Here is a 71,734-nt window from a genome sequence, read left to right on the forward strand (position 1 = left end):
TATAAGTGGCAGGTCATAAGCCCCCGGTATTTGTCCTGTGGTGCGCCACGTATAGTGGCGACATTTGCTAACCATTGTTTGCGAGTATTATCGCATGATATTAGACTTTTTTTATGCGAGAGTATCAAATAGCGCATTGAGCGATAAAGCCAGTGTCTGTAGCAGCAAAACGGCCCCTAAATTCCTATAGGGTGCGACACCCCGTCACGTGGGCGCCTCGACGGGGAGGATCAGATCGTTTGCGGTTTCCTCCCGCCACTCGAGAAATAGTTGGTGCGCCACTGGTTTGAGACTTCGCCGTGGTTTTCGTCGCGGGGCGTTTTTGTCTGACATGGTAGTGGGGAGCAGCCTTTTCTGCGCTCCCAGCTCGCTCGGTTTCTATATTTTCTGGCTTGAGCGTTGGAGCTGGCTTGAGCGTTGGCTTGAGTCAGGACGCTGTTCCTTTCGCATTGCAGCCGTTGCCTTGCGTGCTGCGAGCGCCATGTCGCCCCCGCGTGCAGTTATCGAAAACCGTCCGAGGAGTTCGTGTGCAATGCTCAACCTCGCCATCGCTGTCAATGCCGACGAAACTGCTTTTTTTTTTTCACACTGATCGACGCACTTAAAGACGCGCGCTTCGGAAATACAAAAGTTCGAAATGAGGGCAAACATTGTGAAACTAATTATCGACGGTAGCAATAATTTGTGTGGCTATATTCATTGAATGATAAACCCATTACCATCGGCACTCATCGTGAGTGAGTGAGTGAGTGAGTGAGTGAGTGAGTGAGTGAGTGAGTGAGTGAGTGAGTGAGTGAGTGAGTGAGTGAGTGAGTGAGTGAGTGAGTGAGTGAGTGAGTGAGTGAGTGAGTGAGTGAGTGAGTGAGTGAGTGAGTGAGTGAGTGAGTGAGTGAGTGAGTGAGTGAGTGAGTGAGTGAGTGAGTGAGTGAGTGAGTGAGTGAGTGAAACAACTTTATTTGGTCCACTATAGACGCAAGCAAACTCAACGTCACCTGGCTAGGCTCACTCGGGGACCATCAGGTGAAACCTGACGGCCCTCTCGCGAGCCCTCTGGACTGCCAGGATTTGAGAGGTCTGGTCCTGGGCCCTAATGAGCTTCATCATTTCCTCTTGGGTGAAAGGGGGACCGGAAGAGTCGCAGCCCCACAAGGCATGCTCGAAGTCCACATAATCACAACACGGAGGGCAGTCCGGGCTTGGGAACCGTTCGGGGTACATTGTGTGCAGCGCCGCGGGGCTCGGGTAAGTGCTTGTTTGCAGAAGTCTGAGAGTGACTGCCTGGGCCCTGCACAGCGAGGAGTGCGGCAAAGGTAGGAGTCTTCTTGACAGATAATTATATTTGCAGATTTCGTTGTACGAGCAGAGAGGCTCAGGTCGCCCAGGAGAGGACGCGTTACCCAGCGCACGGTCAGTCAAACCTCGTGCAGCCGAGTGCGCCTCCTCGTTGGGGTTGATCGAGGCACCCTCAATGGTTCCAAGGAGCGCAGGGAACCAGGCCAAAGAGTGATGTTTCATGTCTTTGGCACTTTGGATGATACGTAGGGCCTGAGGAGCCACCATTCCCATCTGAAAGGCCCTGACAGCGGCCTTGGAATCCGAATAAATCGTGTCATGTACACTGTCCGTCAATGCAAGAGCAATATCAACCTGCTCTGCAACCCTGGAACTATAAGTGCGGATGGTAGCGCAGCTGAGGACTTTGGAATCACAGTCGATGACCACTGAGGAGAAAGCTTCTTCTTGAACATACGAAGCAGCGTCTACGAAGCATGTTCAATCCTTGTTCAAGCGGGCACTGACGAGCAGAGCTTTATCCCTGGCTCGTCTTCGTCCTTCGTTGTAGGTGGGATGCATATTGCGTGGGATCCGGTGTATGGAAATCTTCGATCTTACGTCGTTGGGCAACTTCACAGCGTCGGGACCGGCGACCGCGGGGTTACGTCCCAGCTTGCCAGGTACGGTTCGGCCCGCTGTGGTACTGGAGAGTCTGACGAACTGAGAAAACTCTTGGGCTTCAACAATTTCTTCGAACGTGTTGGGAATTCCCAAACTGAGGAGGTCTTTTGTGTACGTTCGAACGGGAAGGCCGAGGGTAAGCTTGAACATCGTGAAATGGGTTTTGTGGCTTTTTTGTATTCTTGCTTCTGTATTTATCCCAACATTATTTTTTTAAGCAAGTCTGGGATAACAGGTTTCTAGGATTTTCCGCCGGTGACTCCCCATCGTAAAAATAAAGAACTGAGTCAAGAAATCCCTCTGACAGAGCAAAAACAAATTATTTTTACCTCAGATAAGCGGTCTCTGACTTCGGTTGAACATCAAAACTCAGAAAGATATCGTCCTTAAGGATGCCGTACGTTTCCAAAAATAAATATCGGAGGGAGCGAGCGAGTACGGAATGATACCGTGCATCGACGCGCACAGTGGTCAGTCCCTCTGTATATCTTCAACAGCCAAGTTTGTGGTAGCCTATAGGCAACTAGGCTATTTTATTCACACAGAATGCACTTTGCTTTCCTTGACAGGTGACTGCTCTCGTCTGACAGAATCGCCTGTATATTTTGCGGTCGCGTACCAATTATGGTTTTCAACATCTGCGCTATTCTCTGCCGAACCTACCTAATCGGTTTACGCTAACACTTGAAAATCTACCTTGCGCGTCAAACAGTGGTATACTGTAAATGCTGTGTTAAATGTTGAATGCACGGTCTCCACAACCTCTCTCTCTGGAGGCACCTTTTATATATATTGATTTTAGTTTGTGCATATAATGTGTGGTATATTGAGGAGAGTGCTTCGTTGCCTTCTGCTGCATTTGTTTTATGGGGCGCTAGGACTAGCCAAGCTGCCGTAACGCAGGCTTTGCCCCACTGTCCTTGGCCGTGTATGTACATTCTGGTACGTATACCAATGTGGTTAAACAAATGAACTCAACATATCAGAGCCAGAATAGGCTAAGACATGTTTCTGCATAACATTGTGTCTCTTCGTCCTGCGCTAAAGTTTGCGACTAACCGGACGATTACAGGCGCTAAGTGCCAGTTGCTGTTAAATCAAGTGTTACGTCACTGCGTGGCTCTACACGGAAACATGTTTCACTTACCTCTGTAGTAAAAGAATTTACTACGCCCGTGTAGAAAAGTGCGCCTGAAATCGGCGCAGCGCAGTTACGAATAAAAAAAAAGAAAGAAAGATACGTTGAGAGCAGGAACTTTGCATGTCACCCTAGAGCTGTCTTCCTTGCGAGGTGTAGGACATTATCCACCACGAGACGTTATGGCCATGTGGAACATCTAAAGCAAGGATGGTACACGTTCGTTGAGGAAGCTTCAAAGAAAAGCGCTTGTACAGTGTTATCAGTATAAGCTACCATCTCCGTCCCCCTCTCTTACTATTTCCAAGAAAACCCGTGAACGACAAAATATCGTGCTTATAGCGTTCATGTAACAACCTCCCTGGCTGCTATGACGTTCGCAGCGCGCGCGTATGAAGGCTTTTTTTCCTACGGGCGGAACTCGACCAATCTCGAGCTCCGGCAGAAAGGATGCAAGTTAGTCACGGGTGTCAGCAACGGAAGCACTCGGTAGAAACCATACGCCCTTCCGACATACAGAGCAGTCAGAGACGCTGTGAAAGCGGCAAAAAAAGAAAAAGCATCCACAGCGATGGAGCCGCAGACCAATATAAGTAAGTGCCGCATTATTATTATTTTTTTTTTTCATTAAGCTTTGCCGACTACGCATACCGTGATGCTCATCAGCGGCCAACGGAGGGCCCGGGAAGATTGCGATATGCATTTATTTCTTTATCATATTGAAACTGCCCATAGCCGCATGCAAGTTTTAAATGACCATAGAAAACAAACGTCATTCAAATCGGCGAGCGCCATTGTCTCCCTTCCGGGAGCTCGAGTAAAGGAACCAATTAGACGTGTGCATTTTGCTAGCTTTTGGTTTAAGTAACCTCTCAGCCCACTCCAGGATGGCCTCCTGAAGGTCGAGCCTCGAGCTGCGCAAGGCAGCCTACCACTGTTCCTCACCAGACGTTAATTGCTTGGTAGAGAAAGGGTGTTCTAAGCCGCTTGGCGCATATGACCGTGGCGTAACGAATAGCTAAAAAAGAAACTAAAAAAAAGCGTCCGTGGAGTAATGGTTTCTATATTAGGCTTATCTGCTAGAGGTCCTCTGTTCGAGACCTGCCGTAGTACAATCTTATTATTGTTTATTTAATTATTTAAAACGCCTTACTTTGTTGAAAATAATGATTTTGCAATGTCATAGAGCCATTTGAAGCCAAAAGGAGGAGGTTTAGGCGCATATCCATGCACTAAACCATCATAAACTTGCGGCTGCAGAATCGCCGTACTTGCAGCTCTCGTAGACCCTAGCGTCACAGTTCGCTCTGGTAATTATTGTATGAAGCGCTATGCTTGAAACGTTAAAATCGTGAACTACTCCTTCTCTGCACTGTTCCTAGATGGCACCGCCATCCCGTTAAACGAGTCCAGCATTTGAGGCCAGATACGTACGAAAACGTGCCTCGAACTCAGCGAGAAAACTTCTCCATGTAAACGAAAAATAACATTTGTTTGCAAGAAATCAGTTTAAAACGTCATGAACGAAACTTTTTTCATGTGCTCATATTTCCCCCCCCCCCCCCATAAAAAAATGAAGCACGTATACTAGAACTCTTCGCAACAGGCGATGCTAGCCAATCGTGATGAGCATCCTATTATGAGGGCAGCTGGCCAATGGCAGACATGCACTCCCGAAGGAAAAGTTTTTGTGGATTTGGTTGCTGGTGCCCAGCGCGCACATGTAGGACCATTTCGTATTGCGCTTTCAGCAAGGAAACTTTCTGCCACTGTTAACGCCTCTGTCGTCATGCTAATTGCGTGTACAAAATATGTCGCTCAGTGTGCTGAAGGGTTCCATAATTTTTCTGCGTATCCGCTCACGGGGGATGTCATTCACTAGGTAAGGCGCGTTCAAATCGTGGACCCTGCCACCAAAAGGTTTTCTTTTATTAGATCTTCTGCCATTACAGGACTTGCGGTAAATCCTCCGAATTAGACCTAAAAAAAAAAAAAAGAAATCCCAGCATTTTCACTGCTCAGTCTAATTAACCAGGGCCTGCAGCAGTTAGTTTTCACCTCTATTATGCGAGAAGATATTTCATTCAAACACCTGTGTGGAGGATGTAAATGTCACGGAATAGGAGGGAAGTCTTATCGATGGCTTCTGATCGTGTTCAGCAGTAGACAAGAGTCGCCGTGCGTGCTTGATCGAGACTAGTTTCTTTCCTGTTTCTTATAAAAGACAGGAAATAAAAATGGGCAAAGTATAAATATCGTATTTACTTTTCAACAAAATCCCTATCATGTCCCGTGCCGAGAACACGACCCACCCATCCCTTCCTTCTGTGGGTTACTTGCGGCAGCTTCAAACCCGCGCATTAAAGAGACATCAAAACAAAGGGCTCGTTGCTGTTGCTTGCTGATTTCCGCCTTCCTGCGGAGGTTTTTTGCTGTTCCTACTCTCCTGTTCTATTCTTTGTCGATGTTTTGCTTTAGCCTTCCTTACCTGCGATGCCCCTTTCCCTCCTTCCTATCTACTCCTCAGGAAGGAATGGATAGAAGCGGAGGCGGGCGTTGTGCCCCTTCCGGTTGCAGCCAGCGCCTGCTCCTGCCCTCCTTTTCCTCTCTGTTTATTGGTATATAGGTTTTCAAACCTAATAATATTAATAACAAATTCTGTCTTAATAACATCTGCTTCAGGCATTTCTCGACAACACAGACAAGAGCTTAGTTGGATATTTACAACAGCAATTGTGGCTACCCATTTTTTTTTATCTGGAAAGCCTGTGCGCTGTTCAACGATATGCCGAAGTGTCGTAACTGCACATCCCGCAGTGCGAAAGCTCGAAGCTTGTTTTTAACCCCCATCTGAACCATGTGATCATTCGGGTTTAACAGAAAGCAGTTGTCGAATTAGTCTACGTATAAATCAATATGAAGCAGCAATACCTAGTAAACAAGCCATCTATGCCATTGCAGTTCCAGTATGTCACTGAACTCAAGTGCTAAAGCTCAGGTGCTTTCCGCTAGAAAAAAAAATGTCACATTATACGGATTCCACAAATGACCATTGCCCCCCTCTTTCTTCATTTTATATGTACAATGCAACTGCCCTTTGAATTCCGCAAGTAATGAAGGTAACTACCACGACGCTAGGCAACAACTGCTTTAGAAATTCACCGCCTCAAATGCACCAACATATTTTTTAATGACCTATCTTCTATCAATGACGGGACCACAATAACAGGCAGATAACAGACTTTGGCTCTTTATACAGGTCCCTTAACTGCGGTGCAGCACAGGAAAAACTAAGAATATGTTTCAGTCCTGTCACCCTATTTCGTTACATGTGATGGCGTCTTTTCCATCTTGCTAAAGTTTAGAACTAAATCGCCAGAATTGTGCCTATAGAATATAAAATACATTTCCGCGCATATACAGGGTGTTTCACTTAACTTGAGCCAAACTTTAAAGATATGCAAATGCTACGTAGCTGGACAGAACCAAGGTGATGTTAGTTGTCGTCGCTTGGGGATACCCAGATTATTTCTTTGCATTCCACTTAATTAGATTACTAGTCCTAATTGATTAATCAACTTCTTCATTATTATATTTAGATGAAACACGTCAGCGAGAAAATTTAACAGCAACATGAAAAACTCCCGATACAGCTTTTTGTTTGCTCAATACGTGCTACATAACAGTGTTTTTCCGAGCGTGAAGGAAGCCTGCGAATACATGCAAGGTGTCTCGAGTAGCCAGTCGCGCGGAAATTTTGCGTGCATTCGCGGGCATCCGCGACCGGATGATTCCGCGACCTCGTACTTAGCAGCCCAACACCAAACCCACTAAGCGACCATGGCGGGTAAACAAGAACGTGATTGAATGCCGGTAAGTGTGAGTGAACTTCAGTATGAGGGCAAGTGAGTACCTATACTGAGAAAAATATCGGTGATTGTGTGTGATCATGCGTGAGTGAAGGCCTATTTATTCCGCCGACCTATGTGTGGAACAATAATACTTCGCTCAGTATTTCCTTTTTTCTTTTGTATGTCGTTTAAAAGTTGCTTCATTTTTTTTCTGCTGTCCCGTGCATATAGGCTATTTCAAAACTTGGACTACGGTGCTTTGTTTCTTGCTGCTGGGGTTCTTCCGTCCTTCAGGTAAGAGTGAACGTAATTTCAACTGATAAAGGCATTGTCACTGTGATCGGGAGCAGTTTTAATCAAGCTTATTTCATCGCATGTTTCAAGGGGCAGTCTTCATTGAAAACTTTAGCCACGGGCGAATTCTCCCCGTGGTGTGCTACTACGAGAAAGGCCAGGCTTTCCGTCCTTTTCCAATGAACTATGGCATGGAAGACGTACCCGGGAACCTTTGCAGCCACGTGAACCTGGCCTACATCGAGCTGAACGAGACGACTGGGACCATCAAGCTCGACCCCACGAGTAAGACGTCATCAACATCTCTGCGGGAAACAGTAGCAGAGTTGTTGCGACCTCAAAGATAATACTTGACAATGGCTACAGCTACGCGGCGTAGCCGTAACCCATTATCAAGTCTTACTTATCTTTGGGGTTTCCCGCGCATCAGGGGCTTCCCCAGGAATAGAATCAAGGGGAGGGGGGGGGGGGGGGGGGGGGCAGGTGAGTCTCAATGGCTGGGGGTGAGGGAGGGCAGGGGCACGCAAACCAAGCGTAAACACAGGTAAACACCAAGGAGCGGAAATTTTCTGGGACGTCTTCTTGTGGCTGAAGCTTGTGGCTCCACCTGTAGGGATTTTTTCTTAGAAGGGTCTGTACTGGGGGGGGGGGGGGGGGGGGGGGATGCACCACGGCTACACGCAGTTGTTTTTTTAGTTTAGTTTCTTTATGAAATGTACTTTAGGTTGCATCACTTGTTTCCAATATTGATTAGCGTTGTTTGCATTTAAAAACATTCTCCATTTATAGTTTCGTGCCTCGAACCACATTCCTTCATTTTTCTTTTCACCTAACGTTCACTGCAGCTAAAGCTTCCTATGAGGCTTCATATTTTCAGATAAATTCGGTCCCATTTGGAAGTGAAGCCCCTTAGATTAAAGTAGACAGGTCCATATTTTCTCTTTCTGTCTCGCTTTAGATGGTAACATGGTGTTTCACTCCTCCTTTTATTCGGCTCTGACCAAACTGACCAGACGTTTAATACAGGAACTGACGTGAGTAAAATTTTAGAGATGCAAGAGAGGGGGGGGGGGGGGTCCAGAAAAACTAGGGGGGGGGGAGCTGTAGGTAAATCACTGGCTACGCCGAAACCGTTGAATATGAAGTATTCCTGACAGTTTCTAGTGGCATGGCACAGATGCTGCGCAATTTCACAGCTTATGAGAAACTGACTATTACCATGATGAGTGAGAAGGAGGCCCGATTTTTCTTTTCCCTTTTTTGGTGGCACTCAGATAGAGCCAACCGACCATGAGGTCAAGGAAAGCATAGGAGAAATTAACTGTGGTTTTTAATTGAATAGTACACATAATAAAGAAAGTATAAATTAAAGTGCACGGAGACAAGTTGCCGCTGCTGTGAGCCTAACTCACATCTTAAGCATTACACATGCGGTGGCGCTCTGCCAATTGAGCGACGGCGGCTGCAGTCCTCCCGTCTCCTTTCTCCGCTTTTTTTTTTGTATGTGTACTTCACATGGCTTTGGGAGGGTTAGCCAGTCGAACTGAATGCCAAGGTGGTGGATCTCGCTCAACCTTTCAGCACGGCAGAAAAGATGCTCGAAGCGTGCGTTGTAGAAATATTTTAGATGAAGGGCGTGCCTCCATGATCGAAGAGTGGAAATGAGTTTGTTTCAACGCTCTTCGAGGCGCATTTTTTCTGTGGCCGCCACCAAGCGTGCGAATGCTTCTTGTCTCTGTGCCAGCTACACCGCGTGCACGCAGCCTCTCTTTCAGCGCCTTTCCTGGAAGCTTAATTGGGCTATGTTTATAGCCCCAACGAACAATCGACCCACGGGTGCGAATGCAAAGTTTACCTGCACGGTGAGCGTCTGTATTGTGCTATGCCGCGCAATCTTCCGACGCAAGAGGACGGATGTTAAAAAAAATTAAATTATGGGGTTTTACGTGCCAAAACCACTTTCTGATTATGAGGCACGCCGTAGTGGAGGACTCCGGAAATTTCGAAAACCTGGGGTTTTTTTAACGTGCACCTAAATCTAAGTACACGGGTGTTTTCGCATTTCGCCCCCATCGAAATGCGGCCGCCGTGGCCGGGATTCGATCCCGCGACCTCGTGCTCAGCAGCCTAACACCATAGCCACTGAGCAACCACGGCGGGTAGGACGGATGTTATTACTTCGGATTTGAACTACTTAAACTTGAAGGTGTAGACGTTTTTTTTTTCTACTTCATTTTATGAGGCTCGTACTTGAATAACAAGAATATTGAGGGAAAACTCCAAGAGCTGTATATCTTATCAGAAGAAAACTCGCTCACTTTTATTTCGTTACAGTTTTCCAATTGGTGATGCCATGAGACAAACCTTACAAAAAAAATTATTTGCTTTCGGAATTCAGCAAATGCGGCAGTGGCATCACCACAGACTGCACATGTTGCATCGCCGATAAAATACGAGGCTACTTTTAGCCGTACAGTTTACCAGCCAAATTACCTTTCTCGAGGGGTCACATGTGAAATTTGAAAGAAATGTTGAGCCTACTTTTCAAACATTCTCTTCACCCATAAGGGCACGTACTGCTGGTACATATTAGGAAATGTGCAGAAAGGAACTGTAGAGGACAAGCACTAAGTTTCAGCCAATATTTTTAAGGTAGTGCTACTATTCTTATTTTTTATTTTTTTTTATTGAAGTGAATGTTAGGAGAGGTTGGCGCCTTTATGTGGTGGCACCGGCTACTCCTTGTCACTTGGCTGACGAAACAAATTTGCGCAAAAAGGGAGAATAGCGACACTAAATATAACACTCAGTAGAACACCGGATCAATAGAATATATACAGTCCAACAGTACATGAGTCGCAAAGGTCTGTGCATGAGTTCAGTCCACGTACGCATATATGAAGTCCGATGTTTTAAACAGCCAAAACACACAACAGCACTTATAATACACTCCAAGTACAGGACAGAATTATACGTATTGCGTAAAAGTTGCGATCACCACATAAACCAACTATGCACCACGAACAACGTTTATGTAACTCATTTAGCGAATTCGGATCATCCAATATTTAATATTTTCCCAAAATGTTGGTCTCCTCTAAAAACTTTTTCAGAGCAAGAAGCGCTCTTTTTTGAAGGCCCGCAGTTGGCCATGGGCCAAGTATCTTTTTCAGAGTGAATGGTCTTCTGTCTAATATAAACAAATTAGCTTGCAGTACCGCTCTTTGTGTATCGTATTTCGAGCACTCGAGAAGAAGATGATGCACATCTTCGTCTGGATGGCCACAAGAACACTGCGGACTAGAGACACGTTTTATTCTGTACAAGAAGTGTCTCGTAAATGCAGTACCAAGACGCAGCCGGTGTACCAAAGTTTCAAATTTTCTGTTGTCTCTTAGAGTTTCCGGCATTGATAAGTTTATACATGGGTCTATTGAGTATAACTCCGACTTCTTAGTTTGCTGGTCAAACCAGGTAGTTTTGCTGAGACGACAAGAAATCTGTCTCAGGATCAGACGGACTTCACTACGCAATAGTGGAAGATTGGTTGTCTCTGCGTTATTGTGCGCTCGATTCGCAGCTGCGTCCGCTGCAGTATTACCAGGAATATTGCAGTGCCCAGGAATCTACTGAAATGCAATTACGTGGTTCATTGCGCTTGCTTTTGTAAGTTCTTTGAGCGTCTCATACAATATCGAAGTGTTCAAAGAATTTTTCTTATTGCTCTGTAGTAATGTGAGAGCGGCTTGCGAATCGCTAAAGATAACCCATTTTTGCGAATGTTTTTCTAAAGTTATGAAACGCAAAGCACACAGGATTGCAAATAGTTCTGCCATGGTGGAAGATGTCTCCCGGGATAATTTAAATGTTTGCTCTAGCGCTAAATGTGGAATGACGAATGCTGAAGTCGAGGAATTTTTATGACACGAACCATCTGTATAAACGTGGATGTACTGGGGATATAATGAGTAAATTTGGTAGAGTGCCAGTTGCTGTGCGGCTACTATGAACATGTCTCTCTTAGATATAATCCCGTCAGCCGATAACTCTATTTTAGGGTATGTTAACATCCAGGGAGGGTAACTAACATCGACTTTGCACAATTCAAATCTTGGTAATTATGCTTTATGTTCTCGAACAACATCGTGAATTTTGCTTTTGTTTCTTTCGGTGAGCGCGAGGTTTAATGGATGCTTCTCGTGTTGGGTTAAGATGCGATAAATATGTCGGCATGTTTCAACCGTTCGTATGACTGGAAATGGGGGGTGACGAGCTTCAGCAATTACTAAAGAACTAGAGGTAGCCTGCGGAACCCCAAGACACACTCGCAGCCCCCTTGCTAGTAAACGTTGAAGACGTTCCTCAGAAGTTTGCGATAAACCATGGAGAATAGGTGCCGAGTAAGCATTTTTTTGTTTTATGAGTACGTTATGAACTTGTAGTAGCGAAGAGACTGATCCCCCCCCACGTTGTGCCTGCGAGTCGCCGAAGTACGTTTATTACTGCATTGGTCTGTTTTTCAATTGCGCGGATGTGTGAAGCCCATGTAAGTTGGCGGTCAAGAATAACTCCAAGAAATTTATGCTCTTTCACAAACATCAAAGCTTGCCCGTTAAGCCTAAGTTGGAAATTAATCAACTGTCGTCTAGTGAAAGGAAGCACGGCTGTCTTTGCGTATGAAAGACTCATGCCTCTTTCTTTTAAAGAGGTGTCGATACTATCAAGGCCCTCTTGCAGCGTTGTTTGAATGGCTTGTATATTAGAACCAGAGGCCCATATGCAGATGTCATCTGCGTACAGAGAATACCGTAGACCAGACGGGAGCTTTTGTGGCAAGGCTGCCATGACACAATTGAATAAAAACGGACTGAGAACACTGCCCTGCGGAACGCCCTGCGTGATGCTGTGATAATTGAGAAGAAGTCCCTCCGAGCGGCCGCTGCTTCTTCGGTGAGATATTGTTTTCTGTTTTCTTCAAGAATTAGTGCTGTGTTGAGACTTCGCTGTTGTCCAGAGAGAACGGACATCCCGTGGGATACCTGTGTGCTGGAGATCGCGCACAGTATCGCGTGGTTTTGCTGCGCTCCGCAGCCCATCTACGCCTGCCACGGCGGTGGGTGGCAAAGAACACCGGCACGAGCCATTTGTCCGACAGCGCATTCCTAGGCGCATGAGTGCCGCAGAATCGGCGCCGCACTCGGAAGTGCCACACCACGCGCCCAATGTCATCAAGCCGGCGACGCTAGTTTTCAACGCCGCCCTACCTTCCAGCGCACTGTCAGTGAGTATGGCTGAAACAAGCGACAGTGAAGCCAAGAAACCACGGATTGACGACGACAAGACATCTACCTATGAGCTAAGTTAAGATGAAGACATAGACTGCGATGACACGCCGTTCTCCTTGGTATCGTATAAAAAGAAGCGGCCTGAGGGAATTCCAGTTGTTTTTCGACCCTCACAGGAAGGGCGCAACTTCTGGCAAGTGAATCCAAACCGCGCTGCGTCGGAAATTGTCTCCGCGGCAAAGGAAAAAGTACAGTCATTCCGCGTGAACAGAGATGGAAGTTTCGCTGTCAACGTTACTTCAGTCTCATCTGCAAGACATCTTCTGTCGATGAGCGAAGGGGCTGGTTTGGGAGTCAAACCATTCATTCCGGCATCTTATACCAAGAATGTCGGCAAGATACGCCATGTGCCAGTTGAGTATACAGAAGAACAACTGGTTGACTTCCTGAAGGACTTTGGCGCGACATCTGCCCGTCGTCAGGCACGCTACAATCGCCAAGAAGATGGAGGGGTAGAATCACGCCCTCTGAGATCTGTCATTCTCCATTTCAGAGAAGATAAACCAATGCCGCAACGAGTGCATCTAGGTTTCACGAGTCATCCCGTAGAAGAATATCACGGCCCTGCTCTGAGATGCTACAACTGCCAGAGATTTGGACATCTATCGAAGAACTGCCGCAGTCCACGTCGCTGCAAGATATGCTCAGAAGACCACGACCATTCAGAGTGCAAGTCTGTGTGTCAGCCAAAGTGTGCCAACTGTGGCGGAAACCATACAGCTTCCTACTCCGGGTGCCCTCAGAGCAGAGCTGCCTCAAGGTTGCGCAGACATGAGTTGAAATACGGAAGGCTGGCTGCTCGTAATGTGCCCCCACCCAACCTTGATGCTGTAAGATGCGCGCCTCCAACTGCCAACAAAGAGAAAGAGCAAGTGGTCAATATGAACTATTCTGCAGCTCTAAAGCACTCAGGTCGACAACATTCTTACAGCGAGCGACACGATCCACCTCCAGAGAACACTACTCATCTTGCCCAGGCTTCGAGTGAACTTAGCCGACCTTCCAAACAACGCCCTGTGCCATTGACACAGCAGCCTCACCTAACATCTAGCGACTACCTCAACATTCGCCTCAACCACATCTGTCATCCCAGCGACCATCTCAGTCAGCTCTTCAGCGACCTGCTTCGAGCACACATGGAGCTTCAGCGTCGTTTGGTGATTACGCGTCTTTACCGGTGGCACAGATGATCCTGCCCGTGCTATTCACAGCTCTGCGTGCAATTCTCAGTGCCATTCCACACGCAAACAACCTTCCAGAGGTAAAAGCACTGCTTTCTATGGAATCGTTGGTGCTTCCACAACCACCAACAGCTCCACTGCAGGCTTACAATGAATAATCGTTATAACAATGTTTTCATATTTCAGTGGAACGCTAATAGCCTTCGAAATAAGTCAGCTGATTTTCGCAAACTAATAGCTCAACATAACTTTCCTGTTTTATGCATACAGGAAGCAGGCGTACGAGATTACTTTCGTCTTTCGAACTATCTTATATATAAATCATCGCGCATTGCTGGAAGTAGTAGAGCGATGTTATGCGTGAGAAAAGACCTGCCGTCCTATTTAACACAGTCGAGCTATTCAAACATACCGGAGTTCGTAGCATGCAAGATATCTTTTAGAAATACAAGCGTCACAGTGATCAATCTTTATCTACAATGTTGTAGCAAAATATCAGTAGACAGCTTGGTGAATGTGCTTGGTATCGCAAACTCACATGTGCTGGTTTGTGGGGACTTCAACGCACATAACGTCATCTGGGGCAGCGAATATAATGATTCCCGTGGAAGCATTATAGAGTCTGCCGCAGAAAAAAGTAATCTGATTGTGTTAAATGACAGCTCTCCAACGTTCTTGCGGGGGTTTCGTTACTCAAGCTGTATAGATGTTACGCTCTGCTCCCAAGACCTTCTTGATGGTGTTGAATGGTCAACAGATATAGAAACGCACGGTAGTGATCATTTTCCGATCCTGGTCAAACATCGCCTCATACGGAGTGAAGGGACCCGCCGCTACTCAAAGTATACTAATTGGCAAAGTTTTCGGCACCATTTAAGTAATTCATTGGGTGAAAATCCGAACTTTCAAAGTTTTGCAAATACATTGTGTGAGTCCTACAAGAACTGCACAAAGCAAGTCATTGTTCCAAATGAATACGCCGCAGTCGACGGCGAATAGGAATGCCTAAGAGCAATTAGAAGGCGCGCAGAACGGGCTTACCGCCGCAGTGGAAAGCTGGACGACTACAAAATGGCACAGAAAGTTCAGTCAACTTCGCGCAGACGCTTACAAAAATTAGGTACAAGAAAATGGCGAGAATACTGCGCGTCGTTGTCTCCGTTTACTCCAGTTCGCAGAATATGGTCCGTTGTCCGATCTTTTAGTGGTCCAGTTACCCAGAGCCATCCCTTTCGAGCCCTTGCCGTAGCTCGAAGCACTCCGGAAACATCTGTTGCTGACGAATTTTGTCAACTTATATCCAGACCAGGAATTCCGTTTACTTGCCTACAATTTGCAAGTTCGACAACACTAGCAGAACAGAAGCTTCGTGCGTGCTTTATGTCACAACATCCACAACTTGATTGTGAGTTTAGATTAAATGAATTGAAAAGTGCTCTTTCGTCATGCCGTACAAAGACAACCGCAGGCCCAGATGGTGTTACGTATGTGATGTTAAAGAACCTAGGTCCAGTAGGAAGAATGACTCTTTTGGAGATATTTAATGATATCTGGATAAGAGAGACTCTACCGGATTCATGGAAATTAGCTCGGGTAATTCCAGTGCTAAAACCAGGAAAGACTCCACTTTGTCTTGACTCCTACCGACCCGTCAGTCTCACAAGCTGTTTTTCCAAACTAATGGAGAAGATGATAGACAGTCGACTGCAATGGTGGTGTGAACACACACATGTGTTTTCCGACCACATGACCGGTTTTCGACAAAATCGTTGTACAATGGATGCAGTATTAGATATTGCCACATACGTCGAACATGAACGAAGCTGCGGAAATGTGACAGTAGCAGTATTCTTAGACATTCAAAGAGCATTCGACACTGTAAGTCACATACTCGTCCTTGCTGGTATGTTAAAGCTTGGCCTACACGGTCGAACTATTCTTATTCTTATTCCTCTTCTATCATAGAAACCACCCTGCTCCCCATAGCTCACGGTTAACAGGTTGCAAGACGCAAAGCAGAAAAGGAAATGCCTTCAAATGAAAAAAAAAAACGATTTCCACATAACCTTAAATTGAAGTGTCGTTTTGTTAGAATACTACCCCAATTTATCGTAAACGGAGATTAAGAAATATTCTGAGCGGGAACTGACTGCACAAAACAGCAACAAAGAATTATTCGCCGTATTTTTTTCTTCTTTCAACCAAACGAAAGAGATACGTAAACTGAATGCACATATGCAGCTGCCGGGCATCATGCGCCAAACGTTCATTACACATAGTTTATTAATTCTTTTAACGTACTGGGCTCAATTTTATTTCCAAAGCTCGATAATTCATTTTCGTGGGCGCCGTCTGATAAGAGCTACTACAAACAGTTTGACGAGGCCGAGGACACTTGCAAGGCATGAGGGAAACACTTTGAATAAAATAAAATACTTACAAAATACAAATTTTGACCCCATTTTTAGTAGTATCAAAGAAAATAAGCAGTGCATTATTCAGCAATTATCATTCGACTATAAAACGATTTCTCCTCCACTTCAATAACGCTAGTCATGGCCCTGTAACAACGATCCAATGATTGTCGCAGTCGGTCTTTGTTTATCCCATCAGTCCGATCGAAAAATTTTGTGCCTTCCACCTAATCATATTTAGTGACAACTCAAGCTCTGCCTAAGTCCTCGCTTTTATAAAATGTGCGTCAGTGGTGTTCGCATTCTGCAGACTGAACTCAATCGCACGCAGCCTTGCCTGTACAAAATCCAGTGCCAAGATGGAGACGTTTTAGTTTTTTTTTTTTTTTATCAACTGCCTTGTGCATCGGTATCAAAATCAATATAGTTTTGCCTAAGCTTTTAGTTGACGAAGTTTGCCTCTTATCCTCGCATATTAACTGACTCATCGGTGAGCTACCACTTTATTTCAGAGTACAATGAGAAACGTAAAAAAAGATTGTAGCATAATATCACTGTTCTAGCACATTGCTCACATTCACATTTTGTTCGCAAATACGGTGAGGCAAAACTCACGCTAAAAACTTGCTTAATCTTTTAGTCAACTTTACAGAGTTTGCTCAACTGAAGAACAAGTTCCCGCGATTGAAGACGCTCCTTTCAATCGGAGGGTGGAGCAACCAAACCAAAATCATATCGGCCATGGCTACTACGATGACCCGGCGAAGAGTATTCATCAACGACGCCGTCCAAAAGCTCGTGGGCAATGGCTTAGATGGTCTGGACGTTTTCTGGCTTTTTCCTGGAATGGTTGACCGAGGCGGAAACAGGAGAGACAAGATCAACTTCGTCAGACTCTTGAAGGTCAGAACGCCAACAGGTTTCATTCACCGCATGAAGCAGGGAAAGTTAGCCGAAGAAACATAAGAGAACCACTTACAAACCACTTGCGCCATTAGATCACGAAGGAGCGCTATCTAAGGACGTGTATGGGCAGTAAAAATAACCATGCTTTACCTACATAAAGCGGTGAACCATGAGCGTCGACAGCACGTTACGCATGCTTAATCCTCCATTACGAGCACAATTAGTGTTTTATTAACTGCATAGTGTTGTCGATTATAACTCCGCACGACAACATCCTGGTGCTATTGAAAAAGGACGCTTTCGTTTATGCTCACATTTATGCCCAGTTACATCGCGCATGTGACATTAGCGTTGCATATTAGCTTGTGCTCCCCAAAACCTAAGGATGAGAAAACTTCGGTAGCAGATAACACTATGATAGTCCATGACCTCTCTGTTTGTGCAAGCTCCATATCTCAGTAAATAAAAAAAAAACGCCCGCTTTGATGAGCTTTGATGTTTTGAGTCCTTGGGAAAATGACAAGGGCCCTAATCCACAAAGCGTTTCGCTTCGTAAGTGTTTTTTACCATTTGTCGGCTGTTATTACTAATAGTATTTCCAACATCCACATTGGCTGAAATTTGCTCTTACGGACACTTATAGCGTAAGAGCTTTTAGTGAAAACGAGCCCTGGGGCAAAATTCACAAAGCACTTCGTTGTCAAGGGTTGTTTTCCACTAGTTCGGTTCCTTAACTAATAATATATCCGACATCACGATTGGTTCCCGGCGCACATGGTTACAGTGGAGGGAGCCCTCAACGAGGTGGCACACAGGGAGGCACGAGGATTAATATACCGTGTACTCCCGGAAGGGGCTGTATCTCCCGCTCCTGAGTTCAGGGACCAACTGTTAACATACAACAAGATCGCCAAGCACTATTACTTTAGGCGCAGGACATTCCCCCTGCCACATTCTAAATTAAATAGGCCACAGGCGGTTACATTAAGGCTTCTGCAGACACGAACGTACCCTAACCCGGTCGTCATGAATAAAATTAATCCGGACCGCGGGGTTTCCGTCTATTGTAGTAAGTGGGGGGGTTTGCTCGATTTAGAACACATGCTTTGGCTCTGCCCCACATGGTCCAGAGGGCCCGTGTGACGGCAGAGGGGCTCGGCCTCTCTGTTCCGAAGTGGGAGCGGCCCGCATCAGTCCCAGACTGATCCCTTAGGACCTCAATAAAGTTCTTCATACCATACCATCCCGATTAGCAGACATCTGATTAGGCAAGCAATCCTCGTGTAAGAATTTCTTTCTGGGGCCCTATAACGTAAAACTATTCCAATGTGTTTTTATTCCAATCTTCTGACGTCAAAGTTGCGTAACCGCGGACGCAAGCATCGGGCGGTCACCCGCCGGGTTCTCTGAACAGTCTAATCAAACGCTCTCCTCGTTCATAGGAGGTCACTTTTGTTTGCTTGAAAAACGAATAACATTGCCTACACTGAGCGGCTTGACTTATCTAATTGGCTCACAAGAGGCGAGGAGCACGCTCAAGTGGAGAGGGATTCGATAAGGCCGAGCCACTGCACTGAAAATCGATAACCGGATGAAGAGGGCGGTGCCGGCGTCTGCGATTGGTCCGCTTTCCCTTACTTAGCTTGCGGTGACTCATCGACAATCGCGGCGGCATGCAAAGGAAGCATAAGAATGACTCTAAAACGGATCCTCAGCAAAGGAGAGTTGGCAGAACGAGGTCGTAAACGGGCCGAAAGTGCTCGAAAATGTTACATGACCACGTAGAGAGTTTTATTACACGCAAATAAACCCATGCTCTTCGACAGGTGCGAGTAGCCGGTGCCTGAGCGATCGGCAGCAGCCATCTTTTATTCCTATCGGAACGGAGCAGTCTGCGGCTATACAGAAGAAAATTCAGTTTTGTTCGGCATATTAATGCATCTTTATCGCGTACACGTCACTTTGACGCGGTGAGTTTTTGCGGTTTTGTGACGTCGCGTGAGAGGCAGGTGAAGTGGGCGCAGCCCGAAAACTTTTGACAAATGGCAGAGGGCTAATGGTGAAGAGGCGTCGAATCAGAAATAACAATTTTTCTTTTGTTCGGTGTATACGTTATATCAGATGGGGAGCTATCGCGGTTTTCGCGACGTCGCGTGACAGACAGGTGAAAGGGGGGTGGTCCAAAAAGTTTTTGACCAATCGCGGAAGGCTGATTGCAAAATTGGAATAGAAAAGTTTGGAATAGTTTTACGTTACAGTGCCTCTGAATACGTGTCTTGGGGCGCTATAACGTAAAACTATTCCAAACTTTTCTATTCCAATTCTGCAATCAGCCCTACGCGATTGGTCAAAAACATTTTTGAAACACCCCCACTTCGCCTGTCTGTCACGCGACGTTACGAAAACCGCGATAGCTCCCCATCTGATATGACGCGTACATACTGATTATGCACGATTGGACCGAACAGAAGAAAAATAGTCATTTTAGATTCGACGCCTTTTCGCCGTTAGACCTCGGCTGTTGGTGAAAAGTTTTAGGGCTCCACCTACTTCACCTGCCTGTCACGCGACGTCATGAAACCGCGAAACGTCACCGCGTCAAAGTGACGTGTACGCGTTAAAGATGCATTAATATGCCGAAAAAAAACTTAATTTTGTTATGAATAGCAGCAGGCTGCCCCATTCCGAAAGGAATGAAGGATGGCTGCCGCCGATCGCTCAGGCACTGGCTACTCGCACCTGCCGGAGAGCATGGGTTTCTTTGCGTATGATAAAGCTTTCTCCGTGGCCGTGTGACGTTATCGAGCACTTTCGGCACGTTTACGACCTCTTTGTGCCTACTCTTCTTTGCTGAGGATACGTTTTAGCGGCATTCTTAAGCTTCTGTTGCATGCCGCCGCGATTTTCGACCAGCCACCGCAAGCTAAGTAACGGAAAGCGGACCAGTCGCAGGCGCCGCCACCACCCCCTTCATTCGGTTATCATTTTTTACATCGAATCTCTCTCCACTTGAGCGTGTTCCTAGCCTCTTGTCAGCCAATTAGATAAGACAAGCCGCTCAGTGTAGGCAATGTTATTCGTTTTACAAGCAAACAAAAGTCACCTTCTATGAACGAGGAGAGCATCTGATTGGTCTGTTCAGACAACCCTGTGGGGGACTACCCGATGCTTGCGTCGGTGGTTACGCAAATTTGACGCGTCAGGAGAATGACATAAAAACATATTGGGAATAGTTTTACGTTACAGGACCCCTCGTCCCATATTCACAATAAGCTCTTACGCTAGAATGGTTGGTAAAGACAAAGTTCAGCCAATCCTGATGCTGAACATATTATTAGCGAAGGTGACCATCCAATGGCAAACAACACTTAACACCGAAGCGCTTTGTGAATTTTGCCCCAGGGCCCGTATTCACAAAACGTTCTTACGCTATAAGTGTTCGTAAGAGCAAATTTCGCCCAATGTGGATGTTGGATATAACGTTCGTGATGGCATCCGACCAATGGCAAAGAGCACTTACGAACGAAAATCTGTGAATTCGGCACCTGTCTTTGCGCGTCATTTCTTTTTTTTTTAACGTCTTTATTTTACTTAGTGCGAGCTCAAGAGTGCGCACTACAGTACTTGCTATATAAGGACGACTTTCCGCGCAGGAACTGTACGCTGCCTTCAAAGGGCGCAACCTTCTGCTTACGGCTGGCGTTCCCATTAACCAGAACGTACTGGATGCCGGATACGACATACCGGCAATCGACAGGTAAGATGAGTGTGCCTCATTTTGCTTTTTCAACTCTCGGGTTACCGCACAGCACATTACAGTTAATTAAATGTGTGCAGGCATTCATCGCAAACAAGTTGCATAAGTATCCTGTAGAAGTTATTGTTCATAATTAACCGCTCGAAATATGTGTGCTTAGAGAAAGTGCTTAGAGGTGTCCGTGCCTACTCGGAAACCTCTAAGCACTTTCCCTCGTCTGGGCATATGTCCTTGAACGCAGCCACAGTAGATTTTGTGGCTTCCTAACATCGGGAGCTAAACAAGCACAAACGGTATGGGGTGCTTGGCACATGTAACAATACAGAGAAACAGTGCCTTGCATAAATGCAAGGACACAAACCTGTGCCTTCTATGTGTTCCACCCAGGCTCTGTTTCTCTAGTTAGTTACAAAGGAACGCAAGTTCCACTGTTCAGAACGCCTGATTTTTTTTTCACATGGTAATCCTCTTTTACACCATAAACTAACGCTCAGTGGACGGTTTAGCTTTGGGCTTCAATCTCACGTCACGTTGTAGTTCTACTGAAACTAAACTAGACAGTTACTAGTAGGTCCTACGTACTTTCCCTATCTGTCTATGTTTCCATTTACACTTCATTTAATAGAAATGCGCTAGCTGGCCGACAGCTCTTTAAGTTTGCAGGGAAATATGCAACTTCAGTGGCTTCTGCAAGTGACGGCTGGAAAAGATCACGCTGCCGCATGCCCTCGATTGAATCAATAGCGGCTGGTTGCAGTAATCAAGCCCAGATAAGTCAAGACTTGACGTACTTTAACGACGAAATAGCGTCACTTAACATGCATTAACAAGTTGTGACCCATTGAATGTGAACCATGAAATTGCTGCTTCTTAGCAAACTGGGTCGCAGCCAACACTAGAGTTAAACGAAAACAGGGGATGTCTTCACTAACACATCTGCGTGTGCCCTGAATAAATCATTATGGCGTCGTTGGCCGTGGCAAGGTGTCGAACTACATTGAAATGACATGCGTATAAATTGTTTTTACATCTTAGGAGAAGGTATGTAGCGCTTCAGTGATGAAGCAATGGTCATGGTGTCAGATAGGCGCATATGTGATTAAATAATATTCAGTGCATTTTACCATCAATAATACGGTGCGGATAACCACGACGTGGCCGAACACCCAAGCAATGCTCAGCCATCCGTATCTCTTAATGTAAAGGCGCACTAAACGAGCGGGACGCTGGAACGATGACGACAGACTTTGCCGACTGATTCGTTGTTGCGATTATTGGACGAAAGTTATATCCGAACAACGTTACTTCAGAACTTCACAGTCGGAAATATCAGATTACAACTGTAACAAAACACACACATTTTGATGTAGAATTGTCTTATTGTGGTTAGGTATATTTTTCCCACCTTATCGATAGACAAAAATAGGAACTGGTGGTCATCATCATCACTTTTTTTTCTATTACATAAGGGCAAGATAGGGATATAGCGAGAGGGTTCTAGGCCGGATAGTGGTATAGCGAATACTTATCGTACAAAGTAGTTTCTATATAATGAAGTTCTACTATATTTGCTTTTCATAGCATGTTGCCTATAGCGTCACAGTGGGGCACACTTTGCAGACAGGCCTATACTATATCAAGTTAGACCGACAACGAATTCTGGAACTAAAACGTCGCAGAAGCGATATTGCTTTCGGTCGAAGCACGAAATCGTGTTTTTAGCAGAAATGTTACCGTGTTCCTTCGTAAGTTCGTCAACAAGTAAAGCTCAAACGGTACAACTTTTAGTCAGAGCCACATTATCGGGAAATCGTGTTTGAGATAGGGTAGGTAAGCGAGTATTTAGGTATGACGAATTTCCACTTGAAGGAACGATACACCACTCTTTCAAGAGAGAGAAAGAGAATGAAGAGGAAGGCAGGGAGGTTAACCAAATATGAGGCTCTTTCTGGTTAACCTCCCTGCCTTCCCCTTCATTCTCTCTCTCCCTCTTGAAAAAGTGGTGTATCGTTCGTTCAAGTGGAAATTCGCTTTCTCTTTCAAGAGAAAAGCGAACTGCACCAGTATATCAAACACATTACCGAAGTTATTGCATTTTGTTGCCTCTAGCAATGTGCTATCCTCTTTTTATAAGTTACAACGTAATCGGAAACTTGGAAGCTGTCTTTGTGCATTTTTGCATATTATTAAAAATAATAATAATACCAGTAATTTGCTCACGGCTACCGGGTGGTTATAACATGAAATAATAGGCCAATGTGGGATTCACTGTTTCGTGAAAATATTCCAGATATCTTGACTGGATGAATATCATAGGTTACGACCTTAGAGGATACTGGAACGTCAGAACTGACATCCACAGTCCTCTCCACCCCAGAACAATCGATGGACCCGACGTCTCGGAGCTTAACGTGGTAAGCGTGAAACACAGCTATATGAACACTCTCTTAGGTGAATCGACAGGGGTATAGCGAGGTTGCAATCAGTTCGAATGAATTTTTGTGTTACTTTCATCACCTGACAATGCTTCACTGCTTCTGCGAGCAAAGAGAGCTCGCTATGACAAACAACACCAATTTCTGTACTCCCTCTAATGTTCAGTGCTTCGACTGATCCGCGATGACGAGTGTGTCTCCTACACGCAACCACACGACTGTGTGGGGATGCGCGACTCTCGCGCGTCCCCTGATGTTTTTCCCGCATAGCGCATCCCCTGATATGCTGTTTTCCCGCACGGCTCGCGTGGCCTGGCGCCCGCGGCGTGGTACAAGCGCGGTGCGAGAGATGGCGCGACTGTCGCGGCGGGGTTACTCGGGCGCCGAAAGGGAAGGCGCTTGGCCTCTTGGGTGGGAGACAGCAAGCAGCACGGACGTGCCGTGCCGCGGGTGGAGCGACCCGCTTTTCCCGGCGGGTCGGCGCGCGGCGGAGGACGTCTCCCGCGAGCGCGCGGCGACCGATGCATCTGCGAGACCACCTCGCGTGGCCGCCTTGGAACGCGCCACGATTCGCGTGACTATACACGCGAACGACCAGGCGTTGGGATCCAGCATGGAGCGAACATATTCGCTCGCGAGGACGCGGTGAGTCGGACTTCTAGATTTGTCGCGCGCCTATCGGCATGTTTTGGGGATATGAACTCGGCTTGCAGGCATTGATCCATGAAAGGTGCAATAAATGCCCTTGTGACTGTTTGCACTACTGTGTTGTCGTTCCTTTGTCCCAAGAGTACGGAGGAGAACCCCGTATCTCCCACATCTGGCTGCCCAACGTGGGCCTCTTGGGGCATCGGACGATAATTTTAAGTGTTGCTTCGTTCAAGACCTTTGTTTGAACCGAAGCGTAGGCCTAGCGTGGATTTTGATCGCTAGCGTCGGCGGCGTGCTTTCTTGAGCGAGGCGACGGTGGCTGTAGTGTGTTTGAACTTATCAGCATGCTAAGCCTTTTCGCAAGTGTTTTTTTTTTAATGACATTCGTCGGTACGAGAGCCACGTGGTCTGCATCCTGGGAGAGCGAGGCTGAGTGCCCGCGGAGCAGTGGCAAGCCTGAAGCGAGTGAGTACGGAAGCCTCGTGGGTGGTCCGAATTTCTTATGTAAATAGCTTCTTCTATCTCTTTGACTCGGATGAAGTCGCGGCTCTGGGAGCCGGGTGGCCGCGGGCCACGGGTGCCACGACGGGCTGACTGGTATTGCGGCCTGGCACCGGGCGCTCCGACACCGTCTGGGACGGTGGGCGCCGTCAACTCGGATGCTGTGTGCACCGAGCGGAGTAGGACCACCTCACAGAGCTGACGTCTCCTCGCGGCTGCCTGTTTTGCGCTCATTTTGAGTGTTGTTTTTGGATGCCGGTTGTTGTCAGAGTAGCGACGCTTTAGGCCTAAGGCTTTACGAAGCTGCCTGTCGCACGTGGAGGGACACAACCTGGTGGACCGTGGCGTTGAGGTGTTGCAAGTTGCTTCCCTCATTCTAGTTAGCCTCGCACGAATTGAAATTACTCGTTCGACTCAAGAAAGCGAGCTTCGTTCACGTGAACTTAGCATCTGAGTAGCTGCCCGATCTTTTGCTAGCCGAGTTGAACATCGTACCACGTGGGCGATGCGCATGCAGAATTCCTCTCCCTTGCACTACTGTAGTGTTTGCCGAGTGTGTTGAGTTTACGCAGCGTGATTGGAGTCACCCCTGGCTTGCTGTCACCTGCACATCGTCTGCGCTGCTGCCCCGGACTACGATCGAGTCACCCCGGGCGATGGTGATGCTGTGGCCAGTTCGGCGCAGCGACTTCGGCGGCCTCCTGCATCCAGCTCACAACCCTCGGCGGCGGACAAAGGAGCCAGCGGTCACCGACAGCTACGGCGGCTCTTGCCAGCAGGGCGGGTCGGCGCGAGCGACGCTTGCTCGTACCGACTACGGCGTCGTCGTCTCCGGAGTCCTGGCCTGGAATGATGCCGTCGAGTCTGCAAAGCTGCTGCTGTGACCGGCGGACGCCAGCGGTGTACCCCAAGGACAGTCGGCTCGCATGTTACGGACAGCGTGTGGACATTTCCCCGGCGCGGCCACTGTTGCATGTACCACCTTGTTCGCGAAGCACGGGTTAATGTTAGACCGTGTGACATGTTTCGCCGGAATAAGAAGTGATTTAAGGTTGGGGGGATGTGGGGATGCGCGACTCTCGCGCGTCCCCTGATGTTTTTCCCGCATAGCGCATCTCCTGATATGCTGTTTTCCCGCACGGCTCGCGTGGCCTGGCGCCCGCGGCGTGGTACAAGCGCGGTGCGAGAGATGGCGCGACTGTCGCGGCGGGGTTACTCGGGCGCCGAAAGGGAAGGCGCTTGGCCTCTTGGGTGGGAGACAGCAAGCAGCACGGACGTGCCGTGCCGCGGGTGGAGCGACCCGCTTTTCCCGGCGGGTCGGCGCGCGGCGGAGGACGTCTCCCGCGAGCGCGCGGCGACCGATGCATCTGCGAGACCGCCTCGCGTGGCCGCCTTCGAACGCGCCACGATTCGCGTGACTATACACGCGAACGACCAGGCGTTGGGATCCAGCATGGAGCGAACATATTCGCTCGCGAGGACGCGGTGAGTCGGACTTCTAGATTTGTCGCGCGCCTATCGGCATGTTTTGGGGATATGAACTCGGCTTGCAGGCATTGATCCATGAAAGGTGCAATAAATGCCCTTGTGACTGTTTGCACTACTGTGTTGTCGTTCCTTTGTCCCAAGAGTACGGAGGAGAACCCCGTATCTCCCACAACTGCTACATGAGAATGATAGTTCTTGCATGTCAGTCTTACGCCATTTCTGTGGGCTGCGATATACAGCCTCGTGAAAGGCACGTTCCGTGGTTCACCGTAATTCGTCGAGTGGAAGTCTTGTCCGCTCGTTTGGCGCACTTTCAGCCAAACGTAATCACCTCTTGCATGTTTTCGCGCAGGAAGAGGGTCTTCAGGCACTGCTAGACCGCGGAGCCTCAAAACGGAAGCTGGTGCTGGGCGTGGCCTTCTACGGGCGCGTGTACAGGCTCGCGGACCCAGCGAACGTCAGCCTTCACGCGCCCATCGACCTCCTCAACAGGCCGCAGAAGGGTGCCTTCCTCATGAGCGACAACATATACGCCTACTTCGAGGTGTGGGAATACACTCACGGCATCAATAGTCTATGCGCAGACTTTTCAGGCTCCTTCGCCTCCCTATCGAGTCATTTTTTTTTTCACAGCTGCGTTTGTGCCTACATGTAAAGCAAGAATCTGCACTACGTAAGAGTACGTCAGCGACGTCAGTGTTTCAGCGACGTAAATGAAAGATTCGTGGCGCTCACTCGGGTTGAGCGAGAAATAGTGGGGCTCACGCGCAGGCGTCGCCACAGCCCGAAAGCTTGAAGCAAAGAAAGCCCAATTTGCTTGCTGCATTGCCTAAGGATAAAACCACATTTATGGACAGTGATTACAAATACACGTAACGTAGAGCGATTTTCTTCGCGTTCGGAAAGCAATGTGAAATTCATTGTTTGTTCAACGCAACAACGCTTCCCACTCGGCTCGTAACGGCTTGGTGCTGCCATCAGCCCGGACACCGAGCACAGCAGTCGCGGCCGCAAGGAAATAAACATATCTATTGAGGTTTTATTTCCCGCAGCTGCACAGTAATCATTGAGGGACGCCGTATAGTAGAGCTGCCAATCGATTGTGCTCTTCAGGCATTCTTGACGTGTATCTAAGCATACACGAGAAAGCATTCAGATAGAGGAGGCATTACGTCTCCATCAGAATGGGATTGGCGTTGCTGAAAATTGAACTGACGCAAGCGAATGCAGCAGCTACCGCTAGTGTACGAAGCTAACTGCATTTTCCCCGCCGGAAACGACAACTGCAAGAACTGCTGCAGCTCCAACGCACATGTTGGAATATACGTTAAGCGGAGCTTACTTGAAATGGTCGAGTTAAATACGATGCAAAGAGACGCAACATACGTGTAATTGTATTCGATTTCCAACTTACGTAATCATATAACACCTTCTGCTTAAACGCGAACCCGAATTCAAAAGGCCTCTGAGAGAGACAGAAAAAGGTTGTATCGAAAGGCAGGGACGTTAACCAAAGGTAGTTCAGGTTGGCTACCCTGCACGGGAGGAAGGAGTAGGGTGATAAAAAGAAAATAGAGTAGAAATGAGAGAGAGAGAGAGAGAGCGAAGGAGAGAGGAGCACAAATAAACTGCGTGCACTACAGAGCGGTAGGGGGCGGCGTCCTTAAAATCTATCGTGAAGAGACCGCAGGAACCTTTGTAACGCGAGTAAGGCCTTCCGCGCGAATGTTCTTTGGGGGCACTGACCTAAAGCTTTTAGTTCTGCTAGTGGACGCCAAGGCCTCAGAAGATGCGATGTAGATGCAGTGAAGAGTTGTAGGCTAATGCGACGTTTTGCTAACAGTGAAAGAAGCATGATAAGCTGAGCGGCATGTACAAAGAATTATTTAACATCGCAATGCGTGTTTAACGCTTCAAAATCTCCGACGTGCATAACACCAGACCAATCAATCACACGCACTACGCGACCAACGCGCTGCAAATTCCATAAAAATTATTGTGACGACACAGATCATGCATTTGGTGCAAGCATCCACCCACCAAGTTACCACCTTTGATACCTTAGCCTCCGAGATCGTCCAAGTTTACTATAGTACACTGCGCTTGATGCGGCCTATATTATATTTTTATGAGCAAAAAAAAGAACATTTGCTTTAACAAAACTTCTGGTCATCGTGTAGTTCACCTATATTTGCATCATGAAAAATGTGATAGAAACTTTCTTGGTTATTGAGCACGCATGTTCTAAGAAAGCGCATTCCTTGAGGTAAAAAAAAAATATTCACTGAGCCCAAGTACGCGTTTGTTGGAAATATATAAGGCTAAAAAGACACAACGGTGTTATATTATTACGTCTGTGTTTCATCGCATGAGTCATGCAATTCATAGTATTTTTGTGGACCTCTCAGCCGTATGCAGGCTGAAGTGACAACCTTCACAGCAGCGCTCCATGTACAGTGCTCAGAGACTGAAACGCGATCCTCAGACAGCATGGCGGTCGGCGCTTTTTGCGCAAGCGGTGATCACTGGATGATCGCTGTGGAGGCCGAATGCAGCTAAATGCATCAAAAAGGCTCTCGCTTTTATGTCGCACAAAAATCCATCATCTCAGTGTGACCAGCGCCCTGTATTTCTTTTAATTCTTAATTACTTCATAAGTAAGTACGTCAGTTCTTTCTGCTCTTATTGCTCGTTTGCCCTTGCTTGGTTGCTCACCAGATTTAGGACAAAATCCCTGTCCTTATATACATGGATAGGGTGATTGTTGAACTTAGCAAAACAGCACTATTACTATATAAATTTGTTTACTGCCTACTTTTATCGCACATCCACATGAACCTCATGAACCTTATGGAATTAAGGTTAATTTTTTTTATTATTAATATTGGCCTGTTCTTATGAATGATAGCGTTTTTCGTCTGTTACGAATGGGGAATATTCATAGGAATTTCTTTGCTGCTTTGTAAGGGCGAGGCAGAGTTCCCAAGTTAGTCACGGCCACGGTATAATATACGCGTACACTCTTTATATGTGGACACTGCACGGCTTGCTTGCGAGGCGCAATCGACCAGGTAATGTGGCAACGGCTCACGCCCGTCTGTCCTCTGGCGGCAGCAACTATGTATCGGTGGCATCTGCGGGAAGACGCAACATCAAGACAGAAAAAAAAACATTGCTATAGGAACCGCTGCTTCGCGGGAGATTCGAAATGGTTGAGTCACGCGGCGCAAGTCACTATATAGGGGACAGAGAAAGACGCCCCCGTTGGCAGTAGGAGCGCCTTTCCGTCATTGAATTCGGATTTCCCGCGAAGCGCTGGTTGCTGTAGCAACGCACGATAAAACCTTTTTCTGCCTTGCAGTTGCGTCGCCCCGACGAAAGATCTTAAAAATTAAATTATGGGGTTTTACGCGCCAAAACCAATTTCTGATTATGAGGCACGCCGTAGTGGAGGACTCCGGAAATTTCGACCACCTGGGGTTCTTCAACGTGCACCTAAATCTAAGTACAGGGGTGTTTTCGCATTTCGCTTCCATCGAAATGCGGCCGCCGCGGCCGGGATCCCTACGAAAGATAGTCGCTGTAGTCAGAGAACCGACGGGCGAGCGTCCTTGGTACTTTACCTGGTCGACCCGCGCCTTGCGAGTATCCTCAGCCAAAGAGACCACGCCTTACACTGTGGTCACGGCACAGTGCTACATCTTACACGTTCATTAATTACCCAGGTGCGACGCAGGTCCAATATTCGCTTTTATAAACAGCCACCCCATGCCAATTCAACTCCGCGCCACATCAAAACTACACGCATGTCATAGCGACGATTTTTACGGTCATAAAAAATTGTGCAGATCGTACGCACATTTTGGAACCCACGTTAAGTGAAGCTTTAGTGAAGCGACTAATTGGATACGTTATCAAACTGTTCGTCTTCTATAGCGTGTTGTGCAGCATAGCGGTTACGTGCGTGCCCAGCAAATAAGCAAGACGCGGAGACTCCCACCACGCGCGACCCAAGGTGATCGACGTGAATGCGGTTTGCCCTGTCTCCAGAATCGGCCTATTTTTCCTCACGCTATTTCGGGCATCAGCCCAGTGTACTTTTGCCCTGTCTCCGACGTGAGGCTCACTTTATTCGGCAAGAAGCCGGCCAAGTACACACTCTTAAATAAAGGGACACAATGCACAAAAAGATTCACTCTAGCAAAAAAAAAAAATTATGCTCTCGAAGGCATACATTTGCTGCAGAGAGGATATATAGCTGCCGTTTGTTGTTTCATTGCTTAATTCCGTAGACAACAGAGTCGGCAACCGGCACCTCTGCAGGGGTAGTTACCGATGACGCTACAAATAAACGAGTTCGTCATACGAGGGCTGTCCTGTGTGCGAGCCATTCAGAAAGACAAGCAGCAGAAGCAGCAGCAAAGCCACAGTCAGCGAAGTCCGGGGGACTTCACGAAGAAAGCTTTACTTTCAAAGTGGTTTCCTGATGGCGATGTTCGAGCGATTAAAACGGCGGCGTAACATATCCAGAATGCGTTTATCTGCGCCGCGGGCATCAAATCGGTCTAATTGCAGACTTAAACCTTTCAGATTTGCAAGAATATAAGGTTCGGCACATGGCGCCGCAGCTTCGACGCGGAAGGAATGTGTCCGTACGCGACTGACGGCAAGGACTGGGTGGGGTACGAAGACGCAGAAAGCATCTCCAAGAAGGTAACGCATAGTTTAGCATTTAATGTTTATGGTGTTTGCTGTTGAGCGCGCCTGGATTGTGGGCGTATACACGTGAATCTGTTGTGCGCGTATGCGTAGGTCATCGTGTTCATGTATGCGCGTGCGCGCAAGGGTGGAGGTGTGTACATAGGTGAAGTTATAGACCGACGCCGCTAATAAAAACGTTCGCATCGGGTTTCCTGCGATGAGAAACACTGAAATAAATATTACTACGCAACCGCAATACCGATGTTAAAGACATCTGATGAATTTTAACGAAAAAGCAAGCTACAGTGACGGTAGAGACATATTTTCCGCTTGTGCACTTATTTTACTTGCGAGAATTGGCTACAATGCGAAAACGTAAAAAAAAAAAGAAAGTTGAACGAAATTGTCACTCCGGCGTGAAAGCTTAAGTCCCAATTTTGTGAAATCAAGCAACTTACTAGAGAGTATAAAAAGGGTGATATACGTGTATATCCGCGAACCTTTAAGACATACAGCTGTTCTAAAAACAGCCCTTCTGTAAAACTTGCGTTCTATAACTGTTTCAGTCAAGCTATCAAATGAAATGATTTTTTCCGAGTTTATTACACATCAATTGTAACTTCAGCTTCAATATAGGTTGTATCTTACTGTAGTCACAACAAATGAACATTCTCGTTCACACTCTTTATTATTCTTTCTTTTTTTCTCTTTTATTTCTTTATTTCTTTGTGCCTTCTTTTTCTTTTCTTTTTTTCTTTTCATTTGTAGTTGTTCATCGAGCTCTTCAAAAAAAAAAGCCTTAGAGAAAGCATTTATTTCTTGCAGCCACTATAGAATTGTAATCATTTAAGAGCCACCAATTTTATTCAAATTGGTTCTCGGTGTCCAAATATGTGCCAAAGAGACCACATGTGTATCCGCGCATGTGTAACCACGCATGTGTATTAGCAATGATGTTATTAGGCAAATGTTATTCTTAATGACCAAATCCAAAGCTTTGCGCTCTCCACAAGGTTTTAGTTCCTGGAAACCTGCACGTGCTCACGCACATTTACACAACTTCGAGCACATTTGCGTCACTCATTCTTGTTTTTTCTAAATACGTCATATTTTTATGACAATTTTCTTGCTCTTTCCTGACCCATAGCATTTGCTGTCTATTCCTCATACCTTGTTTATTATTCTTTCCTTTTATTTTTCAGGTTGAATTTGTCAGAAAGGAAGGCTACGCCGGCATAATGGTCCTAAGCTGCGACATGGACGATTTTCGTGGAGTATGCGGAACGCATAATATACTGCTACAAACAATCAATGACGCCATACCTAGGCTGAGGTACAACGTCATTTAAAAAAAGGGAAAACGCTACTTCAAGCTCCATTCAATAGCATTAAACCGGCCGCAGTTTCCCTTTCAGCCTATACAGATGGAAGAGTCACAAATGTGAACATTGTGCTTGACAAGTGCAGGAAAAGCGTTATAAATAAATATTAAGCATTTCACAGAATGAGGATGTGCCGCGGCTCGTTACAGGTGAATCTAAATCCTCTATAGACTAAAGCAACAGTTCCAGCCGAGTGTATCATTTTAACTTCTTAAGGGTGAACGTACCATACAGTCACATGTGGCGTAGGCGTATAACTTTATCGCCAACGCTGTCAAGAAAGATAAACGACTCAGGGAGACGGCGAAAGGGTGTGATGCCCAAACCCACTGAATCAAGTCGTACTTGATCAAACCCATTACCCTGAAAGACTAGCCTTACAAATACCATTGCTACATGCGTGTGTGAGACAAGAATATTACCCGTGTCCCCACTGCAGAAGAATGGTAAATAAAGTTGTTGGAAGAGCAACACCAATTTCATAGTTTGGGCAATAAAATATCTGAACACGTACCTTATATTCCAAGATCATATTTATGATGACAAATTATAAAAACACCGTCGAAAGCGAAGGTAATATTAGCGCCTAGAAAAACCATGAAAGAGAACAATTCAATGTAAGGAAAATCAAATTTTGTGCGGGGAAAGATGAAACGTTTTTCATTTGTGTTCAAATAAAGTCGATATACTGTAAGTGTATGTATACATTCATGTTCGCTCTTTACTCGCTCACGTTTTCGATACAAACGAGAAAAAAGAAACGACGAAGCATCGAGGCGTCCTACTGCAATGTGTTTTCCAGCGTAAACGCTGCACACTGCTTCCTTTTTTTGTTGTTTTTTTTTTATCTAGCCCCGTCCACTTCCCAACAGGCTGCAATGTGATGCGACAAACCTAGAAGTTACTGTGAAGGCAGCGCCCATTAAGGAATTCTCTTTTTCTTTTTCAGCGTATTCATAGGATCCTGAGATGTCGCCACCGATAAGAACATGAAAAAAAAAAATCAGCACGCAAACAACAACTTTTTTTCTCGCGATGAAGTTTCGCAAGCAGACAAAGTCGCTGGCGTAATGCCACGTGGTGCAATCAGACGGGGCCGGTCAGCTTAACGGCTCAACGTCGAAGACGGACGCCGCGTTAGCCGCGCAGCTCGGCGATGACCTACGAGCCGAGGCCGAGAGTTGCCTTGGGCGAGAGGTGAGGACGTGCGTCGTAGAGCTGGGAATCTCCCGCCTTGCAGCGTACTCCCGCCTTGCAGCGTACACGCATGTGCGTACGCGAAGCTTGAGTGCGTACGGCGAGCCCGTATTTCACCAGCGTTGAACAAGCGCCGCTTGCAGACCGAGTTGCCGACGTCGCTCTGTCCTCGGCGAGACGGCTGTCCGCCTTGTTTCTGCTTGCGGAAGATAGCGGATAAAGGTCGACGCGCACGTAGACACTCCTTTCTTTTATTTTTTTCTCACTTCTTTTTCATCGGCTAGCTCCTGATGTCTTAACGGGACTGTCGCTTGCAAAGTTCATCGAGTGTTTTCGCCTTTTTGCTGACACACAAATGATAAAGAACCAACCTTTAGGGGGAACACGCATAGAGAAGCAGTGACGTCCCAGTGAAACAGGGTTAGCACGCGGATCTAAAAAAAGTTTTAGAAGAATTACCGACATTATCGTATATGGGCAGTACCCGAAGGGGCAATATACACGACGTTCTTTTTTTTTAGATGACATATTTTTTTAAAGGCTATGAGCACAATGAAGGTGGAATTTTGCAGAGGAGTTTCCAGGCGAAGCAGACATTCTTTGACCCTAATAACATTCGTTTCGGAAGTCTCATTAACAATTATTTGCTCATGCACTTATTTAGTAGACCTTCGGCACAGCTGTATGTGAGATAAATTTGGAGGCAGTCACATTTTAATGCATTGCTATTTTTGGTTATCTCGCATATCACGTCTAATTCTAGATATTCATCATCAAACTTCAACGCTCAAGCCAGACAATATTGAAACCGAGCGAGCGGGAAGCGCAGAAAAGGCTGTCCCGCTACCATATCAGACGAAAGCACCCCACGACGAAAACAAAGACGAAGTCTGAAACTGAACGTCCCGGACACTCGAGGGGGTTACTGATGCAGCACGTTTTGTTTGGCAAACACCTGGCCACCATGCATCGTATCAGTATTTTGTCGCTGCGTTTCATCCTTTAAACTTTCATCTCACACACCATCACGGGACGTTTTCGTCTGACGTAGCAGCGTGGCGGTCTCGGTTTCGATATTGCCTGGGTTGAGTGTTAAAATTGGACGATGAATATTTCGAACTAGGTGCGATTTTTTAGTTTGCTTTTTTTTTTCTTTTTAATGACGATGCATTAAAGCACGGCTGCCTCCAAATGCGTCATATGAACAACTGGCCCCAAGACTCTAATAAAAAAAGTTAATTACCAAGTGCTTGTTCAGTGGTTTCCCGAAAGACACGTTTAGCGGAAAGCTATGTCCGCCTCATCTTAGAACACCTCATGCAAAAGCCATGTTCGCTACGCTCAGAGCCTTTTTTCTAAAAAAGTTGTAGCGTACAAAAAGGGAAAGCTCCCTGCATGGCTGCATCAAATGTTGATCGGAAATGATAAGGCGTTCTGAGTTGCTCGATTTTTTTCTTAGTTACAACCATGTAAAACAAACAGACAACGAGGCCAGGAAGAGCTATGTGGGAATGTCTTGTTTACGTTTTATTGAAATGTAACTACTAATAAAGTAAAGTGAAGTGCAAGTGGACGAAAATACAACTTGATGCAGGTGGGACTCGAACCCACATCCTCCGCATTAAGCTTGCGGGGGTTCACCAGTCAAACTACCGCAGTGACCATCTTCCCGACCACTTCAGTTGAAATGTGTTTATTGTTTTTTTTATTTCTTTTGCAAAATAAAAAAATGAAAACACGAAGAATGGTAAAGCAAGCGTCCTGTTGTCCTATTTAAAGTTAACTCGCTCCCAGCCTACAAAGTAAACGTCATTCATAAAATACCTAGACTCCGTCCTTCGAAACCTAAACGTCCTGCACACTGTTAGAGTGAACTAAATGCATTATTTCTAGAAAACGCAAAAATATCTTCTTTGTATCATGGCGCTCTCTGCCCACAACTGGCCCTTGCGCCATTAAAAGTCAATATTCAATTAATTTTGTGTTTGTTTTTTTTGTCATTCAGATCCAATTATATTATTCCGTCCCAGTATCAGCCGTCGTGTTGTCGTATTAAAAACAACGGCACAAGTTCTGAGCCCTAAGCTGCCGTTCGTCATTTGACTGGTGCTGTAAGGCCGCATGACCGTTTCGTACACTCTCGCAGCGTCGCGAGTTTGCCCACGTGTTATGTGGGGTTCACTGCACTACGCGTCCGGGCAGCGACTGCTTGGATTTTCTTTGCAGTTTTTGAGGGGTCAGAAGGCCCGCGTGTTCAGTGACGAGCCACAGTGCGCGCCGCAGAGACGCGGTACGCATGCGAAGAACGCATTCGGAGAACGTCGTCTTGTAAATACCGGGTTCGGATGCGGTCATAACTGTTTCCACGCAGAGAAACCTTGAGTGGGACTGCGTTTCCCGGTGTTGTGGCACCGGCTACCGAGTTCTTTGTTGGCTAGCGACACCACCGAGGCTTGAGGTGGCCTGGCCATGAATTGTGCGTGACTAGCACTTTTCGCCGAGGCCGTCACTGACTAGTGTAAATAGGAAAGGGAAACATAATTGTATCAATAAGCCAAATAATTTTGGTTTCCAATACATTTACCTTTAAGAGTAAGCCCATCCTTTTGGGTTGTGGTCTGCCAAACTTTTTTAACGCGCATTGGCACTGGCTTTGTTGGCTCTATACCGCCTTTTTTTCTTTGTCTGTTTGAGCTTCATCAATCCAGACGATATCCGGTCCCTCAGACTGGGTTTACATCAGCATATCTGATAGATCAGTGAGGCTCCGTAAAATGCACGTTAAAGGGAGCCTGGGCTGTAATCAGATTCGCTGATAGATGAGTGAGGCACCGTACAGTAGTCTAGGCTCTAACAGTCACTGAGACAGTCGAAGAGTGAGGCACTGTTTCCCTATTGTTCAAATTGTAATTCATTTGTTTTATCTGCCATGTATCAGCGTAGAAACGCTTACCTGTAAGCATCTCCTTGTCCATCTGCTCTGCCTCGCTTCCTATCAGCGTTTGATTACTGCTGCCGATCATCATCCGAGAAACTTCACGTTCCAAGAAGAACGGAAAAGTAGCAAGAAGAAGACATTACTGGTGAGACACTTCCCCGTTAATGAACTATCACAATCTTTAAATCTTCCTTCCGCCCGCTATATTTCTCTTTTCTTTTTGTTTATTAAAAGACAGATGTCCAGTTCTTTTCGTCTATCAGTGAATGTGATGTGCTTGAAAGAACGGCTCAGGTGCTGCGCGCGCAGCTGCTGTCCGTCATATTGTACGGGTAACATTCCGCAGCTAATCAATTATTATTATCTCCCCACCACTCTTCCCGCGCCACCATTTAATAATTTGGCAGATATCACGCAAAGGACTGGGGGTGAAATACACTATGAATAGACTGCACACATGAACTGCTTCAACATTGCAGAATCGGGTAAAATATTACGACGATGATGTTGCCTTTTTCATGCCAGTAAAGAAATTCACATACTCGATTCCGCCTATTAGTGGATTCCACTCGATTGCTGGAACAGCACGGGCACTGTTAAAAGCTCTGTTTAGGCAATAGGTTCGTTAAGATGGTTATTTTGAAAGTCGATACAATGCATGCTTTCGTAAGGTAACTCCAAAATGCAGCATCAATGGGAAGGAATGCAAACTGCACAGAATCGTAATTTTCAAAACTAAATCACAAATAACTTGTTGCACGAGAAAACATATTCATATATAAAAGCATTTAATGAGCATGCTTAAAGCAAAGCGTTTGTGCTTCGTCCTCTCCAAATCATTAGGCGTTCACTCAAAACTAAGGTCCCAAACTGTTATGAAGCGAAACAGTGGTTGTAGTTTCTCTATGTTTACTATAGTGTTTGAAAAGTTTCATTCTCAATAAACGTAACTGTCAATTGTGCCTATGCGTTCGTCACTTGTCAGGCGTCTTCTGAATAAATGTTGTTCAACACAAACGTTGTCCGCTTGAGTATTCATTCAATCCCCTAATGCGCTGGTGTAACTTGTTATATATCTATCGGGCCGAAGTTTTGATGACGGTGCTATTAATCATGTACATTAAGGCGAAAGGCATTCGCAGGTAAATTATTTGACATTTAATATCTTTACAAGTGCCCACAGGGAATGAATATGAGACCTGCAAAAGCTGCGAACATGTGCGACAAAAAATAAGTGCACCGAAAGTCGCGAAAGATGAGCTTTACAGCAATATCATTCACTTATTTTTCAGTAACACATAAAGAACTCATCAGCAGTACTTCGGGCATACAACCAAAAGAAAATCAAGAATTACATATAATGGCTGCAACGTATGCAGATACAAGTAATGGAGCATAGGAGAAACTTTCTCGCGTTTAATGGAGAAAAATTGGCGCTTGAAACTTGCAGCCCCTTCCATTGACTCTGAGCATAACTACTGAAAAAAATCAGCACTATTTGAATAGACGCGAAATAAAAAACTTAATTGCGTTCATAACGGCTCAACCAGTTTATACGTTGTTTGCTGCATTTGTAATACAAAGTAATATTTAATTGACCGAGATAGGGTCTTAGGGTCTTGATATTTGACGTCTAGAAATGTGTGGTAATTAATAAAAAATGTAATATATTACGAAAACAGCTATGCACGCAGCCAGCAGAAAAGGTATCCAAAAAAAAAAAATACAGGAGAAATTCCCTGTTCTTTCAAATTAAATTCAGAAATAGTCCCAAAAATGTTATACTTAAATTGTATGAGTTAGACGTAGCAAAATTAATTCTACTATTCTTTTTCTTGACTTCATTGTTTGTAGGCTTCATGTGCATTAAACTAAGCAAGAAACAAACGAGCCTCTCGGTTTCCTCTGTCCATTTGACTCACAAAGAAAACAAGAACTACAGCTTCCAAGTCATCAACTCCATGAAAAAAACAGATATTAATTTTCGACCAATTCCTACTGAAAAGAGTATGAAGTGCGCAAAATAAATGACTCTCATAACACCGTTCTTACTTCAGTTACATCACTTTTCAAAAGTCCCACTCACACTACGGCTCTGCGATGTAAACATTTCTCAGCTGTTAAATTTCTCCATTTCAAACGTCCTCTAAGATGCGTGTTATGGAACTTTGGCACCTCTTTTGTTGCGAACTAATGAGTTTCTCCACTTGGAGTTGCTTCTCTACTTTTCTTTTTATCTTTTGTTCTTGTTGTCTTTTATAAACTGCCTGACACTCAAAACCTGAACCCTTAAATCACTCGCTACCATCACTGGCTATAATTTTACGTTTCTTTCTTTTACCTCACGCAATATTTACTAGAGCTTGTTCAATGTGTGCCTAATGATAGAATTTCTGAGTTTCACTTATATTTAATATTGGAATAAGCCGGAGTTGGCCCTGAGCTCAAGCCACTTTCCAATTTTCTACGTAACTCCGTCGACACTTACGCATGCGTTTTTGCTGCCCTTCGTGGTGAAATAAGTTAATTGCTAGAATTATCGTGTTTCTTGGAACCTGCAGCGCTCTTCTCACGCGTAAATATCATACGTAAAAGCGTTTCCTCGTTATTGAGCATTCCGGCGCCCTTAAGTCATGATGTCATGCTGGCAGTCGACGTGATGAAGATATATCGCCGTGGTGACGGCCAATCGCAGAAGGCACTTACGAGAGTATTTTTGTGAACATGGACCCTGTTTTCCACGTTGAAGCCAGCGAAGTTGGGGCGCGCCTTCAAATGTCACGGTCCATCCGCAACGATAAAGAACTTGTCTGTCTGAACGTCTCACTCGACCCCACCTAGAAGTCGAGTAGGTGGCGAGATAACGCACTTTGCCGCTATTGTTTGCGTCAACAGATGTTGGTCATGGAATATTTTGACCTCGCAACTTCGCCATGAGTATAAGGTACGCTCGAACTGCGCATACGTCCTTGGATATTAGCCCATAAACATGTCCGATAACGTCGAACGTTAGCGCATCGTCTGCCCTATTCGCATTTCTTCTTAGAAACGATTTCCACGCATCGTTCGGTCTTACTCCCCGCTCGACATAATGTAAAGTTGCACACGACTGGTCACGAACTGTGCAATAGTCTTGTATAGTTATCAGCACGGAACCACAACGAGTTCTGTTACAGGAAGTTTTTTGGGGGAAGTGGATTTGGTCTTCAGGGACAACGCGTATTCCCCCTTTGCCACAGGCGACAGCAACCCATCACAGTTGATGCTAACACGATATTCAGCATTTCGAGTGAATCACCAGAAATGTCTATAAAATAGTGCATAAAATTTATTTAGTCTATTTGACGTGTTTCTTCTTTTCTTTGTTCTATCTGTTCGAGACTTGCATTTTGCTTCTTTAAGTAGTTTTTCACCGTTAGTGTCGCTATAATGTAAGGATTCCCTTCGCTCGATTCTATACTTTTCTTATTATCAAAAGTTCATGACTGGCCTATCCCGGTGATAAGGCACGCGGAGTTGTCGCTTGAATTGCTGATAACAAGCGAAAAATAATGGCACTGGAATAAAAGTGTTCCACTATCACCGCTCAGCCTTTATTTAGTCGTTTGTACCGGATCACCCACAAACCGTGATCAAAAGAACAACGAGTCTTTATCTTCAAGGTATTTCAAACGGTGGAAAACATCCCGCCAATACGAACATTACAGCAGCAAAATTCTTGTTAAGGCGAAAGCCTTAGATGGCTCACGGGTCAAAAAATCCGTAGAACGTCCGGCGTTATGGCACCAAAATTCAAGCGCACGCGCCAGTAAGCGATCGATTTTTTTTTTTTTTATCAATAAACGAACTCGATAATCTCTGTTCGCGTTCAGCGTCCACTCTTCTTAATAACCAGTGTGGCCACAAATGTGTCTGCGTGTGGTTTTCCCCGTTTTGTTCACATTTGCCGAGCAATGCACACGTGCCTTATGACTTTTTGATGAGTACAAGTACGCCTGCGAGAACTGGAAATAAATCTGTTGTTGAAAGCTAGCGCTGCGCTTTTGTCTGTTTGCTTTGCGGCGTCCCTCTGATTCTGCAAGTGCTACAAGAAAGTAGAAGGCATCATATATACGAGGCCAACGTAGCAACCTCCGTCGTTTCGGGTGTTAAAACATAAAGAAGTAATTCAGTGAACCTGCGTACGTGTTTTAATGGTGGTCTCCGTAAACTTGCCGCGACCTTTATAACGTGTCATAAACCACGCAGACCCAGTGGCGATGTCTAGGGGACCGAATCAGAGAATAATTAAAGAGAAAGCAAGTAATAGGAAGTAATTCGACGCATTCGAATGAAAATGTCAAAGTAATTTAATTATTGTCTTATGAGCGCGCAGGCATTCAGCTTTATGCTCTTTAGCGTAGGCTAAAGCGACTGCCAACTTTTATTTCTATTTAAGAAAGCACTTCTTTGATTACTTTAATTTTCTCACGAGCTTTTCTGAAGCATCAAAAAACACTCCATTTCAAGAACTTATACGCGCTGATCCTGAACCCACTGCCACGCAATAGACTGCGTCAATATGGATGGCTGGATGAGTTGGTTAATGTTCAATTTGATTATAAATATTGACTTATCGCGGAGACTTTCCATACTGAGCAAAACGTTGATGTGTGCGCGTCGATCCCATCTATTTCTGTTTTAGAGTGCGAGAATTAGTCGCGTCCAAGGGCGTTTTCTTGAATGTATAATCGCGCAGGTTGGCTTATCACACTTATTCTTTGTTCTAAGTAAAGTTCCGGTTTGTTGTGTGTTCCATACTGCGTTCCATACTTAAACAGAATAAATTCAACACAATATCCAGACGCTAGCTGCAAGCTCTGCAAACACGAACACGCAGACATGGCACACATCTTGTGGAAGTGCACACAGATCAGTTCAGTATACGTAGAGGACAACATAGAACCGGACCTTCTCGAGGAGCGATGGCTAAGCGCTCTGACTAGCTCAGAACTAAACGACCAATTATGGGCTATCCAGCGGGCCCGGGCAGCGGTGGAAAGGCTATGCCTCACCGCACACAATGCCCGGGTGGCCTGAGCCCGGGCTGGCAACCTCGCAGGTCCTTTTTCCATTAAAGTTTTTTCCGTCCGTCCATACTGCGTCCTACTCTTCTTTTATTAACGTCGTTTTTTTATTTTTGTTTTATTTTTCACTGTAATGAAAGGGTTAAATCATGCCATGGACTGTGTCGTGCACTGCAACTGTTATTTTCTCCCTCTCCCTCTTATTATCATAAATATTTCATTTTTAGCGTTCATACGATTAATTGTTTAAAGAAGCTTAACCCTGTTATATGTTACTGGTCACGGTAACAGTTCTTGTTTACGTGTTCCAGGGGCTTGCACAATTTCCAAGTCTGCAATAAAGTGCCCCAAAACGCGCGTCATAGAACGAAGTGGATCTGTCAGGCGTCGGTTTCAACGCTGCGTTGACTTCTTGGTAGGCGCTGATTGCCTGGTGACAAACGTCTAACTAACGCCTCTAGCCGTGTTGAGACGTAACGGTATGCGTAACTGGCATATCTTTTATATACCGTGTGTCCCAGCTAACGCTAGCCAAGCCGTTTAGCGAAAAAATATTATTTATAAAGTACGGTGCAAGGTACAATTTTAAGACGTACAATGTTCGGTCATCAGTCTTCTGACGACAGAACACCGTAGGGCTTATAATTGTATATTGCACCATGTTTTTTAACCTTTTTTTTTTCTTGAACATATTGGCTAATGTTAGCTGGGACACAAGGTAGATAACACGAACATTCTCTCCGCGATATTTTCGATTGTCAACAGGGATATTGAACTATGCTAACTGTTATGACGTAATTTTTATGTGAACCTTAATTATAATGTACTATAGCCGAATACAAAGGAATATAATAAAACTGAAGTGTAAAGGTTTCGACGATGCAACTGTACGCGATAACGACGGATATCAGAGCTCAGTAAGGTGGACCTGGTAGGGCGTCTGAAACAGACAAAATTGACACGACACATTGCTGTGAAATACGCCAGTAATTTGTCAAAGAGAAATTTGCTAAACTTGCGTAAACAGAATGGCATTTTCTTATAAACTCTTACTGTAAGAATTAGCTACAAAATGTCGCCTGCTGTTCTACCGTAGATTATATTGTAATCGGCGTTCAATCCATTCAGGTTTCTTCAAGAATTAACTGATATCGTATGAGAACAACTTTCGTGTTATCGACTTCGGTTCTGAATTTGTAAACAAATTATTATGTTATGCATCCACTCCTATTTTGGTCGTCACAAGCGCGAAGCCTTTTCAAATCAGAAAAATAAAGTGCACCCAATGCACGGTTTGCAGCTGTTCTTACATTGCGCCCCATTGCGACAAGAAGTCAGCACGGCGAGTAAAAAGAGAATTGACGCAACAGATATAAGCACGTCGCTGTCTCTAGAAGATTCAGTTACCAGAATCGTTCTATTTAAAGCGTAGAGTTAGGAGGTGTTTTATTTACCGATACCGACTATTTTTGAGAACGAGTAGAGAGCCTAAATAACAAAATACGATTATGAGAATGACTACTATCGGCTGTATTACGCGCCAGAAAAAAAGAACATTTATTATCGCTCCAATGCTTACCTGATGAGTGAATTTCAGCGTTGTTCGTATATCTGAATATGCAAATCTAGGTACACGGGAAAAGTTGGCACTGAGCTAAAGCATCCCCTTGGAGAGCTCATTACTTATACCGCGTTTCAGCTTTACTTCCGCGTAAATCACACGCGGTCTCTTGTTGAGGCTACCGCGCACCCGATCATTTCCGAATAAGCGATTGTATTCCAAAACGAAACCTATAGCGCATGGTGCTTGCATCCACTTGTGCAGTGAATGCGGATACAAATGCCGCTCAGATGTGCCAGCTGCCTTTGAAGGAAAGGGGAATTCACTGCTCAAGGCGACAAAAGGGAAACGTCATTTCGGAAATAGGCGATTATTCAATACACGAAACTTAAACCCTTCCACAATTTAGCCTCACCCGCCGTGGTGGTTTAGGGGCTGCGATGTTGCGCCAAGCACGAGGCCTCGGAATCAAATCCTGGCCGCGGCAGCCGCAATTGGATGGGGGTGAAATACAAGATACGTCCGTATCCTGTGCATTGTGGGCACGTTAAAGATACCCTGGTGGTAAAAATCAATCCGCAGTCACCCACTACTGCGTGCCTCATCACCAAATTGAGGTCTTGGCACGTAAAACCCAAGAATTTAATTCACAATTTCTCCTAAATAGGCCGTAAAACTTACGGAATGTGCAAATGTAAGGTGCTTCTACTGTGTACAATAATTTTTTACGTACCAGTAAACATAATAGCAGCGCTAAGTTAATTTAGATTGGACACAAAGAAAAGGAAACTCGAAAGAACGAGGCAAGCGCCTGCTCTAGCGCACTACTGTTCTCGTGTCGTCTTATTTTCTTGATTTTATTTTGCTAATTTAATACTAATTACTGTGCTTGCATGCACGAGCCAACAGTTAACCGTATAACCGCCCACCCCCTACCCCCGTTTTAATATGTGTATCATTGTTTTGGAGAATGCATTGATCAAAATATGTCGTAGATTGATCCTACTACTTCGTTCACTTGTTATTTACTTGTAGATTGCGTAATTTTACACTGGTGTAATTAATCAATTTTTTTGTACCAATCTTCTTGTTAACCGAGGGTCCCGCTGCAGTCGTTTGACTTTGGGACACTCGCCGACCAACTAGGTATCTTGAATGAACAAACTGAAACTAAACTGAAACTAACCTAAACAGGCACATCACAACAATCCGCAATGTGCCTACAGTGCTTCTCATTTCTCAGTATTCGCCGAGTTCGAGGTTCAGCCATATTTACAGCGCGCGTATATGCGGATGCGATCCTCCCGCCTCGGCTTCTGGTGCTCCCGCGCTATCTGAGGTTACTGCCGTCGCCAACAGGAATACGAGGAACCGGACGGGCTGTCATCGGCCGCCGCACGTGCGGCGGATTAAAAAAGAAAAAAAGAAAACGAGCGCGACACAAAGATCGCCCACATGCATTTCCAGTTCCGCCAGCAACGAGCCCCCGCCTTCTTTCATTCTCCGCTCGACATTTCGTTGCGCAAATGCGTCGACTGCGTGCTCTGCTCACGCGTCGCGTTCGCCACCCTGCGTCGAGGTTCAGAAAGAGTCGGGGAGGAAGAGAGATAAAAAAAGAAAGGAGTAGCGTTGGCGAGGGCGAGTGAAAGCAAATGACGTGAACGCGTGTGTCGCGGGTCTTCCCCTATCTGGCCGTGGCGTTACAAAACTGGTCGCGGTTTTCTTGCTTATAAACAGTCCGCACGACTCCCACTGCAGCGATCCACGCTGCTGCCTTCGCACTGCTTTCAGGTGAGCGCGCCATAGCTTCGGTCTGAATTTTTTTTTTTTTGTCTCGGTCGCCTAGTTGCGTCTCCGACGTTGGTGAAAATGTAGGTGTATAGCATATGAGTCGGTTTCCGTGCGAGATCATACAGCTTCCGCAGGAAGTATATGCGCGCTGAAATAAGAATGAGGTGTTTCGACAGCGGATACACTGTTTCCGACTGATACTCCCCGCTCATCCACATAGCGAACCCGGGAGCAAGCACCGCGCTTTAATTTCTCACGATTCACCCTAAATACGCTTAGTAACCAAAGCATTGGACCGACTTCGCGCACCTTCCGCTATGTCTCAGTGGGTATGGCTGTGTTCTGCTGCTGGGCGTGTGAGGGCACGGGTCCGATTTCCGACCGTGGCGCGGCCGCAATCTGGTGGGGGGGCAGAATGCAAAGACATTTATGTGCTTAGAATCAGAGCCGTGTTAAAGAACTGCAGATGTGCAAAAAAAAATGTAATCCGGCGTTTTCCCACTGCAACAACTGTCATAGCGTAGCTTTTTGGGCTTGTAGGCGCATCATTTCAATAGCAATGAATAGCGCGCAGAGGATGGGACAATAAATTCAGACGCATAGCCCTCGCACTGTTCGTATGTGTCTGCCTTTTCACTGTCCCGACCTCTGAGCGCTGTTCATTGCTATTCAGCTCTCATAGCCTGCGCGTTTCTTTTGGGACTTTAAAATCCATAACAGCAATTTTCTCAGAATTCGCGACGATCAGAACTGACAACTATAGTCTGGCAACAAGGGCAGCTTATCCCAAGCCGCAGTCATTCTTGAGCTGTGGTTAATTATATCCGATCACCCTTGACCCAGCATATGAACTCTAGATCCATGCGTGTACCGTTTTGTAGTGAACGTTTATAGAAGTGTGGAAATTTCTAGGTCTATATTCTTTCGCGAAAGGTATCTTTCCAAACAGTTCAAAGTTCGTGAAGCTAACACACATGCTAAATATTTCCAAAGGTGCTGCGCAGCTTTCGCGATCGCTTAGACGAATTTGCAGACACAGAAGCCATCAGTTGCAAGGCCAGGAACGAAGGATGGTGCGTGCCCTAGAGACAGTCGCCTGCGTCTCGGCCGCATTTCTTGAAACTTGTAGCGTGAAGAAATGTCGAATATTATTGATTTGAAATGACGTTAGCAACGTGGGTAGCAACGAACAATAAAAGCGTTGCCACTTTTTTTTCTCGGCGTTCACCGGTGCTGCTCGCCAATTCTCCTTTGCAGCTCTAACTCGGGCCAACGAATCACCATGAAGCTACTTGTGCTCCCGCTCGCCTTACTACTGACCTGCGCTTTTGGTATGCCCCAGCAGAACGGTGAGTGCTCGAGTTGTAGTGGACGGGGGCAAAGCACCCGCGCAACAACGTTAGACGTTAGTTGCCGACGAAACTGGTTTTTCTAGTGGCCGAACGTGTACGATCAGGAGAGGGGAAGGAAAATCGGACCTCGAGTGCCCAAGCCCACGAAGGTCATTGTCAGCCAATAAACAAAATATCGCGGGGTAATCAACAGCGTATAGTTACTACAAGGTCCAAAGCGAGGGTCACCACACGAACGCCGCTGGCCATGCAGGCAGAAACGACTCTTATGGGCGCGGTGCTATTCGCCGGCGCGCATGCCCATCTACCGTTCCTCAATTCGCATAATGAATCCCATACTTCCCACTTTTTTTTTTCATCTTGGCAAGAGAGTAGGGAATTGTTCAGTTTTATCAACCTTTTTTCTTTTTATATGCAGTACATACAATGCTATCCTATGGATATACAGGAGAAAGAACTGACTGGCTTGGCCTATGAAACGGACATAGCATGTAGTGGATAAATTCGATTAAAGAAAATGAATATATGGAAGCCGTGCAAACTGCGGGTAAACCTCGACTAATATTAGCATAGCAGGCAGAGCTCGAACGAACAAGACGCAGAAATAAGGTGAGCTTGGAAGTCTGAAGGCTGAACACTACAGAAGCGTACCGAGATGGAACCTAAGTCCAGTGCAACCATATCAACGATAAACGACTATTTCATTGTTCATGCAAGAGTGGCCATGGGCGGTAAATTTTATTTGCGATATCTCCTACAGAGGGCGAAGGAGGAGGAAAACAAAGAGAGAAAGTAGGGATATTAAACAGAGATGCGTCTGGTTGGCTACCCTACCCTGAGGGGACGGGAAAGAGAATAGAAAGATAAGATAGAGAGAAGGAGGGGGAAAGCTGCGGTGAGCTCGCGCACGCACGCACGCGGAGGGCCTGAGCGAGTCAAAAGCGTTCACATAAGCCAGTCGCCCTCAAGAATGACAATAGTATGTCACTGATTTGATAAGCCAACTCGTGACGTTGTCAACTGGTAGTTTCCCTGCAGTAGTCCAAGAAGTTAATCATCAGTTTGAAAAAAAAAACATTTAGTTTCGCGCTGCAACGAGAAATTGGTTCCTCCCTATTCCTATAAGCCCATATCGATACGGAGCACTTAAACTGAAGACAAGGAGATAGCGAAAGGTGTACCATCACCCGCCTTCGTTGCTCAGTGGCTATGGGGTTGGGCTGATGAGCACAAAGTCGCGGGATCGAATCCCGGCCACGGCGGCCGCATTTCGATGGGGTCGAAATGCGAAAACACCCGTGTACTCAGATTTAGGTGCACGTTAAAGAACCCCAGGTGGTCAAAATTTCCGGAGTCCTCCACTACGGCGTGCCTCATAATCAGAAAGTGGTTTTGACGAGTAAAATCCCATAATTTAATTTCAAGGTGTACCATCACTCAGCGGGCACAGTCGTTCTATGCACTTAGCTTGAGCACGCGAGCTGCGCTGCTAAGATGTCGTGCAGCTTGTACAGTAAAGCGCTTTCGTAACGAAGCATTGCGCCCATATTCGTGGTACTGACACCATGAGAATTGAGCTTCAACAGCACAGCAGTAAAAGAAAAAGCTCAAACCGCTTCAATGGGAGCGTGCATGAAATTTCTCAGAAAAGCCGCAGACGCAATGTGCATTTCTTTCACTTACAATATCTAGTTGAAGGAAAAGAAACCAATAGCAAAGGACACGAGATGTTCACACCACCAGTCGTGGTGTGACCATCTCTTCTTGTCTTTTGTGACTGTTTTTTTTTCCTTCAACTATGTACCAACTGGCCCGGATGTCAACCTTTCTACAATATGTAGCTCATGGTTCCAGATGGAGCTTCTATCGGAGCTCAAAAAAATTGCGCGTAATGATTTATGATATGCGGCGTACGCTATGGTGGCGTTCAGAATCCAACTCAACAAAGCACGAGTAACTATAATTCGTGTTTATTTTAATGTTGTTTAGGTAGTGGCACAGGCACGTCAACAGCAAGCACGGCGGCGGTCTCGTCGTCCACCCCAGCGTCAGCCAACGCCACCACATCGACGACGACTCTCTCGGGCGCGCGGTCGGGAGGTCCGGCGCCGATAGTGTGCTACTACTACGGCTGGGCCAACACGCGTCCCCACCCTGCCAACTACGGCGTCAACAACATCCCGGGCGACCTGTGCACGCACGTCAACTTTGCCTACGCGGGCGTCGACCCGGAGACCTGGGAGCTCAGGAGCGAGGTGCCTGAATACGAGAGCAACAGGGGTGAGCAGCCTTGGCCAGTTCTTACGGCACAGAAAATCCTACCACCATTTGATCTTTTCGCGAAGGCTGCCAATCGTCTCGGTATTGTGTGTGCAGTGTTTGCGGCTCGGAGACGTATAGCACGTTTCGAGTGTCATGTCTCGCATGGAATGACATGGGTACCGTGTATGGTTATCAAGTCTAAGGTTCCACTTTTCCTTCGATTATTTTCGCATCGTACATCCTCATGTACTACATTGTGCAGACGAACCATGACTATGAAATAAAACAAAGGATTAGTAATCAATCACCGAAACACTATATTTGAGTATTCTGTATACTTATCGGGACGAAAGATTCAAATCAAGCCAACAGATTCCGACTGCACAAGAACGTTTGGTATGCTAAAGGGTGAATATACGACGTTGCATTTAAGGTAAAGAACTAAACACATTTAAAAATAATGTAAGATGATGCTCTAATTCTTTACTGGACGAACTGTTGCCCAGAAACGGCAAGTAACACTCAAATCACATTGATAGCGGTGAGTGCTGTCCTCGGTCGCCTAATCTAATCACGCGTGCAAAAGAATGAGTCCCCCATTTCGGCGTGTTATTGCGGTATTTTCCAGATTAATCGCTGGCGCATGTGTACAACACTGTTCGCGGCGGGCGTGAAGTCTGATCATATAAGCCTGCTTCGCTGTAGAAGTGGCCACAACAATCGAGAGATTACATAGAAGCCGCCCGCCTGTCTACGATCTTTGGATCTATGGTACAAGCCATAGATCCCTGTTGTACTACATCGAACGCAACCAATTATACGTGCACATAAACTTGCATTAATCACACGTTTTATGCCGCAGGACAACCTTTCGAATTGAAAAAACAAAAAGCAAACCCCGCCAAAAAGCGATACGACTCGCGGCAGTAATACACAAAGATATTTTTGTTTACGCAATATATTTATCCTAACGGTGGACGCCAAATTTAAACCGATACGGAAGCAGGTTGTAACCACGTTCTAATTTTGCAAGCAACCGCGCGTTCGAGTCAGCGTTGTAATATGTTCCATCATTATCTGGTGCCACGCAGCGATACGTACCTTGTGATACCAGGGCTATGCTTGTAGCAGCCGATCCCGGAGCTTCTCTGGTCTGCCCGCATAAGCACAGCAACATAAATGCGCATCCATTTAACATAAATCCAACATAAATGCGCATCCTTGTACAGAGAGAATTGCGAGGTGCTAGACCTTATCACCTCACTCCGACCACTGCAGTTCGCCGGCGACGCTTGCGCATGTTCGCAGTGACTGGGCGCCACGATGACGTAGGTTGCGCCGGCACTTGGCCTAAATGCAATCAGGATTGGCGAATATATGGGAAATATCGTGACCGTGTGCTCCCCGATTTCTGAAGCCGTGGTGCCATATTATCCCTTTACTGCACAATTTTTTGCTTCCTCAAAATATTATTCATGGAGTTGTAGGGAAGCGTAACAGTACCTGTACTCCCATGGAAACTTAATTTAGCGAATTTCTGTGGTTTCAGTTTGCAGAAAAAGAGTATGTTGCATATTTGCAACAATGTGCAAATAAAGAAGAAGTTGAAAGTGAAAGATAGATTTAGTGTGATTCATACTCAGCTGCTTATTTGCACGTGACAGTCATTGGTGCACCTATGGTTTAGTGCGGAGCAAAAAGAAGCATATGTACATGCTTGTGCAGCACAGGTGGTTCCCACATTTCGTGCAGTACGTCATGCAGATTCCCGTGCAGCCAGGAAACAATTCAGAGTTTTCGGATTATTGTCAAAATTTAGAACATCGAAGCACAGACGTAAGGCTGTGCCCGTGACGACGTGACACGGCAACGTGCGGATGCACAGCGTATTTTGGAAAAGAAAAAAGGAAATTCGACCATAGAACATCTTGTCCACATATTGAATCGAAGCGGACTTACACTCGTGGTTGTCGTGACTAACTGAAAGGTCACTGCCTTCATTATCAGGAGGAATTGCTCGGCCATACCAGCGTTTCGGAGCCATTTCACTTTTCCGAAGAAAATAAACCATGTACACGTTGTTGCATTTGTGCAACATAGCAATGTTCTGTCTCCAGGAACAAACTATTCCGAAATGACAATGTTTTTTTGAATCTACAGAGTCAGAAAGATGTGGAGCACAGTGTAAGAATTTTTTTTTTTTGCGCTTTGTCTTATGGAGAAATGCATTTACAATTCGTAAAACTTACCTATATCACTGCTCGCGGGCGCGCGCAGCATCCGCCACGTTTGTTTTGGTAGAAGATGCGAAGGATTAGCACAGATTGCAGCACAAGGCGGCGCGTTTTACAGACCAATGTTGCGGAAATGCAACAACTCGTACAGGCAGCTCCAAACTGACTTTGCTTCCGTTTTTAACGCCCTTCATCAGAATGTTGCGTAAATGCAACAACGTGCAGTAAAGGGTTAAACAGGGTGTTTCACGTAATTTGAACCAAGGACTTAAAAAAAAAGGTGCTTAACCGCAACTGAATGAAACCAACGACATATCATTTGCCCTCATGTGGCGCTCCTTGGCGTATCTTTTATATTGCGCTTACTTAGTTAAATTTATGATTGATCTTCGTTAATTTTGTTTACATTCGCTTTAGGGCCAAGTGCGTTTTGTTTACTTGTACAGGGCAATCGAAAACCACCGATCCAATTTTTTGTGGCAACGTGCACGCTGCGTGGCGATTTCTCCGGCGTTTAAAGACAGCCCGCGAAATATGAAATAAAACCACGTCACTGCGCTCATGCGCTACCGTGTTGCAGCGCTCTCAACCGGGCTTTGTGCGAAATAACCGTGCGCGCGGACCGTGGAGAAGTGAGCGGCTGCGGCTCTAGGCATCGGCTTCGTAGTACGTCAGCATCTTTAGCGGTGGTATACACGGAAAGGAAGCACCGGCGTGCGGTTGAGCGCGCGGCAATAGGATAAGGGCACGAGTGCAGTCACGTGGTTTTATTTAATGCTTCGTGGACTTTTTTTAAACGTCGGAAAAAAGTCAGCATGTACGGTGCCACAAAAGAATGGAATGGGCCATTTTTGAATCCCCTCTACAACGCAACGAAACGCACTTGGCTCTATAGAGCATATTAAAAATTTGATGATTGATCTTAATTAATAAACTAAGTAGGCGCAACATAAAAAATATCCTAAGGAGCGCCCCATGACGGCAAGCTGTATGTCGTTGGTTTTGTTCAGTTGCGGTTAACCACTTTATTTTTAATTTTTCGTTCAAGTTAAGTGAAACACCCTGTACACGTACCAGCATTTAGGTCGAATGCTGACGCCTCTAGCCGTCCTATAATCTAAATCTTTTGACAGCTTCCATCCATGTCGGCCGTATACGTGGGGATGGTATATTTCACTTGTGTTTAAGGCCTGCAAGCTAGCCAATTGATGCGCTTGACGCCAAAATAGGAGCGATCGACCGAATCGTCAGCGAGCCGGTGTCAAGTAGAAATGCGAGCGCGAGGCGCAGGGACTCCTCTGAGCCGTTTTACTCCTTCAGCAGTTCCACGCTCGAAACTAAGTTTTCTGTGTCCGTGCGTCCTGTATAGCACCAGCCAGAAATCTCATCGTACGTTCTTATCTACGTACTCAACGCACCAGCTACAAATCACATATATACAAACACCTTTTCTGATACCGGCACCATGATCCGCAACCTGCACGAGTCGGTGCTTTTTGTGAGCACTCTGTTGCGAATATTCAGCGCTAAACTGATACCTAATGCCTTCTTCGCAGAACTCTTCAAAAACTTCACGGCCATAAAGACCAAGTACCCCCAGCTGAAGACGCTCCTGTCGGTCGGCGGCTGGCAGCAAGAGAACGGCGTGTTCTCCGCGCTCGTCAGAAACGCTGACAGGAGGGCGCTCTTCATCGAGAGCGTCCTGCTCTGGATGAAGGAGTACAACCTGGATGGCGTGGACATGGCCTGGCGCTTCCCTGGCGTCTCCTACCGCGGAGGATCGCCGCGCGACAAGGAAAACTACGCCAGCCTCATCAGGGTGAGGAGGAGTGGGCGATAGTAGGAGCTGGGAAAACGAACATACAACACATGTAGTTCCACTAGTTCTGTGCACCAGGATAAAAGCAACAATAAGCTACTACACGTTCAGTGAAGACAGAGAAAATATTAAGCAACTATAAAACGGACTTGTCTTATACGATCCTTCGTATTTCTACTATTCCCATTTCCCAGGGCACTGTGGACGTTCTGTAGCATGCGAATAGCTGGAGCTGTGGTACTATTATTGCATTATCACATTATTGCAACGACCGCTGGCGCTTTTCTAATCTGTGTATATTCCTTTTGCCTCACTGGCGGCCAAGTAGAGCTAGGTCTCTACGACATTTCAAGCTATGGGCCCACTAAATGAACTTGATCCAGTGCATAGCGCACTCACTATCTCGAACCCCTCGCGGTGGGAGGCCTGCTTTGTCTTGTTCAGGAGGGGTTAAGCCTTCTCGCGCCTTCAGCTTCCGTAATGCTGCACAAAATTGGTCGGAAAAAATCTAGAAAACTTCGTCACTGCGCAAAACGAAGCACGCAACCCAAGCTCTCAAGGCTGCGCTGTTTGTTGCCACCAGACAAAGTGACTAATGGGTCGTCACGCGCTCTCTTGAGTCGTGTCGAGGCGGCGGCTGCAATAAAGTGTCGTAGCATTTTCGTTTCTTCTTCTTTTCCCCTTCTCGAGTACATAGCTGCAGCTAAGCTTGCAGAAAACACGATGACCGTCGCGAACTACTCTAAAAACAAGAGTTACGCGATTACGTTACGAAACTACAGTGCGTATCTTCGCCAAAATAGCCAGTAGGGGAATTCCCAGTCTGATCATATCGCCGATCGCCGGCAACGTTCTCAGTGCGCGAACCAGGCCTGCCGCAGCTTGAGTAACATAAGTTTGGTCATAAGTATAATTGAGGAAGAAACTACATTGGTGATCATCAGCAGGGTAGCACTGCGTGCGATAAGATGGGAAACTGTACACCGACGAGGTATGAGTGCAAAGCACACACGAATGCGCAATTGCAACCTCAACAACGAAGAAAAAAAAACATAATTTGTTGAATAGCGTTATGCGGTCACATTCGTTCTTGAGCGATAAAGGTCAACCAAATCTTGCTGTTCATCATATAAGCACCCTTTCTCATTCTTTTTTCTTCTTGCTCTTCGCACTTTATTTGGTCAGGCGCCATTTACTCGTCCATGTCATTGCCAGTAAATGCACCTTATTGGCAAATTAGGACAGATATGTCATGGTCACGTAAGAAGTCGGTAAAAAGGTTTTGATAATTGTTAGTCATTACCGAGAATGGCCACACGAGCAAGAAATATCGAACAAGGAATGGGTACTTGTCTTCGTCAGGGCAGCAAATGCTTTCCTTAGCAGTGTTTATGTATGCGCGTGTCTCACCCTGCCCACTCACAATAAGGGAGGAGGATGGGGATAATCGTGGTTCATATTTCGGTTCAGTATTTTCACTACTCTGGATGTGTCTACGTATAAATCAGCATAAAATGCGTCGCGTAGTAATCGAAGACTGCATACGTACATGCATTCACTAAAGTGAGGCCGCTATACATGGTCAATCTTCAAGCGGTGTTCTGCGTAACTTCCATGTGCATATAGGCGGCTCTTCAATCTGCTAGCAGCACATTTATTTTCACATCACTCTTCCCGTTCACTGCACCAGACTCCTTGTGCTCTGAAAACAACGTGCATGTTAACGCCATGCCGCTATAACCACTCAGTATTTATGAGTGCGGGAATCGTGAGCTTGAGCCCTCTTCCTGTGAGAAGTAACAAAGGCGTGTGTATTAATTGCAGTCTGCTTTCTTTTCTCTCTCACCAACAGGAGCTGGCTGGCGCTTTTGAAGGGAAAGGCCTGTTGCTCACGGTCGTCATGCCAGTTACCGATGAGTTCCTTAATACCGGATACAACATTTCAGAAATTTCCAAGTGAGTGACGTGCTATAAATCCTTGCATTGGTGCTAACGGCAGCCATTGATAAGCCCTGTAAAGCATATTTTAGGCTATTTAATTTATTTCTCACACCCCAAGAAACAGCTCACTTTTCATGTTTACTGTTTACTAAGTTACGTATCTACAACGACGAAAACGCTGAAAAAAAAATGTTGTTGTTAAATAAAATGGGGATGCGGTGTGCGACATTACGTTTGAAATGGAGCAGCTTGCTCAGTCAGATCGCCTAAATGTACCACGACTGTTGGCCTGAAAGCTAGAACTTATTTAATTAACAGTGAGAAAAAGGACTTGAAAGACAAGTCTATTGACAGCAGGAAGCGCCCATAACACCACCGCTAGACTTCGTACTGCCAGCATTTATGGACAAAAATATTTGCACTCGAGTTACACGGCTGCTCAAACAGCTTTCTCTACGGGTGTCAAAAGAAATAAAATGCAGTCTAGAGTGCTCGGGGATCATGTTGCGTAGTGAGATTACACCCTTCGCAGCCATAGGGTGTAGCCGGCTGACACCTGAAACCGCACTTAATGAAAAATATTTCACACTGCTAATGAGTTAACATTGATTCTGATGATGAACAACGCTGTCTGGACGCTTTAAATATCCCCTCATTGAAGTTTCAACGGTTTGTTGCTCTTCATCATCTGCCCTCAGGTACGTCGACTGGATCAATGCACAGGCCTACGATCTCAGGGGAGCTTGGAACGGTGTCACAGACGTCCACACTCCACTCTACTCCAGGTCTATTGACGTCGGCCCGCAAGCAACGTTGAATGTGGTAAGTGCACATGATAGTTTAGGGTTGGGCCTTTGGACCAGCCTGACCAAGATTGCTTTATTTATTAAATACGCACCTTATTGTGCCGACGAGGGCTTTATGTTTCGTACACATTTAACACTATCTGCAAATAAATAAACAAATCGCCATGCACAACCGGACAGCGACGAGAAGGAGAGAAGACGACGAGCGCCGACACCCAACAAGCATTTTTCTCTGAAGGCAACATTGACCATATGCAGACTCGGTTTGGAAGCCCCGGTTTGGAAGCGCGCTGTGATTTGTGGTTCCATCGAACACCAATGAGCTACATAGTTCCGTGTCCTGGTTCAGTGGACACTCATGCTCTCCTATGTATATTCGCGTTTGAGGCTTTCATCAATCATTTGCGAAGCCACGAGTGACTGTTTACTCGTTGTGGCCTTCACACGATAGAGCGTTCACGGTAGTTGTGGCTTGTACGTGTTGTAATTCATGTGGCCCGTTGTACTTCGTTGCAACTATTGTGGATATAACGCGGTGCCCGGGCTGTCTATGCCCACACCCCAAAACTGTCATGATCGTGTCATACCAGAAAAAGAAAGAGCACGTGATGTGTATCAATGACCAATATGGTTACTAATGTCGGTCCCATCAGTCATTGCCAGAACCCTTAATCTTGGACAGTAACCGGACCCGCAACGTTCTCACCTGGTTTCACTGCTATTGTACATTGAGCGTTCAATTGAGTACACATTTTCATGCTCAGCATTAGCCCCTTCTTACATTTGTGAACCAGGGTCTCCGGAGTGTGAAACGGAGACGCTGGTTAAACGGAGACAAACCGTGATTCGAATCCCGGGGCCGCGCTATTCTCCACCGGAAAATACAAAAAAAAAAAAACCGTGTGTTGAGAAAATTGCACAAACAGGCCTGGAGTGCGGCCTGATCCCGGTGACCAGAACCGGTAACGCACTCTCTCACCAGAGCAGGATTGGCCACCCTGGTGCAGTACTTGGCCACAACCTCCTATATGAATACAACAATCGAACCCCGGCCCTCAGTCCCCAGCAGCCGCGAAGCAACTGACCACGGCGGCGGTCAGATCTGTGACGCTGCAGAGGGTGCTAAGAATACCTGGCTCCGGACAGGCCGCCATTGGAATCTGAACCTGGCAACGTTTAACGTTAGAACGCTATCTAGTGAGGCGAGTCTAGCAGTGTTATTGGAGGAATTAGAGGGTAGTAAATGGGATATAATAGGGCTCAGTGAGGTTAGGAGGACAAAAGAAGCATATACAGTGCTAAAAAGCGGGCATGTACTGTGTTACCGGGGCTTAGCGGAGAGACGAGAACTAGGAGTCGGATTCCTGATTAATAAGGAAATAGCTGGTAACATACAGGAATTCTATAGCATTAACGAGAGGGTGGCATGTCTTGTTGTGAAACTTAATAAGAGGTACAAAATGAAGGTTGTACAGGTCTACGCTCCTACATCTAGTCATGATGACCAGGAAGTCGAAAGCTTTTATGAAGACGTAGAATCGGCGATGGGTAAAGTCAAAACAAAATACACTATACTGATGGGCGACTTCAATGCCAGGGTAGGCAAGAAGCAGGCTGGCGACAAGTCAGTGGGGGAATATGGCATAGGCTCTAGGAATAGCAGAGGAGAATTATTAGTAGAGTTTGCAGAACAGAATAATATGCGTATAATGAATACCTTTTTCCGCAAGCGGGTTAGCCGAAAGTGGACGTGGAGGAGCCCGAATGGTGAGACTAGAAATGAAATCGACTTCATACTCTGCGCGAACCCTGGCATCATTCAAGATGTAGACGTGCTCGGCAAGGTACGCTGCAGTGACCACAGGATGGTAAGAACTCGAATTAGCCTAGACTTGAGGAGGGAACGAAAGAAACTGGTACACAAGAAGCCAATCAATGAGTTAGCGGTAAGAGGGAAAGTAGAGGAATTCCGGATCAAACTACAGAACAGGTATTCGGCTTTAACTCAGGAAGAGGACCTTAGTGTTGAAGCAATGAACGACAATCTCATGGGCATCATCAAGGAGTGCGCAATAGAAGTCGGTGGTAACGCCGTTAGACAGGAAACCAGTAAGCTATCGCAGGAGACGAAAGATCTGATCAAGAAACGCCAATGTATGAAAGCCTCTAATCCTACAGCTAGAATAGAACTGGCAGAACTTTCTAAGTTAATCAACAAGCGTAAGACAGCGGACATCAGGAACTATAATATGGATAGAATTGAACAGGCTCTCAGGAACGGAGGAAGCCTAAAAACAGTGAAGAAGAAACTAGGAATAGGCAAGAATCAGATGTGTGCGTTAAGAGACAAAGCCGGCAATATCGTTACTAATATGGACGAGATAGTTCAAGTGGCTGAGGAGTTCTATAGAGATTTATACAGTACCAGTGGCACCCACGACGATAGTGGAAGAGAGAATAGCCTAGAGGAATTCGAAATCCCACAGGTAACGCCAGAAGAAGTAAAGAAAGCCTTAGGAGCTATGCAAAGGGGGAAGGCAGCTGGGGAGGATCAGGTAACAGCAGATTTGTTGAAGGATGGTGGTCAGATTGTTCTAGAGAAACTGGCCACCCTGTATACGCAATGCCTCATAACCTCGAGCGTACCGGAATCTTGGAAGAACGCTAACATAATCCTAATCCATAAGAAAGGGGACGCCAAAGACTTGAAAAATTATAGACCGATCAGCTTACTGTCCGTTGCCTACAAAGTATTTACTAAAGTAATCGCAAATAGAATCAGGAACACCTTAGACTTCTGTCAACCAAAGGACCAGGCAGGATTCCGTAAAGGCTACTCAACAATAGACCATATTCACACTATCAATCAAGTGATAGAGAAATGTGCAGAATATAACCAACCCTTATATATAGCTTTCATTGATTACGAGAAAGCGTTTGATTCAGTCGAAACCTCAGCAGTCATGGAGGCATTACGGAATCAGGGTGTAGATGAGCCATATGTAAAAATACTGGAAGATATCTATAGCGGCTCCACAGCCACCGTAGTCCTCCACAAAGAAAGCAACAAAATCCCTATAAAGAAAGGCGTCAGACAGGGAGATACGATATCTCCAATGCTATTCACAGCATGTTTACAGGAGGTATTCAGAGGCCTGGAGTGGGAAGAATTGGGGATAAAAGTTGATGGAGAATACCTTAGCAACTTGCGATTCGCTGATGATATTGCCTTGCTTAGTAACTCAGGAGACCAATTGCAATGCATGCTCACTGACCTGGAGAGGCAAAGCAGAAGGGTGGGTCTGAAAATTAATCTGCAGAAAACTAAAGTACTGTTTAACAGTCTCGGAAGAGAACAGCAGTTTACGATAGGTAGCGAAACACTGGAAGTGGTAAGGGAATACATCTACTTAGGGCAGGTAGTGACCACGGATCCGGATCATGAGACTGAAATAACCAGAAGAATAAGAATGGGTTGGGGTGCGTTTGGCAGGCATTCTCAAATCATGAACAGTAGGTTGCCACTATCCCTCAAAAGGAAAGTGTACAACAGCTGTGTGTTACCAGTACTCACATATGGGGCAGAAACCTGGAGGCTTACGAAAAGGGTTCTGCTGAAATTGAGAACGACGCAACGAGCTATGGAAAGAAGAATGATGGGTGTAACGTTAAGGGATAAGAAAAGAGCAGATTGGGTGAGGCAACAAACGCGGGTAAACGACATCTTAGTTGAAATCAAGAAAAAGAAATGGGCATGGGCCGGACATGTAATGAGGAGGGAAGATAACCGATGGTCACTAAGAGCTACGGACTGGATTCCAAGAGAAGGGAAGCGTAGCAGGGGGCGGCAGAAAGTTAGGTGGGCAGATGACATTAAGACGTTTGCAGGGACAACATGGCCACAATTAGTACATGACCGGGGTAGTTGGAGAAGTATGGGAGAGGCCTTTGCCCTGCAGTGGGCGTAACTAGGCTGATGATGATGATGATGATGATGATGACATTTGTGAAAATTATATTTTGCCTCTACCGTCACCATCTATCTTTCTTTTTTTCTCTTCCATGCCAAGTAGCGGGCCAGAACCGTGCACGCATCAAACCGACTTCTGGGCTTTCTTCCGAATGATATCTCCCTGAAATTGCGTCTCGGGAATCAAATCATTCGATAGAACTGTCGATTTCAGTGCCTTGTTCACCCCTGCGCAGAGAGCCACGCCGCTCTTAGTCGCGTTGGGTTCACTGTTCTTTGCTTCTCGGCGTTTGCTCAAGTTTATACCGTTCTATACCTTGAGCGTCATTGTTCTTGCTGTTATTGTTTGTCCTTGCGGGTGTAGCCTTCAGCGTACCTTTACAAGTGCAGAGCAATCAGTTTCTCAGGCACACCTTCCGATCACGCGCGCCCGTTTGCTTGTTTTCCCGCAGAAAGACGGCCTTGCCCGCATCGTGAGCGGCGGAGCGCCAAAGTCCAAGGTGGTGATGGGCATCGCCTTCTTCGGCCGGGGATTCACGCTGCTCGATCCGCAGCAGCACGGCCTCCACGCCCTCATCAACCGCGACGTGCCGCCGCACGCCGGGCCCTTTGTTAGGAGCAACGAGATCTTCGCCTACTACGAGGTCAGTGCAACCGAGCAGCTCTCCTTCGATCTCAGTCTCGGAGGTCGCAAGAGACTACATTCCACGAGAACTGAACGTTCGAACTATTACAGCACAAGTTGCGAATCGACAGAAGCGAATGCGAGGAAGTCTTTCGCGTGAGCATGCACGGTAAGAAGTCGCTGCGTAAGAGCCTGTCGGTAACATTATCCAGTCTTAAAACTCGGAATCCAAGACCGTATAATAGCTGTTCAATATCAGTTGTTGAATGTTAAATTTAATTTTGTCTCGTGAATCTCTCTAGCTCACGTTGAAGCTGGTTACGCAGTTAGCACTGAGTAACTTCATCTGCCCTTGCTTTTAATGATACGTGTAAGAATTGTAATAGAAAATCTTCGGGATCGAAAACTACTGACACTAAAAAACATTAACTCGGCCTTACCTGCGAGAAGGTATCGTTTCCTCAGCACTATAAGTACACCCATCCTTGAAATAGCGCGCTTACTTGTCTGCAAAGGATTCATCATTGTTGAACATCGATCTTTGCAGGATTCTAAGTGGGCCACCTACGTTATCCCATGTGCATTATCTGCTCATTTCGTTTTGTCGCTACAGGTTGTCATGGCTGCGGTGCTCTATTTCACTTTCCGCACCCACAGTTGGTTCACATTGCGGTTCGCACGTGATTTCGCGTGCAAGCGGCAATGATCAAAAACAACGTAAAGCAACGTGCCCTCAAGTTTTCTGTCTCTCGATATATTTGATTTGTACAGCTGCTCGCTCGCCGGCACCCGCACCTTGAATGTTCAGCGAAGATGCGTCAGAGCGCAAATAATGACGCTGCGAAAACAGCGCGCTACGTTGCTGGTCATGTATATTCAGGATGCACACTGACAATGACGGTCGAAGCACCACATTGCTTTTTAAAGCATGATGTTGAAATGAACGAATGAATGAATAAGATAATGCTGCGAAAAATTTCGCACAACGCTCGTGTACTTGGATTTAGGTGCACATTAAAAAACCCCAGGTGATCAAAATTAATCCAGAGCACCCCACTATAGGGAGTACTTCGTAACCATATCGCGGTATTGGCACGTAAATCATCAGAAATTTTTTTAAGGGCCACATCTCGCAATTCATACAACGAGGTCAACAGACGGCGTTACTCTGAAGTCTGCACAAACATGTCTATGCTGTCACGGGGGAATTCTGACGTGTTGTCCCGAAATGTTGCTCAAAGGAAGGGAAGCGGTAAAAATCTTAATTTGTCGAATTCGTCATGCGCGTCCAGAACACGGCCCCGGAGAAAACGCACAACTTTCCTGTATATCTCCCTCATGGTCGATTCTACCTCGTGTGGCACTGTTAAAATTGCCGGGACGCGAACTTTGTGCTCGCACATGCTTGCATGCGGTCTTTGTAGATATGACACACCATGCCCGCACCGTGATGATAGCCATGCATTATTTCAGACCCCCATATCAAAGCCTCACATTTCCGTTTTCTTTGATGTGGGCCTCAAGCAAGAGCCACAATCTTGAATCGCAAGGGCTTGGAAACCTGTGCCAGAATGTTTCACTCCCTTCAACCCCTTGACTTGTTGACGTAGTCTATAGCCTGCTCCGTACTTTCTTGTCATTTTGACAAGAATATGGCGCACAAAGAAACGCGTAGACCTCATCAGCACGCCATATATCGATAAATTAATCTGGTGTTGGGCTGCTAAGCACGAGGTCGCGGGATCGAATCTCGGCCACGGCGGCCACATTTCGATGGGAGCGAAATGCGAAAACACCCGTGTACTTAGATTTGGGTGCACGTTAAAGAACCCCAGGTGCTCGGAATTTCCGGAGTCTCTCACTACGGCGTGCCTCATAATCAGAAAGTGGTTTTGGCACGTAAAACCCTATAATTTAAATTAATCTCCTTCTGTCGTTCGACATTTCAGATCTGCCTTAACTTGAAAGGAAACTGGAAACGAGAGTTTGACGACGAAGGCAAGTGCCCGTACGTCTACTACAGGGACCAGTGGATCGGCTACGAGGATGCTGTCAGCATTCAGCACAAGGTACGCATAACCCCTGTCGTACGCCTAACGCAAGCTGGACTATGCATCGGCATGACAATTTCGCAAATTCCTACTTTGCTTTATTGATGCCCGTGCTACCCTAACTGACAGCTGCTATATGTGCAGCGATGCTGTGAAAAACCAATTGCTAATCTATAGTAATCAAGCAGAAGTTGAGCCATCAGTTGCAAGTTAGATGCTTAATAATCGTTCTTTCTTGCCTCTGACTACAAGTAGGTCGTATTTTGTTAGGATACAGCTAGTTGGTTTATCTAAAAAAAAAACTTTTTGACTATTCCACCAGCAACTCTTGCCAAAAATTTCAGTCCCCTTCCTTGTTGGGGCTCTCCCGATGTCATTCTGTGTTGGTGTTGTTCTTATTCCCGTTATTATTATTATTAGTAGTAGTAGTAGTTTTCACCTTGTAGGCAACGTAAAGTAAAACATTTTTTACCATTGATCAACAATTGCTTTGTTAAAAAAAAACTGGTTTCCCTGTTGAGACGTCATAAAATAACCAGCGTACTGCTTTAGTTTCGTGGGGTTTATGTCTCATAATGTTTTTATCAATTGATTCACGGCCTGATTTAATGCTCGTTTGCTCACTGCTGACGTTCGCGTTCGTGTACTATAGAAGATACGAAATCGCCGTGACGTTCTATGCCTCTCCTTAGGGCTGCGACAATCCCGCGTCAAGGATACAAATGGCATTGGGTGCTGTTCTGCCCATCTCGTGCTCTAAATCGCATAATTATCATCCGTGCCAACCTCTAAAAAACTGGCGTCTGTCTCTGGCTACCGGAAAAGTTTCAGTGTGGTCCTGCTCTTGCTGCGCCGTGATGGCATGTACTGGAAAACGGAAATATTTCCATAATATCCATGGAGCGTTGTGGTGAACCCTATATATGTGAATATAGTAAAATTAGAAGAGCGCAAAAATATGACACGGACAAGACCGAACAACACAAGCGCTGCAGTGACAAGAAAGCACTTCCTGCAGTCACAGGAAGTGCTCAAAATGGAAAATTTCTGCCAGTACTTTATCAGACGTATGGGCCTTGTCAACTCAACGTTTCCAGCAACCTCGTTTCTCCCTTCCTGAAGCTATAGTTAACCATTAACCTGTATATATGAACTGACTAAAGCGTTCCGGTGACAGCTGCACAGGAAGTGGCTTTGTAACTTTGCGCGAAAACTTTAACAGGTAAAAGAGGTGCTCAAGTTTGCGCTTGCTTATTCTTCCAGATTGACTTCCTTCAACAAGAGGGCTACCGTGGTGTCTACGTGTTCAACAACGATCTGGACGACTTCCGGGGCTTCTGCGGTGAACCCAACATCCTCCTCAAGACCATCAAGAACGGTTTGAGCGAAAAGAACGAGATCCCTGTGTCGGCCTGAAGGTCGACGTCCGCAGTCTCAGTCAGGAGGATCGTGGCAACCTAGTCACTTTGTCAAGCACAGCAACTTCAGGAATTATATTCATTGTGATGCGAACAGACTGCGTGCTTTTTCCCCTGCATATCGATTGACATTTCATGAAAACACCAAAGCAAGCCATGCCAGCGCCTTCACCGCCAGAAATGCGCCCCTCCTCTGCGCTGGCGCACTTCTCATTACACTAGCAACACATCACAGTGGCGTTGCTAAGCACAAGCCAGAATCGTAATTGCTTTACGTTCGAAACAAAAACGCGTGAGCAGCTGCTCATAGCTCACTCATTTAGAACATGAACAACTGTTTCACATTGTTTGATTATCAGAAATGTATAATTGCCACAGATGCAATGCTTGGAATGCATATTGCAGTACACACGTGGTGATTTAGCTGTGCCATGGAAATCATCCACGCAATGAAAATAAAGGCGGGTCACAAAGAGTTTGTGTAGTGTCTCGTCCAATGCGTTTGCAAGCGAAATTGCAGTCGATGAAGCGATGGCATGTACGGGACGACCGACACATTGCCAAAACTTCCTCAAAGTCAAAGCTGCGGGGAACTGTTTATATATCAACTGTTTAGATTAAGAACCGCTACCCAGCCGAGCCGGCTCATAACGGTACCACTTAAAGCGGACTTTGTCTTACTACCAGTCATTTTTCAAATGTTTAACAAATGCTGCAAAAAGCTTTTGGGTGTCCTTTCAAATACACCAACCATGTCCTTGCGCCAATTCGGTTAGAACGCACGTAATGAATTTCATTGTAGCAGCGCTATGGCAAGCAAACGTGTAAAGCAAGTGTCTTGCTAGCATACACACCAGGAAGGAGAGAACGCTCGCTGCACACGTAAGTGCTGGCGGCGAGCTTCGGGGTGATTTTAAACTGAACGCCCTTTTGCGGTAAATGTGTCAGCGCGAAGTGCGTCCAGATAGATAGTGTTCTCGTCAGTATATACTTCTGCTGTAGTTTCTTGCCTTGTTCTTCAAGAAAGGCAAGGGTGTCGCAGAAACATGGAGACTTCATTTCGTCAATGGACTAACAAGGGAAGCCGAAGCCTAAAAGAAAAGTAGTAAGACTTGAATCCCCTTTGTCGTAACACTGCTTCTGGGCTGAAGCTTCGCTTCTTCCTCGCCTCGTCAAAACCTTTGCTGACACCTTGCTGACATCTGACGGCCTTTTGTAAACAGGGTGTCCCAGTTATCATGCAGTGAGATCTAAAAATATGCAAATGCCAGGTAGCTGGTCAGAACCAAGGTAACGTTGTTTGCCGTCGCTTGGAGATACTCATATTATTTATTGCATTCCGCCTAATTACATAATGTCTTAATTAACTGATCACCTTCTCAAATATTATATTTAGATGAAAAGTGTAAATGAGAAAATTGTAGAGCAGCATGAAAAACCCCTGATACAGGCTTCTGTTGCTCAATGCGTGCTGCACAAAAGTATTTTTTCCGAGCGTGAAAGTAGCCCGCAAATACACGCAAGGTGGCTCGAGCGGCCAGTCTCACGGCAATTTTTTAGGGTGAGGGCACGGTTTTGAGGGTGAGTTTCATGATAACAAACCTCCCCTACAGCGAACGCTTCTCGCGTCATGTAGTTTGGAGCACACAATAAAATATAAATGAAATCATTTTAGTATGATATGTCCAAAGCACAAATATACAAGAGCATATGAAAGAGTACATACGCATTGTAGCCGATAATATGTTATTGCACATTTCTCATATAAATATATATCTTTGGCATTATAAGTGCCTTAGTGATTGTTTGTTAATAAGTACCTTATAGTGATACTTAATGGCAATGTCTGGCTTGGACATCGTTTTACCTGTCGACATATCTGCTTCCTGGATTGCCCTCACGAAAAATCAAGATCAAAGGAAAACATGCGCGCTCTTCAATATCGAACAAACCAGCTCTAGTAAGCCGAGCCTGTTAATAGAAATGACGTGCCTGCTAGAACGAAATAATGACACCTGTAAATATATATCGATGCCAATGCACCGTATTGGTAAGAGTTGCATGTGGACTACCGCCACAATGCGAACAGTTGTCCATCAATGCACTTCACGTGGAACTTCTCCGTTGGAGGCATCGTACTCTTGCTGGTGAGCCAAGCATCGAAAGCGCTTTGGTTCGCCGCCGCCTTCTCTGCGCTGCCACTGGTCGGAGTTCGCTGTTTCTTGGCAAAACTGGCCTCTGTAACACAATATGCAAACATAAAATGGTTTTCGAAAGCAACCTATATTTGTAAAAAAGGAGAGAAAATTTTAAAAATAGGATACGGACTCAAAATTTGTAGCGCAATACATTACTTTTCGAGTTAACACAATCCCTGACTCTGGAAAATGCAGTGCCTCAATGCGTTAACTGAAGCAGCAATGCATTTTGCCGCTTATTTTGTATCCACACTTCTCAAAACAGGTGCTAGGCAGCAGATCGTCTAGCAAATGGTTTTGCTTTGCGTACTGGCAAATGAGCGTATCAAATATCACGTTAATTAAAGCTTAGAAGAGTGCTCTTTAAGTTCAATATAATGGACGCGAAGAGAGCGCTTCTGTATCTAAAGTATGCGTAAATGCCAGAGATGTGAGTTATATTCGCGTTTTTCATGGCGTCAGCTGTATGCCATTGAGTTTTCACTATGTAATGCAATTCTCGTGATATGTTTAATGTAGCTGGCAGTAAAGAATTTCAAAGAGCCCAACCATATGCGCGCCTGCAACTAGCAGCTGGTGGCTGACTCACGATTTTCATGACAGAGGCACCTGCCTACAGTGACTCACTATTTTGAAATCAAAGCGGTTACACTCCATACAATCTGTGAGCTACCTGCACACACAGTTTCCACCTCAATTCACGTCTATGACGCACTCACACTTGTTCACCCTTTGATAAATTATAAGCGTTACCATCAGCATATTGAAGCCTATTGCAGGACAAAAATATCTTCTAGAGAACCCCAGCTATACTGAAAATCTTAGAGCCTAATTATCTTAACCTCACCACTCTATCTGATTGGTAAACTTCAATAACTCTGTTTTTGTTCCCTCGACATTCAGCACCACATATTCTTCTTTTTAATTCTAGGTCGCGACCTACTAAAATAATTTTCTACTGGACTTTGAACCATAATCCATTACCGGTCATCTGCCCTATATAACAGTAACAGACTGTCATCAGCGCTAGCACCCTGTATAGGGTGTTTCATTAGCAGCACCAATTTCTTTTTAATTGCCTATGGTAGATAGCACAATTCTAACCAATGAGCTACAATAATAGATGAGGCAGGCATTACTTCCACGAGAAATCAAAATGCTTAATGGAATGTCTAACATAAGTATATTAATTAACTTTTCATTTGATTACTTTATGGCACATGTTTTCAAAATATGAATTGTAGCTGGTGAGTTTGCAACATCGACTTGGAACAAATTCTCAGTATGGCACTGGTTTCGAGATACGCGCAGTAAAACTTGCGATAAGGATGCACTGTTCCACTTACTTTTTTCGAGAACGGTGTTTTATGCATTGAAGCCCAAAAGTAACTGGAACGTCAATGCATTTAGTCAGAAACTTTCAACTATATCGAAACTAGTGTAGTCCTGAAAGTTCGTTCCGAGTGGATACGCCTTGCGTAATCACCGGCTAAATTCGTAGATTGAAATAAGTGCCACAAAGTAATTGGTCAAAAAGTTATTTATTGTAATTATGTTTCGTAGAATGAAATAAGGTCCACAAATTTGTTAAAAAGTTCATTATTGTAATTATGTTACTTATTTAATCATGCATTTTGATTTTTTGTAGATGCAATGAGCACCTCATGTAATTGGCGTTTGTAAGTGCGCCCGTTGGGATAGGGCCTTAGTGCATGCACACTTCCGCTAACTGTGGTATCACGGGGAGCTGTTCATTTCGGTATTGTTATACATGGGTTGCTGTGGAGAGATCCAAGTAAGAGTACCAGAGTAGTTCATTCAAGGGTTAGAATTATGCTTTCTGTCACAGCCAATTTTAATATTTTGGTGCAGCTAGAAAAAAAGACGCCTGGTACAAGGGTCGTTTGATAAGTATGATAAAAATACAAGAGATGGCGCTACAATTCTGTTTTCTTCTAGGTGGAACGCGAGAAGCACCCTTCATATGAAGGCAGAACTTGTTTACGTTGGTACCGACAGTTAGTAAACTTCTGACAGCCATTGCCACTGGGCTGTGTGGTGATTCCTGCAAAATAGAAAAAGGTGAATTTCGAGCAGTGATCAAACATCTTTATTTAAAACAGTGGACGGCTGCCCAAATTAAAGCCGAGTTGAGCGAAGTTCATGAAGACTCTGTAACATCCCTGAATACCATTTACTACTGAATAAATTAATTCAAACGTGGCCGAACTTCGACGCAAGATGAAGCACTTAGTGGGCCTCCAGTTGCGGTCACCACGCCAGAAATGGTATCGAAAATTTATGGAACTGTCATGGAAGACCGCCGAGCGAAGGTACGTGAGATAGCTGAAATTGTAGGCATCTCGGCAGGAAGAGTTCACAAAGTTCTTCGTGAGAAATTGCACATGAAGAAGGTCTGTGCACGTGGGGTGCCGCGACTGCTGACGATCGACCGAAGGCGCATGAGGGAAGACATCTCGAAGCAGTGTTGTTCGATGCTTGATCGCAATCCGCAAAACTTTTGGCGTCTATGTGTGACAGTTGACGAGACGACCATACATTATTACACTCAAGAGTCTAAACAGCAGTCTAAGCATTGGACTGGGCCTCATGAAGGTGCTCCAAAAAGGCAAAGACTGTTTCTTCAGCCAGAACGGTGATGTAGACTCTCTTTCGGGATTCACGAGGAATAACCTTTGTAGACTACTTACAAAATAGCAAAACGATAACAGGACCATAATATGCAACACTCCTAGATCAACTGAAGAAAACAATTATGGGGTTTTACGTGCCAAAACCACTTGCTGATTATGAGGCACGCCGTAGTGGAGGACTCCGGAAATTTAGACCACCTGGGGTTCTTTAACGTGCACCTAAATCTAAGCACACGGGTGTTTTCGCATTTCGCCCCCATCGAAATGCGGCCGCCATGGCCGGGATTCGATCCCGCGACCTCGTGCTCAGCAGCCCAACACCATAGCCACTGAGCAACCACGGCGGGTATCAACTGAAGAAAGAATCGCGCACTAAACAACCTGAGTTAACACGGAAAAAGCTTATCATTCATCAAGACAACGCTCCGCCCCACAGATCACTTGTTGCAATGGTCAAATTGCACGAGTTAGGCTTCCACCATATCCACCCTATACTCCGGATTTTATGCGATTCATCATCATCATCATCAGCCTGGTTATGCCCACTGCAGGGCAAAGGCCTCTCCCATACTTCTCCAACTACCCCGGTCATGTAATGTTGTCCCTGCAAACTTCTTAATCTCATCCGCCCACCTAACTTTCTGCCGCCCTCTGCTACGCTTTCCTTCCCTTGGAATCCATTCCGTAACTCTTAATGACCATCGGTTATCTTCCCTCCTCATTACGTGTCCTGTCCATGCCCATTTCTTTTTCTTGATTTCAACTAAGATATCATTAACTCGCGTTTGTTCCCTCACCCAATCTGCTCTTTTCTTGTCCCTTAACGTTATACCAATCATTCGTCTTTCCATAGCTCGTTGCGTCGTCCTCAATTTAAGTAGAACCCTTTTCGTAAGCCTCCAGATTTCTGCCCCGTACGTGAGTACTGGTAAGACACAGCTGTTATAAACTTTTCTCTTGAGGGATAATGGCAACCTGCTGTTCATGATCTGAGAATGCCTGCCAAACGCACCCCAGCCCATTCTTATTCTTCCGATTATTTCAGTCTCATGATCCGGATCCGCAGTCACTACCTGTCCTAAGTAGATGTATTCCCTTACCCCTTCCAGTGCCTCACTACCTATTGTAAACTGCCGTTCCCTTCCGAGACTGTTAAACATTACTTTAGTTTTCTGCAGATTAATTTTTAGACCCGCCCTTCGGCTTTGCCTCTCCAGGTCAGTGAGCATGCATTGCAGTTGGTCCCCTGAGTTACTAAGCAAGACAATATCATCAGCGAATCGCAAGTTACTAAGGTATTCTCCATTAACTCTTATCCCCAATTCTTCCCAATCCAGGTCTCTGAATACCTCCTGTAAACACGCTGTGAATAGCATCGGAGAGATCGTATCTCCCTGCCTGACGCCTTTCTTTATTGGGATTTTGTTGCTTTCTTTATGGGGGACTACGGTGGCTGTGGAGCCGCTATAGATATCTTTCAGTATTTTTACATACGGCTCGTCTACACCCTGATTACGCAATGCCTCCATGACTGCTGAGGTTTCGACTGAATCAAACGCTTTCTCGTAATCAATGAAAGCTATATATAAATGTTGGTTATATTCCGCACATTTTTCTATCACCTGATTGATAGTGTGAATATGGTCTATTGTTGAGTAGCCTTCACGGGTAGCCTTCACGGGTATTGTTGAGTAGCCTTATGCGATTAGCCCTATGCAACTTTTTCCTCTTTCCAGACCTGAAGAATTGGCTGAGCGGACGGAAATGTTCTTCAGATGAAGATGTTATGTCAGTGGTAAATGACTACTTCAACGGCCTCGAGCCATCCTTATATTCTGAGGGGATAAAAAAAATTGGAGCACCGCTAGAAAACTGTGTGGAGCTGGAAGGGAACTATGTTGGAAAATAAAATATTGTTTTTTGCAAGCATGGTATCTTTAATTGCTTTTTACCACACTTATCAAACGACCCTCTTATAGTGAGATAAGCTTATTTGGGTTGATGGCAGTCAGTCAGTTGACCATAAACATCAAGTGATAGGCTGGCATCCATTGCCTTTTTTTCCACTTCCTATCTCGTTTGGCGGCATGCACAGACCTCGAGTGAGCTTTCCGTTGCAGCGTTGTGATTTTTATTTATTTCATTATAATTTTCCGTACGTTTATTTATTTTAGTAATATTGTTTATTCATTTATTTCTTGCGTTAATACACAGTAAAATTGAGTAACCGAGATAACCTTACCTGAATCTTTCCAAAACAACCCATATTTAACAAAGCCTAAATTAACAACTCACCGTGATACCACAGTTAGTGGACGTGCGGATTCGCTAAGGTATTCTCGCAACGAGTGCACTTACAAACTCCAATTTGTTCTTTATGTTATCCTTCTCGCGCTTCCACTTCGATTACTTCCTGTCCGACTCTCGTACAGGTATACTTCTAGTAATTCTGATACTTTATCTGTGCCCGAAGTAACCACTTGCGCTCTCCCCATCTCAATTTTCACTCCACCTGAGCATGTCTGCTTCAGCGATAATGTACAATGCCAGCCGCGGCTCACATTGAGATAGCCTCCCCACATTCTTTCCATCAACACCACCTACAACGTTCCGTCCACCAGAACAACGCGCGACCAGAAAGCGGCGTGACCCTACCCTGCTCTACTTGCTTCCTGGCAAGCCATTCCCTGCACTTTCTCTCGGAGAGCGCGCACGTGCGCTGCTCAGTCCGCTTCCGCTGGGCCTCGGCGTCGGCGAGCCGACGACGCTCTTCGGCTCGCCTCGCCGCCTCCTGCTCCCTCTTCGTGGCACACCACGCGGCGAAGGCCCGCTCCGCCCGAGACCGCTGGCTCGCCTCGAGTTCGGCCGCGGCGCGTGCCTCGCTCAGCGCGACCCTCCGTGATTCGTGCTCGTGCCGGGCGCGTTGCCTCCACTCGAGATCCTTGCGCAGATACCACAGCGTCCACGCACTCGGCGCCTCTTCGTGCGCGTCGTCTGTGCTCGACACCGACGACGGGGCAGTGGTGGTTCCAACGCTGTCGGTGCCTTGGTCGGCGGTACGACGCTCTCCCCCGCAATCGTCGTCCCCGTCCTCGCAGTCCAGAGTAGGACGCGACGCTGAGTCACCGCGCTCGTCCTCCGAGAGACCGATGCTATCGAACTCCTCCGTGGGCACGTCCGCATCGTCGTTCGCGCCAGCGAGGCTCGCGGTAGAGTGGGGTGCGCCGAATGCGGTGGAGACCGGGCTGTGAAACGGTGTAACGAGAGTAACGAGATCATGAAATTGCGAAAGTGGACCTTTTGTGATATGTACGAATCCTTTGGAGCATCAAACAAAACATTGGACAATAATGGAAAGAAATGAACTCTACGAAAAAAAAAAGTGACAAACTCGTAAACTACTTTCGCAAAATCAATTTGGCGTATTATCGACGCTATGACCGGTTACCACAGCCGTGTTTTGCGAATTGGCCTAGATGTACTTACAAGCGTTATGGTATAGGTCTATCGCAGACGCTCTAAGCAACACTTAAATACGTGTGCAGCGGCGGATCACTGTAGCACTTGCAGTTGGACGTATAGTCATGTAATATGGCTATAGTGAGGTGCTGTATACACTTAGTTATACACTATCATGACATAGCACAGACCAACAGGCCGTTAACAATTGTCTTCCGTTGTACACAACGCGTAATATGTTAAAGGACACTTCATCATCGCACAATCGCGACCATGTCGGCAGGACCACAGCCGACTCCCAACTTATTTTAATATTCTATGCGGCCTATATACGCGACTATCAAATAAATGGAGAAGAAAAGTTGTATGCAAAGCCGGCGGATGCACCTTGC

General features: G+C 45.8%; 3 protein-coding genes across 3 annotated transcripts in view; 2 read left to right on the plus strand and 1 right to left on the minus strand.

Moving 5' to 3' along the window:
- Positions 1-2,728: 2,728 nt before the first annotated feature.
- LOC140216142 (endochitinase-like) lies at positions 2,729-32,699 on the plus strand. Its single transcript, XM_072286522.1, has 8 exons — positions 2,729-3,687; positions 7,177-7,524; positions 16,820-17,082; positions 20,739-20,842; positions 23,133-23,256; positions 26,270-26,461; positions 30,508-30,630; positions 31,821-32,699. Exons 2-8 carry the CDS (start codon positions 7,320-7,322, stop codon positions 31,965-31,967), a joined length of 1,158 nt encoding a protein of 385 aa, XP_072142623.1. The 5' UTR covers positions 2,729-3,687; positions 7,177-7,319; the 3' UTR covers positions 31,968-32,699.
- Positions 32,700-44,443: 11,744 nt separating this feature from the next.
- Positions 44,444-63,506, plus strand: LOC129387538 (endochitinase-like). The gene is made up of 9 exons (XM_055076559.1): positions 44,444-44,553; positions 45,811-45,902; positions 47,895-48,185; positions 51,958-52,220; positions 54,073-54,176; positions 54,860-54,983; positions 59,390-59,581; positions 61,512-61,631; positions 62,877-63,506. The coding sequence occupies exons 2-9, from the start codon at positions 45,836-45,838 to the stop codon at positions 63,027-63,029; spliced, it is 1,314 nt and encodes a 437-aa protein (XP_054932534.1). The 5' UTR covers positions 44,444-44,553; positions 45,811-45,835; the 3' UTR covers positions 63,030-63,506.
- An 834-nt stretch (positions 63,507-64,340) lies between these two features.
- The window catches only part of LOC129387539 (uncharacterized), an 8,395-nt gene continuing 1,001 nt past the window's right edge, over positions 64,341-71,734 (minus strand). The window contains exons 2-3 of the mRNA XM_055076560.1: positions 70,539-71,128; positions 64,341-65,269 (exon numbers count right to left, since the gene is read on the minus strand). Coding sequence (XP_054932535.1) covers positions 65,100-65,269; positions 70,539-71,128 — 760 coding nt within the window. The 3' untranslated portion in view covers positions 64,341-65,099. The remainder of the gene's footprint in view (positions 65,270-70,538; positions 71,129-71,734) is intronic.

The sequence above is a fragment of the Dermacentor andersoni genome, chromosome 2, assembly GCF_023375885.2.
Source record: "Dermacentor andersoni chromosome 2, qqDerAnde1_hic_scaffold, whole genome shotgun sequence".
NCBI classification, from domain to species: Eukaryota; Metazoa; Arthropoda; class Arachnida; order Ixodida; family Ixodidae; genus Dermacentor; species Dermacentor andersoni.

What these genes read in the sequence shown, in the direction of transcription:
- LOC140216142 (XM_072286522.1), top strand. Translation starts at nt 7,320, where the DNA reads ATGTTTCAAGGGGCAGTCTTCATTGAAAACTTTAGCCACGGGCGAATT. An exon ending in ACTTCGTCAGACTCTTGAAG is followed by an intron (nt 17,083 to 20,738) that starts GTCAGAACGCCA and finishes CTTTCCGCGCAG; the next exon opens with GAACTGTACGCTGCCTTCAA. An exon ending in CAGAAAGCATCTCCAAGAAG is followed by an intron (nt 30,631 to 31,820) that starts GTAACGCATAGT and finishes TTTATTTTTCAG; the next exon opens with GTTGAATTTGTCAGAAAGGA.
- LOC129387538 (XM_055076559.1), top strand. Translation starts at nt 45,836, where the DNA reads ATGAAGCTACTTGTGCTCCCGCTCGCCTTACTACTGACCTGCGCTTTT. An exon ending in TGGTATGCCCCAGCAGAACG is followed by an intron (nt 45,903 to 47,894) that starts GTGAGTGCTCGA and finishes AATGTTGTTTAG; the next exon opens with GTAGTGGCACAGGCACGTCA. An exon ending in AACATTTCAGAAATTTCCAA is followed by an intron (nt 54,177 to 54,859) that starts GTGAGTGACGTG and finishes ATCTGCCCTCAG; the next exon opens with GTACGTCGACTGGATCAATG.